Genomic DNA, 72,089 nt, shown 5'->3' with positions numbered 1-72,089 from the left:
CCCGTCTGGCACCAACAACCATGCCACGCTCAAAATTGCTTAAATCACCTTTCTTTCCCATTCTGACATTCAGTTTGGAGTTCAGGAGATTGTCTTGACCAGGACAACACCCCTAAATGCATTGAAGCAACTGCCATGTGATTGGTTGATTAAATAATTGCATTAATGAGAAATTGAACAGGTGTTCCTAATAATCCTTTAGGTGAGTGTATATGGAAGCTTATCAAGTCAGAATTGTGATAGTATTTAAACTCCAGGCTCCGTTCCAGAAAGAAACACCACTGTGTGTTGAGGAACTTCACTGTGGCTCTGTTGTCGTTTCTTTTTTTTTTTTTTTTATTGGCGGAGCAAAACGGTAAAAAAGTGACAACAACTGAGACTAAAATGTACGTTACTCAGTATTACTCGGTATTTGACACGCCTTTGTTTGGTGAAATTCATGCAGCCTCTCAGACCAAAATATTTTTCCTGTTCTGTTCCAATCTCAAGACCACACATCCTCCTCTTCTGGATCAATAACATGTCGAAAGGTCAAGCTACCTGATCATCTTTCAAACAAAAATAGAGGATATAAAATAAAGTGATGCTATGTTAGGAAACAGGATTTTGCTCTGACATAATGGATGCCGGACTGAAATATCTAGGTTTTTTTTTACCTTCTAAAATAATAGGAAAGAAACCATAAAGTCTTGCTGATTTGGCCAATATTTAGTATTTTTTGGAGGTAATTACACATAAATAATACATTTCCATTTCAATTGGTTTCTTATTTTGAATGTTTCATTTGACAATAAATCGCCTCCGCAGGGTCACATCTATACTCAAAAACTTGATGTTATCTGCAACCCATGTAAATGTAATACTAGCCTAGGATACCATCTAATCACAGAAACTCAGTGTGTTGCATTTGTCATCATGTCCTCTGAAGAAATCCGCTGCACTGAGGCAAAAAAAAAAAAAAAAAAACCTGAGTTAATAAAGGTTCAATTAACGGGACTGAGTGCAGGCTGAGAGAAACCTGCCATAGCCAGTCTCTTCCACAAAGTCATGCTGAGAACAGCCTCAGACTGATATTAGTTCTGACATAGTTAGCTTGCACCTGTCTGAGCTTAATTACCTAAATAACAACTGCTTTGAAAATATAATAAGGGAAGTCAACTAATTTTGCTTCCCTCCTCCTTGTGCAGCAAATCCATAATGGCTCTGAAAAAAGCTTTTTACATCCATCTTTCACAGTTTCACAGTTATTACTGCCGTAACAGTATAGATAAAACCATGTTATTGTTTTCATTTTCTGCAAGAGATGCTCCACTTTCTTAGAAAGGAAAATAGAACATCAAAGGTAACCCAAAAATGATGCACTGTAGTAAGATGGAGAACAACACATCATGGTTATGCTGTCAGAATGTAGTGGTGCAAAAGTTATAGTAAATCGACCGAATGTGGCATTTGTGAAGCCACTTTGCCCAAGTACAACACCAGATGATATTTAGTCACAATAACTTTCTATGCACAAATAGGGCTAAAGGAACAAGCATGCATAATGATCCTTAATGCTTTTATAATGACATTTGGGGGTTAAGTCCATTTAAGGAGGAAAGAGTAGTAGCATAAATCAATGGTATACTATTATATGTAAGCATATTAGCATTGATTTTCCATTGCTGAATTATCAGAATCACAAGGAGAAATTCTGTGAGCATGCTGTGTTAATGCTCAGTTCAGTGGCCTCTTGCTATGTATTGTAATGATAATTTGGGCTGAATTTATAGGTCTGTACATCTTAAAATGGTTATGTGTTGAGGTAGACATACCTGAGGGGGCAAACATGATTTGGTCTTCTGAATATCCCCAGTTTCGAGTTAAATTAAGGAAAATTACCATTTCTGTAATGTTGATAATGATGATTTTAAAGCCCCCAGTTAGGGCAAATCGTATTGCATTTAAATGGAGACTGTTAATATTTTCTCACCATAAGTTATCTGTTTGGTCTGAAAGGTTATTCTGCACTCTGTTTAGTCTAAGGCTGAAGATAACAATGCCAATATCACCCCCTGCATGCCTATGGATAGAGAAGCACATGCTAAGGTAACTGAGATGAATGGCTGTGGCTGATATCATACAGTTGTCCAACATATACCATTACATCAATATAGCTGTACTTGCCAAGAAGACAAAGAGAACAATTCAGCCTCTGCATGAACACATGGACAGGGTCAGATCAATCGACCATATGGCACAAACAACACAGGGACCAAACAATAAAACAAATTGCACTTTATGATAAAGTAACTGAAACAAAATAAATCAATTGTCCATACACTGTAAAAATTGGTGACCTGCAATTGTTAGCCTACAAGAGCAGATTACGTTGCTAACACGGGAGTTACAGTCTCTCTTGGACAAAGAGTCAAAAGAACATGTTCCCCTTCCAATGAGAGATTCAGGTTTTTGCAGCCGTCGTTTTACAGCTCTCCAAAAGCGAGTTGACACACAAACCCGCCTGTTGGTGTTACAAGGCTTGAATTTCGCCGTGGGAAATTACACAGATTTTTTGCACGCATAAAGCAATGAAAGCATGTTTTCGCCACAGAATAAAAAAACAAAAAAGGTAATTGCAACTTTTTCTCACAACTAATTATTTTTTTTGCGTAATATTAAGTCACAATTGAAAGTTATAACGTCAGAATTGCATGATTTAAAGTCACAATTACGTGTTATAAAGTTATAAAAACACGCAATTACGACTTTATATCACACAATTCTGACTTTATTTCTCGCAATTGCGAGTTTATATCTCACAATTCTGAAGCAATTGTGAGAAAAAAAGTCGCAATTACCTTTTTATTTTTTATTCTGTGGCGGAAACAAGCTTCCATATGAAGCCACATCTCAGAACTAAATTAAGTTTTTTTTAATTGCACTTCTAACAGTCAAATACGCACAAAATAATGTCAAAATGCCAGTCTTGGCGAGGATTTACGTAAACACAGTCAGTTATGTTTCAACGCTTGTGCAACAGTACAATGCCTCCGCCTGTCAGGTCTTAAATTGACAGTAGCCTAATATACCTGCTGCCAAATTATGAGATAATAAAATAAATATCTATATCTATATGGTAGATATTGGTATATGGTACATGGTAGATTCCCCATGGTATCGATGTCAAAATTGTGGCCAATGAAAATGCTGAGTGGCTATAACTTTGGAAAACCACTAGCCACAGTGGCTGGTGAGCAAAAAAGTTAATGTCAAGCCCTATGAAAGTTTAAACATGGCTTTGATGTACTGTGCACTGTAAAATGTGGTAATCTGCAATTGTTACATTAAAGAGCTATTTCTACCTTGTTTAGCACATAACATTTTGTTTTATTGGTATAAGTTAATGTATTTGGGGTTGTGGCAAGCAAGCTGAGGGCCATGAGAGAACGGTGCGAGGTCAGTGGCGTGATTACCAACGAGCGTCACCTGCACACCGTACCACCTCTTATCTCACGGAGGAGCTATGGAAGCATAAAAGGAGGAGCAACGACAGTGAAGGACGAGAGAGGACCAGGCCTGGACGTTACGTTGTGTTTTGTTTATGTATGTGCGGCAGTTGCATGCAGGGGCTGCCACTTTAACTTTCATTTTGTGTTTGTTTATTATTAAAGTTTGTTTAAACGTTCGCCGGTTCCCGCCTCCTTCTTCCCATAACAACATACCTTCATTACAACGGTGATTTAGCGATATTGAATATTTATTTTCACTTGAATAAAACCAGTTAATTTAGTTATAATTTATAAATAAATTAATTAATTAAAGTTTAGCATACTTTTTAATTTAATTATATATTTTTTCAATGTAGGAGATACATCAAAGATGGTTATAAAAGTGTTGAATCATAACAAATACATCCATTGTACTATACATGTATTAATTTATATGTATTAGTGGGAGGATAATATATAGGCTACTGTATGAATAAAATGAAAATATAGAACAGCCTCATATTTCTGTGGAATAAAGAGAATATAATAATGAAAATGTTCGACAACAGCATTTGGCACAGGTCCCTTGCCTGAACATTTAAAGTTGGATAAAATAAAATGTTTATTCAGAATTCTTATGTGGGCAAACAAAATTATCACTTTAAAACAAATCCCAGCGGATGGTCTCTTCACTGGCAGCTCCATATTTACTTGCCAAAAGAGCATGCATTTATCATGCAATATGTGTGCTTGTATAGTCCAACCCCATCTATTTTTTCCATGTCCAGTTAATGGGTGTCTAAAATTAGGCAAGGAGCCTTTGTAAAAAGGGTCAATGATTTTTAAGGGTATCCATTGCACTATAACTATTGCCATAATAGCCACAACTGTTTTAACCTGCAGGCTTAGATTAAGATGAACCTGACAGGGGCTTGGGTGACTGCGAAGTTCAGGTTTTTGTCAGTTTAAAAGTGTCTCCTCCCATTTTATATTCACCGCACTTCATTAATCTTTCAGATATATTTCACTCATCTGCAGTTCTGTTCTCATCCCGCTTTCTGGTTCACTTGCAGATACACTGATGGTTTGAAAATGTGTGAGGGTCTTGATAATGAGGACACAAGAAGACAGAGGTGACTGAATATTATCACTGACTTGCAAGTTATGTCTATATATAATATATGTTATTTTGTATAACACCGGAGTAGGTCAATTTTCATGTGCCTTGTGACTCCTGGTGAACAAATCAATGCAGAGTTTCAGTTACACTATTCTGTGAGCTGGAAAGTTTTATAGTTGCACAATCTTTTCTACTCCCTCTTCCTACGGGAACAGCTAATAGGAAAATAAGAGAAGGTGTTGAAAAATTGAGCAGCTGTGACTGTAAATAAAGTTTATGTGGCAGAGAAAATGTGGCGTTTCTTCCATCACCAGGGAAACAGTGGAAGCAGTTAATCCCTCGAGGCGCTGTCGTCACACTCCTGCATGTGTCACAAATCCGTTTATGGATACAGGTAGACACTTCCTTGATTAACTTATCTTTTCATGCCATTGTTTAAAACGGAATATAAAATTATTTCACGATCTAATCCACTGAGGATGTTTTCCCCTCCAGTTCTACGCACCAACATCCTGATTTAATAATACCTGTACCAGACCCGCAACACTGCTGGTTCACAAGTGTGACTGTGGCATACGAAAGACTTTTGAAATGCTACAGGTCTTTCTTGTGTCCCAACAAGAAAATTATACCAAAACTGAATAAATAATGGCCCAATAAACAATAAAAAATGTATCTTACAATTCTAAATTAAAAATATAATGTAATATAATATAATATTGATCACATATTGTCACCCATACATGCTCTCAATATTGTCATATTTCCAATTATTCTCATTTGTACAGTAAGTCATCTAAAGCACTACAGAATTCAGGTAATTCCAGGTAATATGTACCAACAATTCTGCACTGTTCTGTTCACAGTACAGCAAATTATTATTGCGTACAGACAGCTTGGCTCAACACAGACACCTGCTCAACAAGACAATCTGTCATTTTCACTAGACAAACACTGTCAGTCTCGCAAGCCAACGTCTTGTATTTTAGCCCTAAGTTTGGTGCATATTCCAGCTTAATCTGGACAAAACCATCCACTCAGATACAAACATGTCATCTATCTGACATGTTCAACCACCAATCACACTTTTCTTGGTATTATGTGACATTTTGAGTTGGGCAATAGTGCATCAAAATAGTTTGGCACATATGTGTGGATATATCATTTTGCTCAAACTATCTGCCACAAACAAAACTATTGAATCATTAAACTATTTAATGGCACAATATCATGTTGCCTTCAGCTAGAAAATGGAGGCATATGTACATGCACAGTACATTAGAGCTGTCAATGAATTAACCTCATTTTACATGTTGGAATTAGTCTCTAACTATAGCTTTTTGATATAATCTCTTATTTAAAATCAACTGTTTACAAAAACAGTTCTGATTAAATGTGTTTACTGGTCTAAATTACATTATTTACACATGTACCAATGATGTATTCTTTTTACACTGGGAGTGCACAGATTTCTTTCCGCTTCGAGTGCAAACTAGTTTGTGGCTGAACATTAGCCATTGTCTCACGAGGACTGAAGTGCATACATTGAGTGGACTTCCCTGAGGCAGAGCAGGAACGCTCTTCTTGTTGATTTTTGCCACTTTGACAGATATGATTTTCGTACTAGTGCACAGGACAGGGTCTTAGTTTCATTTAAGCCATTCTTACCCGAGGTTAGAACGTAGTCACTTGAATGAGCATTTGGACATGAGTAGAAGTGACACATTTTCCACTTACATAGTTAGCTTACTCCTCCGACAGGAAAAAAAAAGGAGGAAGGACAAGGCTCCATGATACTTTCTAAAAAAAAAAGTTTAATAGTCAAGTTTTGTGTTGTTAAAACTTGAAAATTATATTTGCTTTAGCTGTTCTATAACATCTGTTGATGTACTGTATATGTAAAAGCTCTATCATGTATGTGTCCTGGGGAAATTCTATAGTGAATTAATCGAATCAAAAGTACTACATCTGCTTGATATTTTAAAAATGGTACTAAACGGAGACACTTAGATCAGGGTTTCCAACATTGTTTTACATAAGTACCCTCTGGCTCAAGTACTCCATCAACATTAATCCAGAAATCTGCTACTCTTAACTCATATTTACCTAAGCTGAAGAATGTAATATTTGCTCCACTAGCATCACCAAACAGTATTGAAAAAACAATAGCTGTGGTTTATAATATGGGTGGCTCAAAAGTTCTTCGATGTAGAGCTTGTTAACGTATATTGTACATGTTTGATTGAATATTTATGAGGCGTGGAACATTTATGCCCACTTCACTGTCATGAAAGGGCATTTAGAACACAGTTGGCAAAGTACACATGTCAAAACTACGTCATCTTCTCGTTGTACACCACACTCAGAGCAGTCCAGAGATTTCTTTAAGTTTCATCATGCTTCACATGTCTTATTGATTTCTTTAAGCTGTGAACATGGATTGACAACCCCATTCAAACATTTGATTTCAAGGAACCAGAACATCATAGAGACAACAGAGGGAGACCTCAAACATGGCAATGATCAGACTGTCTTGTGTAGTCATTGAACTTTGACAGGCCCAAAGAGGTTGGAGGGCATCGGTTTCTTTTCAGTCTGGCTTGTTACTGGTATAATTGTAATTTGCTCAACTGTAGAAAGTGCCTACAGTAAATGGTTTATAAAAAAATTATATGTATGAGTCAAGTCTCCTTAAATTCCCTCAACAAGTCCAGAATTTTGATAATTTTGACAGGGCCTGCGATTATTATTATTATTTTTATTTTATTTTTTTTGTAAAAAAAAAACCTGTACGGAACTGCTTGTCAATTAACGGCATAAGTTACCGTAAACACGTATCAAAAGCACATATGGTACCTGCATGATTTCTTCTCATCTGCTGTACCTTTAACAGTCATAAAGCATTGCAGTGGTTTCTTCCAGATAATTAAGTGGGAAATAACTAAATTTTTAATTTTTAGTGACGAAAAGCTCAACCTTATTGCATTCATTGCACTCATTGTAGGTGAAGGACATAAACAAGCAAGCCGTTTCTGCCTGCGCACACCGCCTCGGGTCATATTGTAATGAAAGCCCTGATGTTTTACATATGCCTTACAGTTGTAAAAAAGTCAAATTCACAGCGTCCTGGCAATTATGGTGAAATATATTAATAGGCATTGATTTAAAAAAAACCAACAACTATAGGTTGTCATAGATATTTCATTCGCCCACATTTTCTCAACAGAATCAATATAAAATGGTCTGTATATTTGGATACTAAACATTTGCAGAGATGAAGGTGTCCATCAATACAGAAACTTTGGGTACGTTTGCATAACAACAATGTACTAAAAACTGAAAAGATTTTCCTTGGCATTACCAGACGACAACGTTATTAATCCCCATTTACACAGATCCGCAAAAATGACTAAAAACGCTGTATTATTCATGCCAGGACTGAAAACGCTTTATTAGTCATGCCAGGTCAGTAGTTGGCGATGTCACTTTGTAAAGAAACACTAAGCGCCTTTAGACTGAACATGTAATACACATGACGTGACCCTTTTCACAAATTCATGTTTTTGGTATAAACCGTGTAGTGTATATGTCCCCTTATTATTGGATCTGTTTCAAATTGTTATTATAAATGTTGCTTATTATTCAGAGCTCACAGGGAACAATAGTATAGACATCAATCAAGCCAAAAGGTTCATTTTAGATTAGATTATAGTTAGTCTTTCTTATGAATGTTTCCACATTAAAAGGTAATCACACTATTAATGCAGGAAGATGCACTTAAAGGATTAGTTCACTTTAAAATGGAAATTACCCCATGATTTACTCAGCCTCAAATTCAATAGGAGTAATATTACAAAAATATCCTGGCTCTTCCCAGTTTTATAATGGCAGTGGATTGCAACCAACAGATTGAAGCTCAAAAACGCGCATCCATCCGTCATAAACGAACTTCACGCGGCTCCAGTGGGTTAATAAAGGCCTTCTGAATCAAAATGATGAGTTTGTATAAGAAAAATATTCATATTTAACATGTTACAAAGTAAAATTCTAGCTTCCGGCCAAACGGCCATATGCAGTCTACTTGCCCCTAATACGCAACTTACGAAACTTGTGACATCGGAAGAAGTGTAGTGCGTCATGGCGTAGCGTATATCAGCAGTACGTCGCATTACTAGCATAAGTTGTGCTTTACTTTGTGGAATCCATATGTTCCCTTTCGTAGTCACTCCGAGTTACGTCGGATGACGGAGAATGGGGGGTTTCGCCAGAAAGCCTATCCTCTTCGAGTATTAAAAAACGAGCCTATGGCAATGAAATGCCATGGGTCTGCGGAATTTGCATAATGTATCTCCGCCTCACCGCGTGAGTATTTAAGGAGAGACACCTGCAACAGCAGATCATGTTTTTGCTTCGGAGCCAAGAGCATCTCTTCACTCCACAAGCCAAATCCTGAGTTTTCAGTGACTTTCATCTCTTCGAGACGAGCGAACTCTCCGGTGTTGGTGTTACGGCGGCATCCATCGAGCTTCACATTGCCTGCGATCTGAGCAGTGGTCTGCTGTCTGTGTGTCTCTCCCTGGTCGCCCCAGCATCGCAGGGTTTTTCCTCTCTAAAAGAGCTGCATGTGGCACGTCTTTTTAAAGATGTCTCGCCCGTGTTCTTCTGGGGTGCGGTCGATATTTGTCATCCTTTGATGGGCACAATCGCTGCCTTGCGTGTCTGGGCTTAGAGCACGCTAAAGCAGCGCTTGTGGATGACTCATGTTCCTTCTGTGGGAATATGACCATCGCAACACTGAGGTCGAGACTCAATGATCTCGTTCGAGAAAGAGTCCCCTCATCCACACCCCGATCTACACCCTCCACGAGAGGTGGTACTTCGGCTGGTGGACAGGGTGACTTGAGGGTGACGGTGTGGAGCAATCTGACGATGCGTCCTCGGACCACGCCCCCCTCTACAGTGTTGCAACCCGCGAGTGCCGCGGTGATTCAGGCGGGTCCATCTGCGGATGCCCCGCGTGTTTCATTCGGCGCTCCAGAGGAGGATTCAATGTCGATCGCGGCATCACAAGGCGGGCAAGAGTCATCGGGAAGTGATGATGCGGCTGCGTTGCCTCCCTCGGGAGTGCCAGCGTTGCCCGTATCAGATCCCGAGATGACCGCCATGCTCTCCCGGGCCGCCGCGAGCATCGGGCTAGAGTGGAACCCTCCGCCCTGCCCCGAGCGCTCGCGGCTGGATGATTGGTTTTTGGGTGCGGCTGCCGGCTCACGGCCACAGCCAACCCCAATTCCATTCTTCCCGGAAGTGCATGAGGAGCTGTCGAAGTCATGGAAGGCTCCTTTGACCTCCCGTGAGCGTTCGACAGCTTCCTCCGCCTTTCCTCCCCTCGATGGCGCGGTCGCCCATGGGTACACTGGGATTCCCCCGGTTGAACGCTCTGTTGCGATGCAACTGTGTCCTCAGAGTGCTTCTTCTCGTGGTACTCCTAAGCACCCATCCAAGGCCTGTAGATTCTCGTCTACCCTGGTGGCGAGATCTCATAGAGCTGCAGGACAGGCGGCTGCTGCCCTGCATGCGATGAGCACCCTGCAGGTCTACCAGGCCAGGCTGCTCAGAGATATGCACGAGGGCAGGACTGACCCCGAGCTCTTCGATGAGCTGCGTGCCGCCACTGACCTCACTCTCCGAGCAACGAAAGTGGCCTCACGTTCCTTGGGTCAGGTGATGGCCACCTCTGTGGTCCAGGAGCGTCATCTGTGGCTGAACCTGGCCGATATGCGGGGCGTTGAGCGGACTTGTCTGCTCGACGCCCCCACATCCCAGGCCCGTCCTTTTCGGCGGAGCGGTTGAAGACTTCGCCCAGCAGTTTTCAACCGCACAGAAGCAGTCTGAGGTGATTAAACATATTCTGCCCCGACGGCCCGCTGCTGCCTCCACCCAGCCGTCGGTACAGACGCCTCAGCCTGCTCGCCGTCGAGGGCACCCTCCTGTGGCTCCCGCCCCTCCCGGACAGCCCCAGCAGCAGCCTTCACCCGGGCCGCGTCGTGGAGGAAGCCGCAGGAAGGCGCCCCAGCCCTCTCCAGCCCCGCTAAACGCCAGGCGGCGCTCCTGAGACGGGCTGCTCAGTGGTGGTGTCGTTTTTTTCCCAGGAGGCGGTTGCAGGCCCCCTCCTTCCCCCGGTGGAGGGCCGGGGGAGAATCTTTTGTTCTCCACTCCCCGCTGCTCACCCACGGGTGGGCAGCACCCTAATGTGGTTAAAGAAAGAACCGAAATGTCCATCACTGAGCACACAGAGCCGGACGACAGTGCGCGACGCCCCTGGGCCTCGCCGCTCTCGTCCCCCTCTGTCCCTTAGGGCGCGGATGACAGTGTGTGCCGTCTCCGGACCACACCACTCTAGTCCCCCTCTGTCGCCAGACCCCTGGCAGAGCAGACCCCCGTGGAACGCTGGTCCTTCCCTGGTCTCCTCTGTCAGGACGCGGAGTTTGACCGTGCCCCCGCACTGGGCCGCTATGCCACCCACGCCTGGGCCGGTCACTCCGCTTCGCTGCCCCTCCGGGGGGACGTCTGTGGTTCGGATGATTCCACTGGTTCAGTTCTTGGGAGCTTGGTTAGAGCTTCCCAACCTGTCCCGCTGGGTCGCCCGGCTATCAGGCTCGGCTATGCGATTCAATTCGCACGGTCTCCTCCCCGACTTCAGGGGAGTCCGCTTTACGATGGTCGGTGCCAATGCCCCGGTCATGAGAGCGGAGGTTGCCACCCTGCTGGCGAAGGGTGCAATCGAGACTGTCCCTCCAGCCGAAACGAGGTCAGGGTTTTACAGCCCGTACTTCATAGTCCCCAAGAAGACCGGTGGGTTACGGCCAATCCTGGATCTGCGCGTCTTGAACCGCTCCCTTCGCAGGCTGCCGTTCAAGATGCTCACGGCCAAACGCATTTTCGAATGTGTGCGGCCACAGGATTGGTTTGCAGCGATAGACCTGAAGGACGCTTACTTTCATGTCTCCATCCACCCTCGACACAGACCGTTTCTTCGGTTTGCTTTCGAGGGGCAGGCATACCAGTACGCGGTTCTCCCTTTCGGGCTGGCTCTGTCTCCTCGCGTCTTTACGAAGGTCGTCGAGGCAGACCTTGTTCCCCTACGCGAACACGGGGTTCGTATCCTGAATTATCTCGACGACTGGCTAATATTATCTCACTCTCGAGATCAGGTTTGCGAACACAGAGACCTTGTGCTCCGGCACCTAGCCCGTCTGGGCCTTCGGGTCAACTGGGAGAAGAGCAAACTCTGCCCCGTGCAGAGGATCTCTTTTCTCGGTATGGAGATCGACTCGGTCGCCATGTCCGCGCAGCTTACGAGCAAGCGCGCACACTCACTGCCGGCTTGTCTTCGACAGATCGAGGGCAAGAGTGCGGTCCCACTGAAATTGTTTCAGAGGCTCCTGGGGCATATGGCATCTGCAGCCGCGGCAACGCCACTCGGATTGCTTCATATGAGACCGCTTCAGCTGTGGCTTCGCGATCGAGTCCCGAGGTGGGCATGGCATCATGGCACGCTCCGAGTCCCAGTGACTCCGACCTGCCGTCAGACCTTCACCCCGTGGAGGAACCTCAGTTTTCTACGGGCCGGAGTTCCCCTAGAACGAGTTTCCAGGCATGTTGTTGTCTCCACAGATGCCTCGTCCACGGGCTGGGGGGCCATGTGCAACGGACATGCTGCCGCGGGCTCCTGGACAGGACCCCAGCGCCTTCTGCATGTCAATTGCCTCGAGTTGCTGGCAGTACGCCTTGCCCTGCACCGTTTTCGAACGTTGCTCAGGGGTCAACACGTACTAGTCCGTTCAGACAATACAGCGACAGTAGCGTACATCAACCATCAAGGTGGTCTACGCTCCCGCCGTATGTCGCAACTCGCACGCCACCTCCTCCTATGGAGTCAGAAGCACCTGAGGTGCTTCTGACTCGTGCTATCTACATTCCTTCGTGCTATCTACATTCCGGGAGATCGGAACTTTGCAGCCGACGAGCTGTCACGGTTTCGGCCCATCTCCGGCGAATGGCGACTCCATCCCCAGTCGGTCCAGCTGATTTGGGACCAGTTCGGGGACGCACAGGTAGACCTGTTTGCCTCCCACGATTAATCCCACTGCGTCCTGTATTACTCCCTGACCGAGGGCACGCTCGGCACGGATGCACTGGCGCACAACTGGCCGCGGGGCCTCCGCTTATATGCGTTTCCCCCAGTGAGCCTTCTCGCACGGACTCTGTGCAAGATCAAGGAAGACGAGGAGCATGTCATTCTGGTTGCGCCGTACTGGCCCACCCGGACCTGGTTCTCCGAACTGATACTCCTCGCGACGGCACCTCCTTGGCCAATTCCTCTGAGGAAGGACCTCCTTTCTCAGAGACGGGGCACCCTATGGCACCCTCGTCCCGATCTTTGGAACCTCCACGTGTGGCTCCTGGACGGGACGAGGCAGGTTTGAGTACCCTGCCACCAGCGGTGGCGGCTACCATCACTTCCGCTAGAGCATCGTCCACGAGACATGTCTATGCGTTGCAGTGGAACCTCTTCGTCAACTGGTGCTCTTCTCGCCGAGAAGACCCCAGGAGATGCTCGATCAGTGTCGTGCTTTCCTTCCTGCAAGACGGGTTGGAGCGAAGGCTGTCTCCCTCCACCCTGAAGGTGTATGTGGCCGCTATCGCCGCTTATCACGAAGCAGTTGAAGGTAAGTCTCTTGGAAAGCACGACCTGATCATCAGGTTCCTGAGAGGAGCGAGGAGACTGAATCCTCCTCGCCCTCCTCTCGTTCCCTCTTGGGACCTCTCAGTGGTGTTAAATGCCCTGCAGAGGGCTCCCTTTGAGCCTCTGCAATCAGTTAAGCTTAAGTTCCTGTCAATGAAGACAGCGCTCCTGGTTGCACTGGCCTCTATCAAGAGGGTAGGGGACCTGCACGCATTCTCCGTTGACGAAGCGTGCCTGGAGTTCGGGCCGGGTCACTGGCAGACTGGCAGACATCTGTAGAGCTGCAGGCTGGGCGACACCCAACACATTCGCCAGATTTTATAATCTCCGAGTGGAGCCTGTGTCCTCTCGTGTACTCGCTTCAGTTATCTAGTACTGGACCCGCTCAGGTGTCTTCGCTTGCTCGCCATTCCACTCCACAGACTGGATACGTGCGATATTTCCTCAGGTGAGCCTTCCTCTCTGAAGCCCTGAGTTCCTCCAGCACTGTTGACGCTGGCGCCAGTGTCTATTGCCTGTGCGCTGGCTAGGTGCCTCCGTGTCCATGGTTCCTCCTCTGAGTAACCCCCACATGTGTATTTCCACTGTAAGCCTCTTTGAGCATATGTCTTTCCCTCGGCAAGCCACCTTGCCACTCCTGGAGTTGAAAGTTGCCACCCCACGGGCTGGTCACTCCAGTGTTCCTCCATATGACAGCTGTGAAGGTGGCGTGATTACACGGGGACCCCCATTCTCCGTCATCCGACGTAGCTTGGAGTGACTACGAAAGGGAACGTCTCGGTTACGGATGTAACCCTCGTTCCCTGAGTAGGGAATGGAGGCGTTACGTCTCCTTGCCACTTCCGCTGTACCGCTGGGTAGCCGCCTGAGTTCAGTCTCGGCTCCTCAGCGAAGACATGATCTGCTGTTGCAGGTGTCTCTCCTTAAATACTCACGCAGTGAGGCAGGGTACATTATGCAAATTCCGCAGACCCATGGCATTTCATTGCCATAGGCTCGTTTTTTAATACTCGAAGATGATAGGCTTTCTGGCGAAACCCCCCATTCTCCGTCATCCGACGTAACGTCTCCATTCCCTACTCAGGGAACGAGGGTTACATCCCTAACCGAGACGTTCGTTTGGCTGGAAGCTAGTTATTTTACTTTAAAAGGTTTTAAATATTAATATTTTTCTTACACAAACTCATCGTTTTGCTTCAAAAGGCCTTTATTAAACCCCTGGAGCCTTGTGGAGATATTTTATGACGGATGGATGCACGTTCAACTCGGGAGTGACAACAAAAGGGAACGTCTCGGTTACAGATGTAACCCTCATTCCCTGAGAAGGGAACGGAGATGTTCTGTCTTCCTGCCACTTTCCGCTGTACCGCCGGGATCGCCTGAGCTCAGTCTTGGCTCCTCAGCGAAGAAACATGCCTATTTGCTGCCAGCGTTCTTGTTAAATACCCAAAAGGTGAGGCGGAGTTACGCTATGCAAATTCCGCAGACCCCTGGCATTTCTTTGCCATTGGCAAGTTTTGTAGTACTCGAAGACGATAGGCTTCCTAAGCGAAACCTCCATTCGTCGTCATGCGACGGAACGTCTCCGTTCCCTACTCAGGGGAACGAGGGTTACATCTGTAACCGAGATGTTATTGCTTCACATCAACAGCTTTATTCAGGTTTCATCTTTTACATTTCATTGCTGAACTTCAATAGAATATACAGATTTAGCAGCATATTAGCCATATTTCATCAATGAAAAAATAAAATGATAGCATTAGGCCCACCAGTCAAATCTCAGTAGTCTAACACTTTGGGCCAGAAGAAAATAAATGTTGGAATGGGAAATATTAAAATAAATGTTTGAAGAGTTAAAGTTGTCTACTTTTGCTTATAGTAGTGTAGCGATTATACGCACGTATAAATATAATTAATTATTATTCATAACGGATTATGATCAATAATTAATAACTGAATTATTTTCAGAATTTACTGTAGCAAAATCAATAGTATGATCAGTTTATCAGTTCATCCAATGAACGGAAAGCATAAACAATTATTAATTCTAGGAAATATAATATCTTCTTGGCCAAGAAAGACTAATTCCCAGCTAACAGCTAAATTAAGAAATAAATCAAGGGGCAAAGCATTGGTAACTTAGATCGAAGTTCAAGACAATAAATCTGTAAGCACATAACACAAGTAATGCTTCTCTTTTCAAATACAAACAATACTTTATTGATTATAAGCCTATGACTAACACATACAACTAATATCTAACACAAACACACGCACACGCATTCATACAAGTTGAAGAAAGACAGAGAGTGAGGAAGAATGAGTTTTAGGAGTTAGATGGTGAGATCCCAAGTTTCTATATGCACTTAAAAGGCATGACCTGAACGAACCATCAATAATTAATTTCACCCTTTTATCGTTTCTTAGGCGGGTAATTCAATTTGATATTAAAATACACCAGTTCAGCTAAAAGTCTGGAGGTACTTGCTTGTCCTTGCGTTGCTTTTGGGGATTCCCTTTTGTCGGTGTGAAGGTGTTCCCCGGGTCCGTTGTTTGGCTAGCAGTCTTCCTCGTGCCTGCTTGATCTTGGGCAGCCAGTGACGTGGTGTGTTGGCGGATGGATGAAAGTCTTTGAAGTTGGAAGCGTGTTGCAGTCGAAACGTTTTAAACGAAACTTTGCAGCAAAACTTAACTTAGAACCGAGACTTTTAACGGAAAAGAAACAAAGGAAAAGAAAGGAAGGTGAGACGAGATGGCTTGAATAAATCTGTTTTAACCCTGGTCTTGATTTGGGTCATTTGTCTCTGCGTCTACATGGTTACTATAACCATCGTCGGCTCCACCCGGCTTGTTCTGCCGAGACCTTTTCCGAGGGAGGGAGCAAGAGCACCAGAGAGCAGAGGGCAAGAGCCCCAGAGAACCAGAGAGAGCACAAGAGCAAGAGAACGAGAACACAAGAGAGAGCTTCTGTGTTCGGGTCTAAGATTTTAAACTCAAAATGTTTGTCCCGCCTCCTGGAGGAATTCGGACAATAAGATACTATATGGTTATTTGAGAAGGGGGTCTTTTCTATCCCCCCCTTTCTCTCATCGTGAATCATGTGTTATCTGTGGTCTGCTTACTCATCAGCTCGAACAGAGGATTCAGTTTAGACATAATTTCCATTTTAAAAACATAAACATTTTTACACAGATTTCAATCAAGCCACCTTCTGAATTAAACACATACGAGCATAATGATAGGAAACACGACACTTTCATTCCAGTATCTCTAATATTTAAAACATGTACATGACTTAGATGTGATCTAAGCAGAATAGACACATACAGGGGTTGTAAACACAATATATAATTATGTTATGTTACATGATTTTGATTATGGGTCAGTCAAGAATTGTTCTGGGATGAGTTTATTGGTATTGGAGAATTGGAGGAAAGTCCTTATGTGTGTGTGTGTGTGTGTGTGTGTATCCTTATGGTCAGCATTTGTCGCATCGTGGTGTGTACCACGTGAGGGTTTAGTTCGCAAATGGTTGTCTTCAAGACAAAGGGTAGTTTTGTATGGACACAAGGAGACGTACTAATTGATGAGGGGAAAACTAGCTCGGGACCCTGAATGGTTCAGTCTGTTTAGTCGCAGGGGGCAGGTGACTTCTTGTTAGGGCCTCTTGTTTCACCATTTCTGAACAGATCTGTTCTTGCCAAATTATAAAACATTGACAACGTTCTTCCTTTAGTTAAACAACAAAAGGTCTTTTGGCTTCAGAGCTTAGGGTGATCTGGAATATGGAGCCTCTTGTGTTTGATTATGTCTGAAAGCTTCAATTGTGTTTGGTCCATTCTCAATGTCGCTACACACCCGAAAGTGGCAGCACTGTCGAATCTTCACTTCCTGAAGATTCTAGCCTGCCCTGTGATGCTGTGATGGACAACAGATCCGATTCTGGAGCATCAAGGGAAACCCGCGGGGCATCCGAAAATAGACCCGGGGAATCCCCTGAACACTCGCGGGTTGCGTCACTGAAGAGGGGGGCGTGGTCCACGGACAAACAGTCGGCGGATTTGTTTCACACTCACACCCTCAGGTCACCCTGGTCACCAGCCAAAGTAGCACCTCACGTGGAGAGTGTTAGATCGGGGTGTGGATGAGGGGACTCTCTCTCTAACGAGATCATTGAGTCTCGACCGTAATGACGCGATGGTCACGTTCCCGCGGGGAGAACGTGAGTCATCCACAAACGCTGCTCTAGCGTGATCAAGCCCAAGCACGCAGAGCAGAGAATGTGCCCATCAAAATCGGAAATGAGTCGACCGCACCCAGAAATGTCTTTAAAAAGACGTGCCGCGTGCGAGCTCTTTTGTGAGAGGAGAAAAAAACTCCGCGATGTTGAAGCGAGCAGGGGGAAACACACTCATTGGCAGATCACTGCACAGATCAGCAGGCAATGTGAACTCGCTGCAGATCGCCATCACATCAACACCGGAGAGAGTGGCTCGTCTCGTAGAGTGAAGTCAGAAATGGCTGTGGAGTGAAGAGATGCTCTTGGCTCCGAAGCGAAACATGCCTATTTACTGCCAGCGTTCTCCTTAAATACCCACAAGGTGAGGCGGAGTTACGCTATGCAAATTCCGCAGACCCATGGCATTTCTTTACCATTGGCTCGTTTTGTAGTACTCGAAGTCGATAGGCTTCCTAAGCGAAACCCCCATTCATCGTCATCCGACGGAACTCGGAGTGACAACGAAAGGGAACTGGTGTTATTGAATATATAAGCAGTAACTCTTGTTAAAAGCGCTAGCCTATAAATGAAGGTGACTTGACTTAAAATTAATAAAATAATAATAATAAAAAAATAACAGTAAAATGTTGTACTTTATTTTACAGTAGGCCTAATGCTTAAAACTACTGTAGTTAGTTTAACAGTAATTTTACTGTGGTATAAAATACCGAAGCTTACTGGCTATTTGTTGCCAGTAAGTTACTGTTGATTTTACGCATTTTTTTTTTTTTTTTACAGTGTACCACTCTGGAATCCGTGCTTGCAAAGTCCGTGCTTGAAACATGTTCAGCACGATCCTCTTGTTCGTTAACATTGTCATTGAATCGGGCTAGAATTGGTTTGAAATGTATGCCATCATTAATATTTACATATGAATAGAACTTGCGGTTATGTGTGACATTTCCTTGAAAAACGCGCTAAGCTTTACCAATCACAACACACTGAGCCAGCTAACCAATCACAGCACATTTTGTATGTGGAAATGAGGGGCTCCATCGAAAATGACACTTTCACCCAGACTGGGGAGAGAGGAGCTGTAATAATGTGAAATATGTGAAAAATATATATATATTTTTTTTTTCACAATCAAGCATAACAACATATTCTAGTACTGTACACCCCAAAAACAAAATCAAGACTTTGTAAAAGGGTTTAATAGGACTGTTAAAATAGCACTGTTTCACACACAAATTGCATGCAATTTTCAATGTAGAGCACTGCCAGTATTATAACTGGTCACATCTCTGATGTCTTCCTTCTCATTCATTAAAAAATATATGCATATTATATGTTGCCTTTAAAATTGTTCTTTTAATGAATACACTTTTTGCCACAGAATGGTGTAGTTATGGGATCTGCCAGCAGGGGCTAAGTGTATAGAACAGTTTATTATCGACTTTACACAGCTGTGACCTCGCCAAAACCCTGTTGTGTTGTGGATTAAACTAGAGTGACCATGCTGGGACGACAAATCGGAAAGACCTGAGTTTTTTTTTTTTTTATGTATTCAAAGTAGCATTAAGAGGCGTAAGCATTCAATGGCGTAAAGCTGTTAGAAATGCTGTGCGTGTTTCCAAACTCTGTCTGGGCAAACTTAAAATACAGTAGAAGAAGGTTCTTTCACTTATTTTCAGTCCTCTAGCAAACCTCCTGCTTATCAGTGAATAATGGAAAAAGACCTTAACAGATAATTTATTTATAAATCAAACCCAGATAGGACATGCGCAGTCATTTGCTCTCATTGTATAGACAAATTCAATTAGAATCAAAGCATGAAGAGTTTTAAAAAGTGTGAAGCTCATTAATTTCTCTAAAGATTAAGTTCTGCACACACTTTAGGTTGTTGCAAGGAAGGTGAAGGCACATCAATGTATTTTTTTTTTTTTTATAATTTAATAATAGAAATACATCACAGGTCAGTCCTAGATTGGAATGTAAATACTGTGATTATGCTAAAGGTTAAAACTTAAGGACAAATGACTGAAGTTGTATTAATGAGTGAGCCATGGAGCAGAAAAGCTCTTATTATGAGTCATTAATTAATAGCTTAATTCCTCAGAGTGAAGAAGTGATTTGAAGCTCATTCCATTGAAGATTATTTCAACTTTTGGAGAATATTTGAACAGTTTTATGTGTAAAAAAAAGACAAAAAAAGTCTGTGTTTAAATGGCTATCCTCTGTCTTGGGATGTGCATACATAAAAAAAAAAAAAAAAACATTGATTAATATGAGCCCACATCAGTTATATTAAAATTGATATCAGCAAAACAATACTTTGTACATGCGATACAACTCTATTATGCTTCAAAACAGCTTCCAGCCATATCAAAGATTGTCACTGGTTATGTTTTCCTGTTGTCTAACAGTCCTTAACTATAAAGGACGTCATACACTTGTGAAAACATGCACTTGCTTTGAAACAAATGGCAAAACGACAGATGACAGGTGACTAAAGGAATAAAATCTTTGAGATTTCAACCTTATTGTCATGATATTATTTTGGAACATTTACCACTGGAGTAGCTTTAAATAAGTACTCAAATGTTTATTTATAGCATATTAAAAATAAAAGTAAACAAGTAAAAAAGAATAATGCTGTCAAATCAATATCCTTATACAATTGTAGTCTTCAAAGTAAAGATGAATTGAAAAGCTAAACATAAGTGTATTTTGTGTGCTTTCCTTGTGTTGTGACAGTTGCCAGACCAACAGTATCTGGCATCATGGTAACCCATTGGTTACGACCTTGCCAACAGGATGCCTAAGGCAACAATGTGCATGAGACGAGTAGTAAAAATCGTTTCACATATTTGGTAGTTTAACAAGTCATCAAGCTATCAAGGGCGTAAAATGCCACACAGCAGGAATACAGAAGTTAACAAATAAGACTATGATTAATTGTACTGGCCTGTTGAGGATATAGGATTCCTAAAGGAAACTCACAAAAAAAAAAGGAAAAAAAAACAGCCAAATGTACATCACTTATAATAGCCAAGCCCCCCAAAAAATTATAAAGTATTTATAAATATAGTTTTAAAATAATGTATTACATGTCTCTCTGGATTACTTCTGATTGGTTAATTGCACATCCTACACTCTCAGAAAAACTTGTGACTTTGAGTGTGTGCGTGTGTGTGTATAAATAACAAATATGGGAAATGAAACTAGACAGGTGTCTAAACTCGAAACTAAAAACAGAGTTTGGTTACCTAGTAACCAAAGGGCTTGTCAATGAAGAACCAATCAAATTAAGTAATGTTTCATGTCATTTTACCATACCTCTTTATTCTATAAAACTGTTGTATTTGTGTTTAGTGGGGGGATTCTCAATGGGATTTGTCTGAGATCCTCGGGCCATGGTTATTGATTCTTTTTGGGAGATTCTCTGAGAACTGCTTGAGAACTCCCGGCCGTAATAAAGAGCATTTAAAGGACAATTACTCCAGTCTGTCTGTCATTTAAGCTGTGCAGCAAAGAAGTTAGGGTAAGAGACTCAGCGGTTGTCGAAGGTATACGCATAAAGCTAGAGTATAAAGAAGTATTTAGTGTCGATTTCTAGACGCAACAGATTTATGTATTATGTGTCGATTTGTATGTAGACGCTCTGTGTCGATTAGTAGACGCGACAGATTTATTTATTAAGTGTCGATTTGTCAGAGGTGGGAGACTCAAGTCATTTGACTTGACTCGAGTCGCAATTTTCTGGACTTGAGACTTACTACTTGACTAGATCTCTGAAAAGACTCGACTTGACTTTAGACTTGCTCCTTGTGACTTTAGACTTGACTCGGACTTGTGCCTATTTACTTGAAATGACTTGTGGAAAAAAATATTTTTTCAATTATTGTGATTTTTTAAAATATATTTAAGAATGAGGGAGCGCGGGCGATAATGCACTCACTCTGTGTGCGGGTTGAGGGAGAATAACGATTCGCGGGACTCCCGCAAACTAGAAATATCTATGAATAAAACATAAAAACTAATACATTTTATTCATCTGTTGCAGAAAAGCAATAAGAACAACTAAAACAAAATAGAAACGATTTACAGGCCAGAGTTTCTATTCATAACATGTTTGCAGCGTTGAGCGATGTAGCCAATCACAGACATTATGTGTTGATTTCTAGGAACGCAATGGCCAATCAGAAGCATTTACGATAGACTTCCCTCACCGCTCAAAACGGACTTTTTGTTTAGTGCTTAATTCTGTATGCTTGCAAATCCTCGAATTATAACAAACAAAGTGTATATATTATGAAAGCTTCATTGATAATAACAGAGATGTGTGAGATCGCGATGAACTGGTGTCAGCTTTTTAGGAATTATTATGGGAGCGCACTTTGCGCGCAGTCATGCCAAACCTTGCACGCAGTAGCTGCTTGCTTTTATGTTTTAACAGTGGTTTGTGTGTTAATGCTTTAATATCAAATAATTTATCAGGAGCATTTAAGCTGGTGTGTATGGTGGCGACACGTAGGCTAAATTGAAAGTATTTGGAGGTACAGAAAAAAAAGTCTTTTTGCGGGCGGGAGCGGGACAAAACATAAATGTTGCATGCGGGCGGGAGCAAGTAATACAGAAAGTAGTTGAGAACGTCAGTTATAACGACCCACGTATTAAAAATAGTCGGGTTTAAATCATTTAAATGATTAGATTTGTTTTCTTAAAATGTCCATATAATATTTTGTGTTATGGGATCAAACCACCTGAATATTTAGAGTAAGAACATACAGACTTTGGCATACAGTACTAATTTAGAATGCAATATCTTTTTAGTTTTTTTTTTTTACAAGATGGGAAAAGTTTTATTAATTCTTGTTTACTTGTGTTCATTTAATTTATTTTTATTTTAGAGCATTTAAAGTGCTCAATGATATTGTATTTATTACACACAAGTTAATTTATTTATTTTTGTAACCCATCAGCCCTCTGTGTCTAAATAATTAATAAAAGTCCCAGAGTTAAAAAATGTGTAAAACTAGCCTGTGTATGACTTGGTATGACTTGATGACTAAGTTGCGACTTGACTTGACTTGACAATAAGTATGACTTGACTTGACCCTTACAACAGAATGACTTGACTTGACTTTGACTTGCAATGTTAAGACTTGGACTTGACTTGAGACTTGCATTTAGTGATTTACTCCCACCTCTGCGATTTGTAGACGCTAGATAGTCAGGGTTAGGAAAAAATCCATAACAATAGTTTAATGTAATGCAATGCAATGCAATGTTATTTTATAATACAATACAATTAAATATGACAAAGCATAACATAACATAATGCATAGGGAACTTTGTAAAATATTAATTATCAAATAAGTCAAATAAGCTCAGTTTCAAATAAGAAATCCTAAATAGGACTCTTTAGAAACTGTGCATGTTGTGTGCTGATCTATATACATATAAAAATGACAATGAAAATGCATGGTCACTTAACACCTATACACAAGTTAATGTCCTATTAAGCAGACATATAATCAATCTTTTACAAATTAGCCTATCAATATGGTCAAGCCGTCAATGACCCAGTCACTTAACCTTTGCAAAGGTTAAATCTTTTCTTAATCAGCATGGCATTTCTTTAATGTAGAGTGTTATAGAAAGCCTATGAATTCTACCACAATGTGATGGCAGCGATTCACTTTATTTTACAAATGTGATGTGGACATCCGGAGGAGGGGTGTGTTCACAGAAGTGCTGGTTCCTCTTCAGTCTGTCAGTCGACGCCACGTCGAGACCGACGAATAGGAATCTCGCTAGAGAGGCCAATCTACTTTGAGTGAAACTAAACGAGCCAATGCACATTGGCGTGACATCATTTGAATCAGCTGTTCAGCCACGCAGTGCGGGTATCCAGTATTATGAGCAGTAGGATGGTCATGTGAGTGACAGGTTGCCCCGCCCCCGCGCCTGTAAACAGGTCAGAGAAGAGATGTCACTGCAAGAGGGAGGGGAAGTTATTTTTGATTAAATATTACGAGAGCACACAAATTAAATAATGATAATAATAATAATGTGCACGAATAAATAAACAGTCTTTTTACTGTTTTTTAAAAAAAATAAGTATCTTATGCTAAAATGGAAACATTATTAATAATTGAACACCAATAATAAATTATAATAATTGAGCACCAAAGCAGCATATTAGAATGATTTCTGAAGGATCGTGTGACACTGAAGACTGGAGTAATGACGCTAAAATTCTGCATTTATTGCCATCACAGTAATTAATTACATATTACAATATATTTAAGTAGAAAACTTTGTTTTACATTGTAATAACATTTCACAATATTACTGTTTGTACTGTATTTTTTTAAAAACATAAATGGTGAGCATATAAGAGACTTCTAAGTAGAGTATTTAAGTAGAAAACTTTGTTTTACATTGTAATAATATTTCACAATATTACTGTTTGTACTGTATTTTTCTAAAAACATAAATGGTGAGCATATAAGAGACTTCTTTCAAAAGCATTTAAAAAAACGTACTTATTCCAAACCGTTAACCGGTAATGTAGAAGAAACACGGTCGTTTGCATTTTATACAGCACATATCGCAAGTAAACACACAGAATTAAAAATAGCATAGCAGCAGCGCATAACACTAATGTAAATTCTCAATGATATGAGATACTTCCTCTGAATTACATAGATCCCTGCCACAAGCTTTCATAGGAGTGAGGACAGTGTAAAGATGCCTTTGTTTTATACAACCTTCTCAAACGGCATATTATGTTATATTATGTTAAATGTTAACTGCAATAACATGCTTTGTTACGTTTCATGTTTTGTTTTAGTAAACATTTATTTTCTTTCAAACATTATAATTACCATCACTCCACATAAGGACACAGTCACTACATAATTGTATAAAAAAATGAAAACTATGTTGTGACTAGAAAAGCTCCACGCAGTTTTATCAGGCTTTGTATGAATTTTAATGGGAATACAATTGCTGCATTTACATGTTAACTGGCTTGCGAGGCCCTGGAGAGCTTAATCAGAAGCAAGGTACTCCAAAATACTTAAGACCGAACATTAGCATAGATGTTGCCTGTCCCCCTTGACTGGCAAATCAAAGCTGGATTTTTCATGCAAACTTTTTTTTTTTTTCTGAGCATTTCATGTTTGTCAACACTTGGCCTTTGGACAGGCATCTTGGCAATTAGCAAAATAGATTTGAAGATTATTTCAAATATCAGCACTAATTAGACTGCATTTACATTAGTGGTCCAATAATACCAAGTTGTCAAAAGCTCAACACCTAGAGTCTTTTTCACACAAACAGCTTTTTACGCTCCTTGAATTCAGCAATTGATTAATTGGCATTAACATACTGTAGGGGGTCCAAAGTCTGAGACTACTAGTTCATTTATGTTTTCCAAATGTTTTAATCTGAATTTTTATTTGATTACAGCAGTGGTTCTCAAACTGGGGGTGCATGATGTGACAGAGGGGGTAGTGAACAAAATGCTTACTTTTGCCATTAATTTAATTCTACCTTAAAATAACATTAAAACTGAGCATGTATTTCTAGCAGGTAAAATGAGGTAAATACATGACATCTAATCAAATTACCTCATCTTTCGTGGTCAAAACTGACTGCAACCACACAAGTAGCGAGCATATGATAGGTTTCGTGCAGTATGCTGCCTTAGCAAATTGCGCTACATTACTGCCGTTCTCAACAATGTACTTTTGTAAAAGTAGGGCTTTAGCGCTCATTAGCATGAATAACAAATATAGACACAGACTGTGTGTGGAGATCAATTTAAGATTCAAACTTTCTTCAATACAAAAAAATATTCCCTGTGTGAGTTCTTGTTTTTAATGTTGATATACGAACAACAACGCAATGTGTCCCGAATATCCACACGATTGCAAATGTTACATTGATTTATACAACAGTTTGACACATGAAAGGGTAATATTAAGTGATGTTCATTTTATATTCATTTTATGTTCAATGGCAGTGAATCGACGTAACTGACGTTGGTATGTCACATGATAATGACATCATGGCGAATGTAGTACATCCAGATTACATTCATACTACACACTTTCATACTATAGAGCATACATTCTTAGTGGCTGTGAAGTAATTACTAGTTCAAAATAGGTACCTACTCAAGAGTGTGCGATTTCGGACGCAGCCAGCCACTTGCTTAGTTACTGAATGAATGAATGACTCGATGACTCACTCATTGTGACTTACTGCCACCTACAGGTTATTATTTATTTTATAAAGGCATTTATAAAGGTAAAAAAAAAAAAGCACTGGGAAATCGAGTTAAGGGGGCAACAATTATTGTTCTGATGCAGAGCAGGAAGCAAGAAGCAGGATCCAAGTGCAGCAGTGTTTTTATTAAATAAACTAGAACTTTGACATCAGGCCACATTTACACATAGCCGGGTATTTAGAGAAACAAATTTAGGATAAATAGGCCGTCGAGCGCCATCATAACCTATGCCAAACTGGGCGCTCACATGACGTTAAGCATTTTCTGGCACATAATGTGACGTTAGAGAACCTAAAACCCTGCAGTTGACACGGCCACACATAACAGGCGTTATCAGAAATCTCCACTTTGGCCGGAGTTTTTAGAAATAATCATTTTCTGTGATAAAAACGGGGTTTTCGTGAAAATGAGAGGCCAAACCTCAGGGAAATATCGTACTCGGTTACTAACGTAACCTCGGTTCTCTCTAGAGAGGGAACGAGTACTGCGTAATAGCTTACGCTCGGGGAAAACCTCTTTTCCACGAGATATTGAAGCCAAAAATTATCCTTAATTTTTTATTAATGTAAAACGCTTTGCAGCAAGCAGACACAGGCGATACACCTCGCGCGCCTATTGGGTGCTTTTGCGGCAAATGCAGCAGCCTATCGAGAGAGACTCTGCGTGACGTAATGACCAATGGGGGCAACTCGCGCCCATATCGTCACGTCCCGCCAGAAAGGGCGTGGTCTCACTCTATAAATATGCTCGTTAGGCTGGTACAAGCTGGTTTTCATCGCCGAAGCGAACCAGAGCGTATTCCAAGCACGGCAAGATACGCAGTACTCGTTCCCTCTCTAGAGAGAACCGAGGTTACGTTAGTAACCGAGTACGTTCTCTTACGAGAGTATCTCTCGTACTGCGTAATAGCTTACGCTAGGGGAACACAATGCAACACGCCGTGCGTACAGGGATCCAACACCAAAGTCCCAGGGGCCGAAGCCCTGGGCTCATATAGTGCATAATCCCCATAAACTCACATAGAGTGGAGGAAGAGAGGCTGGAAGCGTCATTCCTTATAAAATAGCACCCAGCGGGGCTATCATATGACAATAAAACGCGCAGCCAGGGTGAAAGCTTTCAGCCTGATCTGGGTGGCCATACGTGTGTCAACACTCATGGGGCTGCAGTAAACTCAGCATCTGGGCCGCACAGCGGGGCAGATAGCACTGAATTTTTTGACCGCCAAAAGCTTAGCTTGTAAGGCGGGTACCTCCAGGTTATAGTATTTCATAAATGTAGACGGCGAGGCCCAGCCCGCGGCCGTACAGATATCTTGCAGGGAAACCCCGCTAGACCATGCCCACGAAGAGGCCACGCCTCTCGTGGAGTGCGCTCTGACACCCAAGGGGCACTGCAGGCCCTTTGCAGTGTAAGCGAGCGCAATGGCATCCACTATCCATCTGGATAGGCTCTGTTTTGAGGCGGCAAGTCCCTTGGAGTGCCCGCCAAACAAAACGAAAAGCTGCTCAGTCTGTCTGAAAACAGACGAGCGCGACACATAAGCTCTTAATGCCCTGACGGGGCAAAGGAGACTCGCGTCCTCCTCCTCATTGAGAACCGGAAGGGCGGACAGGGAAATTACCTGGGCCCTAAACGGTGTATTGAGGGATTTCGGCACATACCCGTGCTTAGGTTTGAGAATGACCTTCGAGTCATTAGGCCCAAACTCCATACACGACGCGCTTACTGAAAGCGCCTGTAAGTCCCCTATGCGCTTCACTGAAGCGAGAGCCATGAGAAACACTGTTTTGAACGACAGGTGTTTCATGTCCACCAGCTGGATTGGCTCGAACGGGGCGCCTTTCATGGCCTCCAGGACCGTGGAAAGGTCCCACGTTGGGACTGAAGGGGGCCTGGGAGGGTTTAGCCTCCGAGCTCTCCTAAGGAAACGCACGACTAAGTCGTTCTTCCCCAGCGACTGGCCAGACACCGGTTTTGCAAACGTTGCTATGGCCGCCACATATACTTTGAGCGTGGATGGGGTCCTGCCCTTATCCAGTAGCTCTTGAAGGAAGGAAAGCACTTCCGAAACCCCGCATTCCACAGGTGAAAAACTCTGGGCTTGACACCATGCAGAGAAAACAGACCATTTCGAGGAGTAGAGCCGCCTGGTAGACGGAGCTCTAGCCTGCGCGATCGTGTTTAACACTCCTTCTGGGAGGCTAGCGGGTACCCGTTGATGGCCCATGCGGGCAGGGACCACAGCTCCGGGCGAGGGTGCCAAATCGAGCCCTCCGCCTGAGAGAGGAGGTCTCTCCTCAATGGTACAGGCCATGGGGCAGTGCTGGTCAGCTGCATCAGGGCAGGGAACCACGTCTGGTTTGTCCAGAGCGAAGCTACAAGCAGCACTGGGCATCCGTTTTCCCTGATTCGTTCCAACACCTGAGGCAGGAGAGAGACAGGAGGAAAAGCATATAGGGGGCAGCGGGGCCAAACATGAGCCAGCGCGTCCTTGCTTTTCGAGAAAAACTTCGGGCAATGAGCGTTTTCGTGGGACGCGAATAGGTCCACCTGTGCTCTGCCGAATGTTTTCCACAGCAGCTGGACCGTCTGCGGGTGCAGCGACCACTCCCCTGCTGGAACATTGTTCCTGGACAGTCTGTCTGGTCCCACATTCAGGTGACCAGGCACGTGCGCTGCTCTCAGTGAGAGCAGGTTGTGCTGAGCCCAGACCAGGAGGCGTTCCGTCAGCCTGTGACGTGACGGTTTCGTGACCTGACGCCGCCCTGGCGATTTATGTATGCCACCACTGACATGTTGTCTGACCGGACCAAGACGTGGTGGCCTGTTACCTGGGGACAAAAACGCCGTAGCGCTTTGTCGACTGCTATTATCTCCAAGCAGTTTATGTGAAGGAGCTTTTCCCGTTCTGACCACAGGCCAGCTAGCGGTCTGCCCTCGAGCTGCGCTCCCCACCCCGAGGTGGAGGCGTCCATAGACACCACCTTCACACTCGAAGCGGTCCCCAGACTCACACCTGACTGATACCAGTCGGTTATTTTCCAAGGTTCCAGAGCTGAAACACACTGTAGGTCGACCCTGAGGCGAAACAGACCCGCTGTCCATGCCCTGGGTGGAACCCACGCTTTCAGCCACATTTGCAGTGGGCGCATGCGAAGCAAGCCCAACTGGAGTACAGAGGCCGCTGAGGCCATCAGCCCCAGCATTTTCTGAAACCTTTTGAGCGGAACTATCGAGCCGTGGCGGAAGGATTTCGCGACGCGCTGAATATTTAGTCCGCGCTCTGGTGACAGGCGTGCCGTCATGGATAGCGAGTCTAACACTGTTCCCAGAAAGGAAATTTTCTGACTGGGAGACAGTGAGCTCTTCGCCCAATTGACTGTGAGGCCCAGCTCCTCGAGGTGCTCGAGTAATGCGGCCCTGTGTTCTATGAGCTCCGATCGTGATCGAGCTAGAATCGGCCAATCGTCCAAGTAGTTCAGGACTCGCATGCCCTGAAGTCTCAGGGGTGCGAGCGCCGCGTCCATGCACTTCGTGAATGTACGAGGTGCTAGGGACAGGCCGAACGGCAGGACTGTGTATTGATATGCCTGGCCCTCGAAAGCGAATCTCAAGAATCGCCTGTGATGGGACGCTATTTGTATTTGGAAATAGGCGTCTTTCAGATCTATTGACATAAACCAGCCCCCGTGGCGCACTTGCGCGAGGATTTTCCTGGTCGTAAGCATTCTGAACTGGCGTTTCACAAGCGCTCTGTTCAGCTGTCGCAGATCTAAAATGGGTCTGAGACCTCCATCTTTTTTCGGTACCAGAAAATATCAGCTGTGTAGGCCCCCTTTGCTCTGAGCTTGAGATAAAGGTTCTATAGCACCTTTGCTCAGTAGTTTCGCTATCTCGGCTCGAAGTAGATGAGATACTTCGTTTTCACCGTCGTCTCGACGCGCGACGTCGAGCGAACTGTAGCGAATAGCCTCTTTTTATAGTGTTCAGCACCCATTCTGATACCCCAGGAAGCTGTGCTCACACTTTCGCGTGAATAGCTAGGGGTAGAATGAGATCTGGGCTCTGGCCGAGACATAGTGACGGCAAGGGAGCTCCGGCGTGCTGTAACGCAGACACTGTGTTTACAGTGTGTGAGGCGGGGGGCGCGCCGATCGCGGCGGGCAGCCTGGCCGCGCTCAAAACCCTTATAGCAGTTTGCTGAGGGAGAGAGAGCGGGGTGAGCCCCGTGGGGCTTAACATGTCTGTGAGTGAATGTGGGCGCAGGACAGCGGGCACATTTACTGCACTGAAAAACACCGTCGGCCTGAGCTGACTGAATGCGTGTTGGTTTCGTTTTTACAGAACCCGTGGGACATGTGGTGTGTAGTGTTTGTGGGCACTGAGACGTAGGCACATTCACTACATTTAGTGCACAATCGACATGAGGCGATTTTGTTTGTGCGAGCCCTGCAACTTTGCGGGCTGTGTTTATGTATAGAAATGAGCCCTGGGTTGTGGGCATTTTCAATACACTCATAACACCATCGGCTGTGGCCGGAATACCAGAAAATACACCGTTTATGTGATTTATCTGGGTCGCCGTGGGAACAGCATTTGTGTGCAGGCAAGCGGGCATGGTACTGGCTTACTTACTGCAAAATACACTGGAACAGTCACATTTTCTGGAACTAAACGAGCGAAAATTTCAGTGGAAGTCTGGCCACGGCGAGACTGAAACACCGTCGATTTCCTAGGAGGCTAGGAAGACTTGTGTTGGTTTCGTTTTACAGAAACCGTGGTAGTGTTTGTGGGCACTGGGTTGTGGGCACATTCACTACATTTAATGCACAATTGACATGTGTCGATTTCATTTGTGCGTGCCCTGTACCGAGGCGGGCTGTGTTTGTGTGTAGAAATGAACACTGGGCTGTGAGCATTTTATTACACTTATAACACCATCGGCTGTGGCCGGAAAACCAGAAATACAATGATTACATGATTTTTCTGGGTCGCCGTGGAAACGGCCTTTATGTGCAGGCAAGCGGGCCGTGGAACCAGCTTGTTTACTGCAAAATACACTGGAACAGTCGCATTTTCTGGAACTGAACGAGCGAAAAGTTTCGGTGGAAGTCTGGCCGCGGCGAGACTAAATTTTTATCTGCTGCGAGAGCCGGGATCAAACACAGGTCTCTCGCGCGAAGGCTTCGGGTTCTGCCACTGGGCCACAGGGAGAACTACATTAGCGCAAGCAGAAAAGAGAGTGTCATCACAGATTTGTGTGTGTCGGCGTTTGTATGCAGGTGTGCGTGTTATACAACAGGCTCATTGCTGCAATAATGACATTTTCAGCCGCTCAAACTAGGAGCTGAGAAATGTTTGAGAAATGGAGATTAGTCCGGCCTCGGCGGGGACTAAAACACACTCTTTTCTCATTTGCCGGTGACGCACGCCCATGGGGGGCGGGGTAGATTTCTTATAACGTAAAGAAAGCTAGCCGCGGTTTTAGCTCGCGGTCTTGATGCTGGCCCGTTTCCCTGACGACTCGCGCGGCGGTTGCGCGGGCGCCTCCCAGTCGAGGCCGATGCTTTCCACGGCCTGAGAGAGCAGACGCATCAGCTCAGTCTCAATGCCGGCTCTCTTACCAGTGGTTTGGCGGGAAACGCTAGCGGAGGGGAGGTCCACGGAGCTCGCCCAATCCTCGCTATCAGATGCCAGAAGAGAACAAGCCTCGGTGGGTTCGTCGAACTCGTGGACGGACGCGGCGGCAGGCGGCGGCCGTTGTCCGTCAGTGAGCGACTCGAGCGAAGCCGGCGAAGCTGGCGGGCGAACTGGCGAGCTTTGGCGGGCTGGAGAGAGCTCGGGAGCGCGCTGGGCGCTGCGCTTCTTGCGGCGCGGCACCACGGCGGGCTGTGGTGAAGGCTCGGAGAATGATGCCAGGCGAGTCCTCAGACTCACCATAGGCAAAAGCTCGCAATGAGGGCATCCGCCGTCAGCGAGCGCCATGGCCGCGTGATCCTCACCCAGGCAGGACACACAGATGACGTGACGGTCCCCGTCGCTGAGTGGGGCGCGGCACGAGCCACAGGATGGCATCTTTAAAAAGACGCAGCTCTTCTGTGATGAGAAGTGTGAGTCGCGTCAAGTAAGCGAGCAAACACTCTCAGCAGAGTAAGGATACAAAGTGATATAAAAGGATATAGAACGCCGGAAAGCGCAGCAGGTACGGCAGTTGAAGGCGGCGAGGCCAGCGACTCCAGAGCTCGTCCCGCTGAAAAGCTTGCTTCGACGGCGCGGCTTCTCACTCCGGATCCAGCGATGCGTGTGCTTCGCTGAAGAGATGAAAATCAGCTTGTACCAGCCTAACGAGCATATTTATAGAGTGAGACCACGCCCTTTCTGGCGGGACGTGACGATATGGGCGCGAGTTGCCCCCATTGGTCATTACGTCACGCAGAGTCTCTCTTGATAGGCTGCTGCATTTGCCGCAAGAGCAGCCAATAGCCGCGCGAGCTGTATCGCCTGTGTCTGCTTGCTGCTGCAAAGCGTTTAACATTAATACAAAATTAAGGATAATTTTTGGCTTCAATATCTCGTGGAAAAGAGGTTTTCCCCGAGCGTAAGCTATTACGCAGTACGAGAGATACTCTCGTAAGAGAACTGCGTCTTCCCTTCATAAACGGGGCATCAGACTTCGGAACAGAACAAAGGACATGCAACCTAACAACATCAATAACCCACAATGACTGAACTAAAACACAGGGCTTAAATACACAGACAACCAAGCTAAACAAGATAACAAGGGGGCGTGGTTAATAAGAAACACCTGGGAAGACTAATCAACATAACGGGAGACAGCTAAACATGAAAAGACAGGGAAACACATGACAGACAAGACCTGGGGGCTGTTCCATAAATGAAGCTTAGAAAAGCAGGGATTAAACTCCAAAACCGGACTTGAATGAGCCTAACAAATAAGTTGGTGCTAAAGTGGTTCCATAAAAGGTAATTGAAGTTCATGCAATCTCACTAATTTGATCCAGGTTTATCTAGTCTAGATAATTGCGTGTGCACGCGTTTCTGAAGCAGCCCTAGAGGTCGATCGTGGATCAAATCGATCCATCATCAAACAGCGTAGGCCTATATTTTGTGCTGCTTTATGCGTTTGTGACATGTCAAGAAATTGAACAGAAGTAGCCTAATTCAGGGAAGATTTTTTTACGAAACTAAATATATAAAGATACAAAATATAGTTTTGGGTATAGGACCTATGCTACTTTATAAAGATGATATATACTTTAGAATGCTGAGAATTACAGCTTTTAATGCAATCATTTTTTTGAGAAAGCAAGAATCCCCAGTTTTAAATGAGTGGTTAGATTTAGTTTCTAAAGTACATTATGGAGAGGATAACATTAAATTAAAAACAAATGTATACATTTTGAAAAGATATGTGCAACTCTAAAATCAAAGAATATTCCATAAAATAAAGGAATATATATTGGCCTACATTAACTACATTTTTATGTAACCTTCCCTTTTATTTCTAGTTATTTGTTATTTTATTTATTTACTTATTTAATATTGAATATTTGATATTTAAATAATATTACTTGAATAACTATTAGGAATTAGCCTATGTGTCATTCATTATAAGAGTTTGATATATGTGAATGTTATATTTTTATTAATATTTATTTATTGTTCTATTTATATGTAGGCCTATGTGTTGGTATTATCACAAAATAAAAAAAGTAGAAGGAAAAATAAGGAATATTTATTGGGGGAAAATATGATGTATTTAAAGGAACTGTCCATTTGTATAATTGTGTTAAATGTGTTTGAATTGAAAGACATAATAAAGTACATAATATATATATATATAAGAGACAGTGTAGAGAAATAATTCTCTGATAACCGAGGCATTCCTTAATTAAAATGTCTTTATTACAAAAATGACATGTCCTAAACGGACAACTTTAAAACGCCTTATATATGTGTCTATATTGTAGCCGTATTTAAGTTGATTTTCTGTATACTGTGTATTTATAAAGTCCAATAATGGTATTAGAGACTGTCAGTGGTAATATCATTGTGTTCTTGTCGGTCAGTGTTGAGGATCTGTGTAACAACTGAGGCTTAGCCTGACAGTTAGCCTGCCCTGGACCAGGCTAGTTTCCCAGCATAAGTTGCCAGGGTAACTGAGTTTGAACTTTTTTAAGTTTGATTTATGAAACCGAATCTACCAAAAATAAGCTTGACTAACCGAAATAAGCCTGGCTTATACTCTAATCTTGGTTTATGGAACAGCCCCCAAGACACAAAACCCACACCGTGACAATTATTGGTGTGACTGGAAGAGAGGGTATACGCAGAAGGATGTTAAATGCCTCAGGGGGCATTTGTATTGGGTAGTATTTTTAATTACAGTATGCAAATTTGAGTGAAAGGTGAACTGAAAAAAAAAATATGAATCTTATTCAGAATGATTTGAGATTGATCCTAAGAGCAGATCAAAAATAGTGCAGATTTTTAAACAATTGTTTTTAATTTGTCCATCTTTATATATATATATATATATATATATATATATATATATATATATATTTTTTTTTTTTTTTTTTTTTTTTTTGCAAAATCCCTCTACCCCTTTAGATATTACAAACTCCATCCAACTGGTTCCCTACCATGCCAGAATAAAAAGAAAGAAAGAAAGTGAGTGAGCGAGTAAGTAATTACATAAGTACATACATACAAACATAAATACGTAAATTCATTTATAAAATAAATGTGCATTTTGCAAAATTATTTATTTTTATTTTATTTGAATTTTTAACATAGTATATTATATTGTTTTAATCTCATATGGGTTCATTGTGGGCTCAAGACTTTTAGACACTCTGCACTGTATGCCTGCTGCATTTCTTTCCATGATAACGCTGTGTGACTTTTCCGAGTAACTGTCAGCATAGGCTTTTCAGTGTGCTGTCACCTAGAGGGGGAAGTTACCTCAAAGCTGCCTGGCCGGGGCCACTGAGTGCCCACTGGGGAAGTGAGAGACTAATGCTAGTAAATAACCAAAATGACAGATCCAATCCTATATGTATTACCCAAATAGAGATGGATTGTTGCGGAGGCAAACCAAATATTAATAAATAGATGTGGTGCTTAGATGTGACGATAGCGGCAGCATTAAACTCATTTATCTTCCACTTTGCTTTTCGATCTGGCAGTAATATTTTTCATCCGTCAGCAAGCCCAATGTCAAGCTCAGTCCAGCAATAGAAGAATGTCAGGCTGATCTGAGCGAGTCTGGCCACCCTGTTGTCAATCAATGGCAATCCTGAGCTAATGAACGTATAACAAGCTTGGGAAGTGGTGAGTAATTAAATCTTCTGTTCATGAAAAGATCCTCAAAATGGCTGTTGACAAACTGTGTGCGTGTGTGTGTGGTGTGTGGTGTGGGGGTACTTCTATATAAAGTTATGAACATTATCAAATAAGTAAGTCCAAGCCTGGAAAAACAGAGTATAGGATGCTTTAAAAACTGGGCTAGAATAAAAGAATATTTATAAATGTAATACATAATTCAAAACTAACATCCATTAATTTGACATTATAAAATAGTAGGATCTCAAACAAGAAATGATTGTGTAATCAGCATTTTAATCGAGTCTTAATGATTGCAATTAGCAGTTAAGAAAAGTGACGAGTCAGCAGCACTTGATTGACATAGAAAACAAAGATTAAAGGATTTTGTTGCAGAAACATTTGATCTATATTAAGAACAAATGCACTTGTGAATATGGAGGTTTTATATAAGCTGCCCTCTTCTGCGGTGGATTTCAGAAACCTTCATGAAGTTTACTTAATATGTATTATTATGTGAACAAACTGGCAAAGGTTTGTTTGATAAGTGTCACTCATTTTAGTTGAACTAATGATGCTATATTCAACAAATAATAACTAAAATATTAACAAACCCACAAATTAACTGAAATGAGAAATAGGACATTAATTATTGCACAGTTTTGTGTGTCAAATACTGAAAAGCATGAATAGTTTATCACCAAAGAATATATTTGTAAGTTATTCTTGTAACCCAGAAAATGTTTGTTTTATAGATACAGTACATATTTGATGAAACAGTGCCATCTGAGACTAAAGCAAAGCATCCTGTTTGAAATCAACAAACATGAGCATTGTTTGAGAAGTCTATGGCAGGGCTGTTTTTGTTTGAGTCCGTTTGTTGCCGTACTAACAGTGACAGCCGGAGCAATGTCTGAATTCTCAAAAAATACAAACCAAACAAATGTTATCCATATCTTCTCTAAGAAAAAGTTTATCTCTTTTTTTTTCTTTTTTTTTTTTACACAGCTCTAAAAGCATCAATCTCTTTTGAAGTCCATTAAAAGATTAAAGTATACCAATGCCAATATATTTTGTGATGGAAAAGCTGTATTTTCAGCAACATTACTACAATTTTTAGTGTCACATGATCCTTCAGAAATCATTCTAATATGATGATTTGGTACTCAATAAACATGTGATTAATAGAATGTTTGGTTACACTTTATTTCGATGGTCCACTTTAGACATACCTTTAGTTACTACATGTCAACTAACTCTCATTAGAGTATTAGTAGACTGTTTGGTTAGGGTTTGGGTTTGCAAAGTTACTTGTAGTCAGTAGAATGTATGTTAGGAGCATCAAAATAAAGTGTTAGCAGATATTATGCAGACAGTCTACTAATACTCTAATGAGAGTTAATAGACATGTTGCAAAGTTACTTAGAATGTCTAAAGTGGACCATCAGAATAGTGTTACCGTAAGTTCAAAAGAACAGCATTTATTTTAAATATCATTTTATTGTAACAAAGTAAAAAAGTCTTTACTGTCACAAAGATGCAGAACTGTAGAGCCTTAAGCGAAGATGATGGATTTCAAATTGTATACTTCCGAGGGGTCTTGTGCCAGATTTCTCCAATGTATTCTTCAATATTCTTATGAGCCTCTCATGCTGAAGCAATAGATTTTAAGACATTTAAGAGACACTGGAGAGTTCAAAAGAACAGTTTATGGTAATAAAGCACTTGATTGATTTTACCCTGTTCTCTCCTGTTTTGTATTTTCAATGCACTTTCTGTTTATCGTAATTGTATCAAAACACACGTTCAGTTGTGAACAGACACTGTAAGTGAAAGTGAATGTGAAAGATCATTTCTTGCTTGTCAGAGTCTTGGCATGCCGGTTTCACACATCACTCTCAAAGAAGAATGTGATGGAATCGAGAGACAGGACTACTCGTTTAGTGCTGTCACTTTCTTTTTACCGCCGCTTCTGGAAAATGAGTGAAAACAAATAGATAAGCTCAGAAAGAAAGGGCACACCCAGTGTGATTTCACAATGCCAGTCAATGTAATGAGAAAAGGGAAGCCCTCTCTGTAGAGTCTCAAGATAAGGGCCGTGCCTATCACCGAGAGGACCTCACTCACTCCCATCCTTCACAAGAGAAGAAAAACAGAGAAGGACCTTCACCGAGGCCCGGAGAGGTCATCACTGTCACATGTATATTAATGACCCCAAAAAGCAGGAGACAAAGTTACAACATGCCAAACTTGAGACGACAAACTTCTTAAAGTCACCTTAACGCTTAAACTTCACTTATTTTTTTAATGACTTTCTTTTCATGTAATCCTCTTTGAAAGAGTGAATGAAAGAATTGCTGCAATGTTACACTAAAGCAAACCCGTTCCCTCTGGGATTCCGTTTAAAACCTGGCATGAGTTGCTGTACGTCCACGCTAATTACGACTGCATGTTCTCAAAAATTTCATCCGGAAATTTCATAAAGCTAGAGGATGATTTGCAGAGAAAATGTATCTGATTTATGTAGTCTTTTTGTACAAGGATCACAGAATTAAAAGATATTGCACCCTGCCAGTGTAACAACGAGGAAAATAATATTACGCTCTCTTCCATGTCTCGTTTAGCGCAGTTGTAAATGTGAGAATGCAGAATGGATCAACAAGGGTGTCATTAATGTATTTTGTTTTGAAGGAGTTACACCGCACTCACGATCTTCAAGTTGCCAGACACACAAGACTAAAGATCTCAATAAATAAACTGTCAGCACACTCAAATCCTTAAAGCAAATTTAATAGACCAAGCTTTCGGTCAAAAGACCATCCTCAGGGCATTAATGCATTTTGTTAAAATATACTTGGACTGACACAAATGCGTTGACTGCCCCCCCCCCATAAAATAAATGGTAAGTTTATCCCTTGCTTCTCAGAATTAATTCTTTATGAGAGGCACATGTGCTCCTGTCGTCATCCGCCTTTGAAGACATGTTCACATTTGGAGCATGAACAATGATTTTACACGAAGGCTTCATTGCATAAAAAATGTGGTCCTGGGAATTTTGACTAGATTTTTCCAGTTTTTTTAAGAATATTTTGCATGTTAGACTTGAACCAGAGTCACCAACATTGACAAAATGTTAAAATGGTCACTGTTTCAGTAATATAGCCACATTATATAAACAATATGCAAGTTGACATGACATGAGTGTGAACAAAATATTAACTATACACCATTAAATCGTGAAAAAAATATAGTTTAAATAGCTTTACAGTTTTAACAGTAACACAATTAATGTGCTTATTTAAAATTATAAGCTATTAAATCTACTTCTAAATGAGTTTTTTTTTTTAAAGAAGATTATACTTTTATTAAGCAAGGATGCATTCAAAAGTGACAGTAAATACTTTTTGTTGGTACACAATATTTATATTTCAAATAAATTATGTTCTTTTGAACTTTATATACATCAAGGAATCCTGAAAAAAAAAAGGTTTCCACAAAAATATTAAGCAGCACACCTGTTTCCATAATAATAAGGAAGGTTTCTTAAGCACCAAATCAGCATATCAGAATGATTTCTGAAGGATCATGCGACACTGAAGATTGGAGTAATTTACATTTTAAAATATATTAAAACAGAAAACAGTTACTTTCAATAATAATAATTCACAATATATTTTGGAGGAAATAAATGCTGCCTTGGTGAGAATAAGATACTTCTTTCAAAAACATAAAAACAACTTTCAAACCTCAAACATGAAGGACATTAAGAAAAGAATTGTTGTGATAATCAACATTATGCCACAAATGCTGTTGATTGTGCTTAACTTGTATTAAACCTCGAATATTTGAGAATGAGAAAGATTTGAGAACGTTCATCCTAAACAAACTTTATAGTCTATTTGGTACTTTAATGTTTAAAGTAAAGTCTCTTTTTGCATTTACATCATAACTTAATATGTTAATATGTCACCGTTCCATTCTGGAGCCTGTTTGTTTTTTTCACGTTTAATTATGAGCGATTGCTTAAACCAGCCAGTCAGGTGGCCAGCTCGGCAGCGGTGATGGACCTATAAATAATGTTATCAGTTCTATCTCCAGTGGCTTGCTTAATTACAGCAACCTTGTGCCTAATTACACACAGATGTTATCAAGACCAAAGTGAAAGTTACTTGTAGAAAATCAAATAAACAGCTAAAGTTATAAACCAATTGCCCAATAAGATGCCATAGAGAACTGTCTTTTGTATAATGTGAAATTGCAAGTTATATAATACTTGATCATAAACCACTTCGCCATGAATAATCAAGGAAGCTTTAATTAGATTTAAGGACCCTGCATGATTCCTGCTGACTCTACAATTCCATCATCAATTACAGTAATTAATTATGGTGTGTTTTTTATGTACACATTATAGTTCTGTTTGTACTGTGTGCTTTGCAGTTGATGTTTATGTGCAAGTGACCTGCTTGGTTATTTCTAGGTGGAGTACACCTGTGGTATTAATTAAAAATGGGTTGTATATTTGTCTTAAATTGTTAAGGGAACAAACTGGAAACAAACCCCTCTGCCTTTCTGACCATACCCGCACGTTCCTGCTGAGTACCGTAGAAGTTTTGTGGTTTAAATATGCATTAAGACGACCAATGTTCTCTGGAAGGCAAAAAAAAGTTTTCCTCTGCACATCAAATAGGTGTGAACATATGCCTGCAGCCGAGAAACGCGACACATCAGTCATGGTTAGTCTTGCAACAGATGCTTCCAGTGATCTGTGTGGCTTTTTCAGGTGGTGACAGAGGTAAGCAAAGACGTATCCCAGAGGTTTGAGACATAAATGTGTGAGAGAGGTTCATATTTCTCTCGGGTAATGCAGCTGATTGTTCAATCACGTCACATGCCCCACTTAGGGAGGCTGGAGAGGCAATCATGTGCATCTGAAGGCAAAGAGATCGATTGCTCCATCTTTTCCCTCCGTTGAGCTCCTCCTCGAGCCGTGTCCATCTGACATGCTGGCAGCTGTTGAAGCTGTTTGCAGCAGGTATGCCTCTGGATGTGGATTTGAGGAGGAAGCTTTGCCCAATTTATGACCTTCGGGGACTGTGGTTAAGCCAGAGGACATAGCAATAATGTTTATAAGTAATACAGAACCACAGCATATAGTTTACTCTTGCAATTGTGCTGTATTACAGTTTTATGTTATTTTGTCCACATTTATTGCTAGGGACGATAGCCCTGTTGACAAAAACCTATACCAAAATGTATTTAAAATAAATGTATAAGTACTACAAATCCATCAACATATTTACTGACATATCTCTTGAGACTTACAGATATAAATATTATAATTAAACAATATTTGGAGGACTTCTTTATTGCACAATACACATTTCTTAATGTTAAGCTTAAAATGTGTTTTAATATCACTATTAGTAAGGATAGGATGATCACTGAATAATATCAGTCATTAAATGCAAGACATTTAAAGTGTACCAAATGTATACTTGCAACAGTTCCACTTTAGCACAATCAAATATACTTTTAGTTGGACCTCAGCACTATATCTGGATAACTAAGGTATAATTATATAAACAAAATGAGCTGTTCCAATTTAGCAGTATACCAATTTAATATAATTGCAGGTTATTATTTGCATTAAGTACATACAAATGTAAATGCATTTGTAGTGTACTTCACATAAAATAAATGTATTTCAAATACATTTTAGTATAAGAGATCACATAAAATTATGGGGAGAAAGGGGCTCTAAAATGAAACAAAAAAACAAACATGGCACCTAGGCTACTTGATCACTACAGCTCGGGTTGACTAGTTAGCCTCAGCAGTCAGTCAAATATTTAAAAAATTAAAATTAAAACGTGTATTGCTAAAATTTCATATGGGGCCATAACATGACACCAAAATTCACATCACGACTTAATCACCACAGCTCATACAGAGGATCAAGTTACACTTCAGCAGTAAAAGAAATGTAAATATTTTAATAAAACAATCAAAAATATATTTTAAATGTAAATATAATATAAACCAATTGCCCAATATAATTTTTTAAAATGTAAGCACGCTATCAGAGTTTCTGTGAACCCTCCACCTCCCCCAGCTCCCACTGCCGAGATCTACTAAGGGATTTATGTATGTCTATTTATAATTTACATGCTCACATCAGTGTGTCTGTGTATTTATTAGAAGTAGCAAATCCATACAGTAGCAAGTCCATAACCAACAGCAGCCTAGCACGTCCAGTTCGCCAAGATCAAATACATTAACATTGCTATTTCCAATAACATGCTAAAACTATTCCGAGAGTTGTCATGATTGACATATATTTACACACAAACCGCAAAGCCAAGACTATAAACTGTAATATATTTGTGAACACACAGCAGCTACAAGTAGTAATAGCACCGCTTGAACTGCAGCAGAAAATAGTAAGAAATATTGTAGGAAGAACTCATGGAAATGTACCTGTGTTGGTGTGAATTTGCTGAAAACTGTCCACAGCTACATGTAGGGAATATGTTAAAGTATATAGATGGATCAAATGAATGAAAAACTGGTTTGAGGTCCCAGCAGAATTGTTAGCAAAGTCTGTGCAAGAATTTGGATGCTGAGCTCAAACATTCCTGGTTGATGTCAGCTGGTATAGCCACAGGAAGCTCATGTTCACAGAATGTGAACTTCAGCACAAAGGAATAATCTTCTCCCATGGTGAAAGACAGAAAGCGAACCCATGTGAAGGAACACGCCTGTGCCACTTTGAAGGAAAGAGCCTTCCAGAGTGAAAAACCATTCATTTTTAGTGATGCATGCCCTTATAACGAAAATGGTTTAGGATACAAAATATTAGAAAAAACACCTTCTAGTGGAAAGGCACGGAACAATGTCAAGCATTTACTTTTCCAATCATGCCAAACACAAATGAGCTTACAAAACCCTTACCTGCCGACTGTACCACATTCACACAACAAAAGCACAGACTTGCAAAACAGAAGTGAAGAGGTCTTACACTTCTTTACAGACTGACACGGGAAGTGTTTTAGGTTAACGTGAAGAAAACTAATTTAGCATGAATTACAAGGCCTGTCTTTCATACTGAAGGCAAGAGTTCCTTTCTGTTTCTTCCTCCTTACCCCCTAATCTAATGATCACGCTGATCCCACCAGGGAATAAGCTAAAGGCATTTACATAACTCCGCACCAGAGAAATACTCAAAGCATCCAATTTCTTGTTAGAAGTCTGAAAATCTGACAAAGAAAAATGACCAGAGCTACTGAAGTGGCAACACTTGACTCAAGACTTTGATTCCCCTCCATCCCTACAGAATTCACTTTCATAGTGGGTGTACCAGTGCATAAAGTCTTCCCTGGTTGAGACCTGACAGCCTCGGATGCCAAAAATCCATCTTCCAATGCAATTTAGCACACAGGGAGCAGGGAAGATGGGAAAATTATACAGGACTCTAGTCTGAGTTTTAACAGGTAGCTGTGGAGACCTGCTGACACATTTGAAATAATGACAGGTTGCTGGAATCTGACAAGTCAAAGTTAGTCACTCTAAAATAAAAATTCAGTCACTTCTGAAACATGAATGGCAGTGGTGAATACTACGGGTGTCCTCATGTCTAGACTTTTTGAGGAAGAGTCACCTCTAAAACCTGATCCACTGTATATTTTCCATTCACTGACTGGAATGATACAGTACAGTGCTAAAATCAATACCATTTTCTTTTTTTCTTTTTTTTGAGGGGTAACAATACCAAATATTTCCCGGGAGCATGTGATTTCTGTTGCTCACTGGATACACATACATACTGAAGAAATCATCAAATACATCATGTTTGAGATAATATGGTTAGCTGAAGTATGTAAAAATGACTAGTAAGCCATTGACTCCTAAAATTAAGCATTCACTTTTTAGTTGAAACATTTGAAATGTAACACTGGCTCAATCTGTTTGTTTGACCAACTTGGTGATGCAAATGGCACACAACATACATCAGCTTTAAACTGGAAGATGCAATATGTGTTGAGGAACATCTGTGAAGGAAAGAACAGAATCATCAAACCTGTAGACTGTATGGTAACAATGGCATTACGATACTGGATATTGTCAATGAAGAGGATTTCATGGGTTTGAGGATTTAGGTGTGATCAGAAAGATTATGCTTCACATGCAAGAAAAAAAAGATGATGTTTTCAATTATGGCAGCCCCATACACAAATATGAATAGGGGATATTCGCTTTTGTTTTAGGAACAATAAGTCAGTGCTTTAAAACTGCATTGAGCTTATAGTAATGTCTCACAAATCACCCTTCATTATATCGTCCAGAAGCTGCTTCTGAAATGAAATCACTGCAAAGCGAACCGAGAGAGTGAAAGGGACATACATTATTAAGTAAAAAGACAGAATTAGCTTGTCCCGTAATGACTAAATAGACCTATGTGAGAATTCAGGAAACAGCTGCAAGCAGTTTTAAAAAAGGCCATCTGTTTTAGATGGACTTAAACGCACTGTGGTGGTGTGTCTTGTCGCTGTGAGGAACAAACGACCACGCTGTCAAATGCTGAAAAGCCAAAGGCTTGATTGGCAGAGTGTTAAACACCACGTTTGAACTTGTTAGTGCATTAGGCCATTTGTTAGCGTTCCACATCTGACAAGGTGTCTGTGTTTAATCACTCTTTTCATGTTGGCAAAAGAGAATGATATGCTTTTACACAATCACAATTTGTTTCACTCACCATTACTATGATAGATAGATAGATAGATAGATAGATAGATAGATAGATAGATAGATAGAGCTGTTGTATTTATAGAACAAGCAGCTGTCCATATTTCATATACCCACAAGCCTATTTCTCACTTATGATTTGATGTCATCTCCCTTGTTGTGTGATTTTGAACACCAGCCAAGTGGCTGGTGGAAGTAAATGCTTTTAAAGATGCACTGCTGGAATATGGCCAAATGCTTCTGCAAGATGAATTAAATGGCAATCATGTTGTGGCAGCATATTGTTTTAATTAGGACCCTTGTCTATTTAACAAAAAGACCAACAGAGCTAACAAAATGCAATAACGGAATAAATGGGGGTCCTCTGAAAAATGTCTGGGCCAGTTGCTTACCAGTTGGATTTCAACAATGCTTTTAAAGCCATTCAGCTTGAAGTACCTTTCCTGACAACGGTAACTTTGTTTTATTTGCTTGTGTTTTCACAGCGTGTAATTCCAGTCATTTACTCTCCAGGCGGGGTCAAGAAATTATTATTCATTTTATCTATTTGTTTGTTTTCCTAGAATATTAAAGCAAAATATGTTCATACCATAAAAAGGACCTGTGTCTTTAATCAGTGGTTCTTTGTTTGCTTCGGGGCCATATTTTATATTGAACCCAGAACTGAATCAGGTCTGTTTATGTTAAAAAGCAAACATAACATATGCTGAAAAGGACAAAACTGTCAATTTCAGAAATGCATTACCAGCAGAAGTGTGATTTTCCAGACTAACACATGAAACAAACAGTCTGACAAATGTGTTATTAGTTATTAGCTGATTTACTCTCTAACAAATTAATTTGCGCCAATACACCATAGAGTTTGGAAACATGACCTCTGTCGTCAACAACAAAAGATATGGGAACTGTATCAATTTTAAAAGTTGATAAACTGTGCTACATTTACATTTATTCATTTAGCAGATGTTTTTTATTTTTTTATTTTTTTTATTTGAAGTGACACAATGAGGAAAATCCCAAGCAATTTGTCATAAGAGCCAACAATATTCATTATGCACACTGCTAAATTTAAAGTATGGACTAGATTACTACACAAGCTAGAGCCAAAGTGAAATGCATTAAAAAGGAGAGAAAGACATTTAAAAGAAAATAAATAGGATTTATAGTAAGTCTCTTTGTTTAGAGTTGTACATATGATATGATTATTTGAATTTTATCATATTGTTCTTAAATCAGTTCTCATTGCATTGCATTTCATCGCATTTATGATTGAGTATTGACATGGATGAGAGTGACATTTGTACAATGTTGAACAACTGAGCAGTGTAGAGGCAAGTGGCATCATCAGGCTCATCTGTGTTATGAATCATCTCCAGTTATGACATCACTGAAATGTCATCCGACCACGTTACTATACTAGTCTCTCTGATTCCAACATCTGTCACAACAAATGTGGTCAAGGTCATGGTTTGGTAATAATTCATGTTAGCAGTTTGTTTTTTAAATATCCCTTATCTAGACTTCTATTTGAGTATTTTTAAATGCCACTGTAGGAATGAAAATAAATGGTTGGTAAGGTTTTTTTTTTTTATGTTTCTGAAAGTCTAATGTTCACTAAGGCTGCATTTATTTATTAAAATACAGTAATATTGTGAAATATTATAGCAATTATTCATGTAATTTATTCCTATGATGTCAAAGCTGAATTTTTAAGTGTCAATTTTCAGTGTCACACGATCCTTCAGAATTTATTCTAATGTTCTGATTTGGTGCTCAATGAACGTTTCTTATTATTATCAATTTTGAAAATGGCTGTGCTGCTTAAAAGGGTAAGTTCACCCAAAAATTAAAACAAATGAATGTCATCCATTACTCATCCTTCATGTCTTCCCATAAGACTTCCGTTCATCTTCACAAAGATATTTTAAATAAAATCTGAGAGCTTTCTGTCCCTCCATTGATATTCCACGTAACTACCACTTTGATGCTTCAAAAAGTTCATAAAGAGATTATAAAACTAATCCATATGAATAGAGTGGTTTAGTCCACATTTTCTGAAGAGCCTCGATCACTTTTTATGATGAACAGATTAAATTTAGGTTGAAAATACTGAATAGAAGATCAATCAAATATATGTGTGCAGGGATTGGCTACCGTCGGAGGAGCCTGATTGGTTGATCTACTGAGCCACCGCTTTAAAAGAGCGCCGCTAATCGAAGATGTCGAGCTCATTCTGGCGTTGGCCTTGTGGCGTGAAGAGCTACGGATTCCTCCTCCCGTCAGCAGATCCCAAACCCTTCTGTTGATCATGTCCGTTTGTTTGTGATGACTTAATTTGGTTCTTATGTTTTAGGAGCGTAGGGGTGTCCTAACAATTATTTAACTTTGTTTGTGATTTGTTTATTTATAGGGAGTAAGGGAACTTTCTTTGTAATTTTGTTTATTCCCTGATTAGGTAATTTATACATGTTTTGTTTATAAATGTATAGAATCATTGTGCTGCTTGTATAGCAGTATATAGTTACTGTCCTCTGAAAATAATTCGACATACAGCCATTATTGTCAAAATAGCTGGCAACAAAAGTGAGTACACCCTAAGTCATAGGTCGGCAACCCGCGGCTCTAGAGCCGCATGCGGCTCTTAAGCGCCGCCCTAGTGGCTCCCTGGAGCTTTTTCAAAAATTTGAAAATGGAAAAAATATTTTTTGTTTTAATATAATTTCTGTAGGAGGAAAAACATGACAAATATTCTTAAAGTTTTTCAACGTTGTAAAAATGTGTATAATAAATATTTAATTTCAACGTTTCTGTCAACGAAGAATTTACGTCATAGACTGTGACAGACGTGTCTGTCAGATCGGCGTGATGCTAGACCGGTGGCTGACAAACAAACAAACAAACCGGCGGGTGTGTCATGGGCCATAGATCCCAAGGGGAAAAAGCGAAAGATAGCTGAGCACTCCAAACGCAATAGAGTGCGGCGCGGGACTAGATTTGATGGCCGAGGTCGAGCGCGGGCGCGTGCGGTAATGCACTCACTCTACTAAAACAAAATAGAAACGATTTACAGGCCAGAATTTCTATTCATAACGTGTTTGCAGCGTTGAGCGATATAGCCAATCACAGACATATGTGTTGATTTCTTGAACGCAATGGCCAATCAGAAGCATTTAAGATAGACTCCCCTCACCGCTCAAAACTGACGTTTTTGTTCAGTGCTGAATTCTGTATGCTGGCAGATCCTCTAATTATAACGAACAAAGTGAGGATATTATGAAAGATTCATTGTGCAGTCAGCTTCATTGATAATAACAGAGATGTGTGAGATCGCGATGAACTGTCAGCTTTTTAGGAATTATTAAGAGAGCGCACTTTGCGCACATTCAGTCATGGCAAACCATGCACGCATAGTAAACTGCTTGCTTTTATGTTCAATTAACAGTGGTTTGTGTTTTAATGCTTTAATAACAAATAATTTATCAGGAGGATGTAATGGTGGCGACACGTAGGCTAACTTGAAAGTATTTGGAGGTACAGAAAAAAGTGTATTTGCGGGCGGGAGCGGCACAAAACATAAATGTTGCGGGCGGGAGAAAGAAAGTTGAGAAAGTCAGTTATAACGACCCACGCATTAAGAAATGGTCGGGTTAAAATCGGGCTCATAATTACGTTTAATGTGTCGGGCCGGGCCAGGCTTGATTTTTTGGGCCCGTTAGCTCTAATTTGTAGCCTACTTATCATTTTGATACTAATAAAGCTAATATAACACTTACAGCATGTGTTGCCTTCATTATAAGGCTTATATAAAGCTTTTAATTTTTTGCGGCTCCAGACAGATTTTTTTTTTTTTTGGGGGGGGGGTCCAATATGGCTCTTTCAACATTTTGGGTTGCCGAACCCTGCCCTAAGTGAACATGTCAAAACTGTGTCCAAAGTGTCTATATTTTGTGTGAGCACCATTGTTATCTAGCACTGCCTTAATCCTCCTAGGCATGGAGTTCACCAGAGGACACAGGTTGTTGCTGGGACCCTCTTCCACTCCTCCATAATGACATCTCGGAGCTGCTGGATGTTAGACACATGGCGCCTCTCCACCTTCCGCTTGAGGATGCCCCACAGCACAGGTGCTCAATAGGGTTCAGGTCTGGAGACATACTTGGCCACTCCATCACCTTCAGCTTCCTCAGCAAGGCAGTTGTCATCTTGGTGGTGTGTTTGGGATCGTTATCATGCCGTTCGGCCCAGTTTCTGAAGGGAGGGCATCATGTTCTGCTTCAGAATGTCACAGTACATGTTGGAATCCATGTTTTCCACAATGAAGTGCAGCTCCCCAGTACCAGCAGCACTCATGCAGTCCCAGACCATGATGCTCCCACCATCATGCTTGACTGTAGGCAAGACACAATTTTCTTGGTACTCCTCACGGGGCATCGCCACACATTCTGGACACCATCTGAGCCAAACAAGTTTATCTTAAGCCTAGTTCACACTACATGAATTTAAGATTTAAGCCCGATTTGCAAATCGTTGAGCTCGCCGACAGGTCAGGGTGTTATCGCGTGCAAATCGCTGGGGATTAGCGGACGATGAACGCTCGCCAATCTGTTAGTATGAAAGAGCCATTAGTCTCATCAGACCACAGGACATGGTTCCAGTAATTCATGCTCTTGGACAGGTTGCTTTCAGCAAACTGTTTGCGGGCTTTCTTGTGAGCCAGCTTCAGGAGAGGCTTCCTTCTGGGACGACGGCCATGCAAACCAACTTGTTATGGTCTGAGCACTGACAAGCTGACCTTCCGCTTCTGCAACCTCTAAAGCCATGCTGGCAGGACTCATGCGTCTGTTTTTTAAAGCCAGCTTCTGCACCTGACCCTTGCGAGACCTGATCTGAGTGGAACCCTCTTGGAAAACCTCTGTATGACCCTGGCCTGTACTGTAACTCAGTTTCAGGGTGTTACCAATCTTCTTATAGCCTAGGCCATCTTTGTGGAGAGCAACAATTCTAATTCTCAAATCCTTAGAGAGTTATTTGCCATGAGGTGCCATGTTGAATATCCAGTGGTCAGTATGAGAGAATTGTACTCAAAGCACAAATTTGAACAGCTCTAATACAAGATACAACAATTTGTATGGTCCTTTCAAGCAGACCAAAACATGAACGTGATGAATAGGACATGTGGCTTTGCATGGTTAAACGACGTACAGCTATTATTTTCTTTTTTCTTTTTTTACCTTTATTTATATAGCACACATTATACAACGGACGTTGCCCAAGGTGCTTCACAAACAGTGGAATAAAACAATTTGAAACATTACATACAATTACATCCAAACAAACAATGGAATATAAGCACAAGACAAGAAACAACTACATACTGTATCACTTTCATACAAAAGGGCCAAGCCACTTCAGACTGACCCCCATGCTACCTCTAATAAGTGGGTTTTTAACAACGACTTAAACACGGCCAACGACTTTGCTGATCTGACAGAGTGTGGGAGGTTATTCCATAGTATAGGACTGACTCTAGAGAACGCTCTGTCACCTTTACGTTTCAAATTTGTTCTTACAGTCACAAGGAGATTTAAATTTTCCGATCTCAATGACCTAGACAACTCAGAAAGGTATGGTGGTGCCAAATTTTGTAGTGCTTTAAAAACCAAAACAATGATCTTGTAATGCACTCTATACTCGACTGGCAGCCAATTTAAGCATCTCAATAAAGGTGTAACATGATCCGTTTTCTTCGCTGACTTAATCGATCTGGCTGCAGCATTTTGTATGTTTTGCAAGCGTGCAAGAGCTTTTTTGTCGATTCCAGCATATAGTGAATTACAATAATCCATTCTAGAGAAAACGACCGCAGAAATAGCTCTCTCAAAATCTATTTGAGATAAAAATGGTTTGGTTTTTGCTAAGAGCTTTAAGTGAAAAAAAAATAAAAATAGATTTAACCACATAGTTTATTTGTTTATCCATTTTTAGCTCCGAGTCCAAAATAAAACCAAGGCTTTTAACCTTTTCAGAGATTGCAACTGCCAGGGGGGTATCTGTTAGTCGCTCGGACACTAAGTGGGAATTTGGGCCGAACACTATAACCTCAGTTTTCTCTTCATTTAGTTAAAAATAATTAGCTGCCAACCAATCTTTCACCTCCTGAATACAGGCTAATAGGTTACCGAAATATTGCTATTTGACTGTTTTACCGAAAAATAAATCTGTACGTCATCCGCGTAGCAGTGAAAAGACATATTGTGTTTCCGTAAAATAGAACCAAGAGGTAGCATATATAAAGAGAATAATATAGGATCTAAAATCGAACCCTGGGGAACCCCACACAATAACAGGGCCTTCCGGGACATGCAATCTTTTACACACACAGAAACAGATCTATCCGCAAGATATGAATTAAACCACCCAAGGACATTCCCTTTAGGCCAACCCTACCAAACGCTGCAGCAAAATATTGTGGTCCACCATATCAAACGCAGCACAGAGATCAAGAATCATCAATACAGAGTTTTCCCCTTTGTCCAAAGTCAAGAGAATATCATTAAGCACCTTCACCAGTGCTGTCTCAGTGCTATGCCTTGACTTAAAACCAGATTGAAACACCTCAGTTATAGAGTTCGACCACAGGTGGTCTTGAAGTTGCTTAAAAACAACTCTTTCTAGCACCTTTGCTAAAAATGGCAGATTTGAAATTGGCCTAAAATTATTTGGGTCGTCCATAGAGAGGTTTGGCCGTTTTAACAAAGGAGACAGGACAGCATGTTTAAAATCTGTTTGACAGATGCCCTGGCTAAGGCATTTGTTGATTAAGTTCAAGATATTAAGATTCACGGTATCCACGATCTGCTTAAAGAGCCTAGGTGGCATGATGTCGTCTTTTGAAGAGGAAGGTTTTAAGTGTGCAATAAAATCTGCTAAACCAGATTGAGTCATAGGATAAAAATCACTCCATTCCCTAGGGGAAGTCCAGGGAGATGGAGAGGGAGCATCAGTCCCTACCTGTGGCATGGAGGTTCTCCACCTTCCCTTTGAAAAAATGTTGAAACTCTTCACAGGTCATAGTTACGGAGTCCGGATGCAATTTTTTTATAGGATTTATAGCCGCATTGATTGTGTCAAAAAACACTTTGGGATTATTTCCATTTTTTAAAATACTCTCTGAATAAAATGTATGCTTAGCGTCCTTTGACCCCTTTTGAAATGCAATCAAAGATTCTCTGAACAAGTCGTAATGCACTTGAATTTTAGATTTTCTCCATCTCCTCTCCGTATTCCAAAACCCCTCACCCTATTATCACTTAGGGTGTACTGACTTTTGTTGCCAGCCATTTTGACAATAATGGCTGTATGTCGAGTTTTTTTTTTCAGAGGACAGTAAATACATACTGCGATACAAGCAGCACATTGACTCTAAAATATATCCAAGTTTAATTTCTATAGTATTGTCCCTTGAGAAATGTTTCCTAAAATGTGAGGGGTGTACTCACTTTTTTGTGAGATACTATATATACAGGACCTTCTCAAAAAATTAGCATATTGTGATAAAGTTCATTATTTTCCATAATGTAATGATAAAAATTAAACTTTCATATATTTTAGATTCATTGCACACCAACTGAAATATTTCAGGTCTTTTATTGTTTTAATACTGATGATTTTGGCATACAGCTCATGAAAACCCAAAATTCCTGTCTAAAAAAATTAGCATATTTCATCCGACCAATAAAATAAGTGTTTTTAATAATAATAATAAAAAGGCAACCTTCAAATAATTGTGTTCAGTTATGCACTCAGTTATGCGTGGCATGGAGGCAATCAGCCTGTGGCACTGCTGAGGTGTTATGGAGGCTCAGGATGCTTCGATAGCGGCCTTAAGCTCATCCAGAGTGTTGGGTCTTGCGTCTCTCAACTTTCTCTTCACAATATCCCACAGATTCTCTATGGGGTTCAGGTCAGGAGAGCTGGCAGGTCAATTGAGCACAGTAATACCATGGTCAGTAAACCATTTACCAGCGGTTTTGGCACTGTGAGCAGGTGCCAGGTCGTGCTGAAAAATGAAATCTTCATCTCCATAAAGCTTTTCAGCAGATGGAAGCATGAAGTGCTCCAAAATCTCCTGATAGCTAGCTGCATTGACCCTGCCCTTGATAAAACACAGTGCACCAACACCAGCAGCTGACATGGCACCCCAGACCATCACTGACTGTGGGTACTTGACACTGGACTTCAGGCATTTTGGCATTTCCTTCTCCCCAGTCTTCCTCCAGACTCTGGCACCTTGATTTCCGAATGACATGCAAAACTGAGCAACAGTCCAGTGCTGCTTCTCTGTAGCCCAGGTCAGGCACTTCTGCCGCTGTTTCTGGTTCAAAAGTGGCTTGACCTGGGGAATGCGGCATCTGTAGCCCATTTCCTGCACACGCCTGTGCACGGTGGCTCTGGATGTTTCTACTCCAGACTCAGTCCATTGCTTCCGCAGGTCCCCCAAGGTCTGGAATCGGTCCTTCTCCACAATCTTCCTCAGGGTCCGGTCACCTCTTCTCGTTGTGCAGCGTTTTTTGCCACACCTTTTCCTTCCCACTGAGGTGCCTTGATACAGCACTCTGGGAACAGCCTATTTGTTCAGAAATTTCTTTCTGTCTTACCCTCTTGCTTGAGGGTGTCAATGATGGCCTTCTGGACAGCCGGCAGTCTTACCCATGATTGCGGTTTTGAGTAATGAAACAGGCTGGGAGTTTTTAAAAGCCTCAGGAATCTTTTGCAGGTGTTTAGAGTTAATTAGTTGATTCAGATGATTAGGTTAATAGCTTGTTTAGAGACCCTTTTCATGATATGCTAATTTTTTGAGACAGGAATTTTGGGTTTTCATGAGCTGTATGCCAAAATCATCAGTATTAAAACAATAAAAGACCTGAAATATTTCAGTTGGTGTGCAATGAATCTAAAATATATGAAAGTTTAATTTGTATCATTACATTATGGAAAATAATGAACTTTATCACAATATGCGAATTTTTTTAGAAGGACCTGTATATATATATATATATATATATAGAACATGAAAGGAACATATTTTATTTTTAAATAGAAGTCTTTTGTAACAATGTAAAAGTCTTTACTGTCAATTTTGATCAATTTAATGTCCTTGCTGAATAAATGCATTAATTTTTTTTTATTCTAAATATTACCCCAAACGTTTGAATCGCAGTGAATGTCTAAATAAAAAAAAATAAAAAAATATAACATGCCATTTTTAAATACAAACTGCAATGTTGCTATTATTCATGCCTTACAGGCCAGTGAACCCCCCCCCCAATTTGATCAGTCCTGGTATCACGACGACTTAAGCGCTTCCAGCTACATTGATTTACATGTGCTATAATCATCCTCTGTGGCACTGGGAACAAACCTGTGGCAGTGTCTCGAAGACGGCCTCACTTTAATTAACAAGGACAGTGCATGGCTTGGAGCTGTCATTCTTGTCTGGGCCTATAAATGACATTTAATACATTTCAGCCCAGCTGTGTATCTGCAAACATCCTTTCAGAGGATGTTTTCTATCGAACATGCTGCATACGAAAGCAGTTTGGGGTTCATCTTAGGAAATCACTCCTCCTTGAAGAAAATTGCATGGTGTGCTGGATAAACTCGCAGCTTATGTTTGTTTTGAGAGAAATGCTATCAAAATTCCTGCGAGAGCACTATATTTCTCTTTCAGGTGAATACACAAACACGTGCCATATTGACAAGGACAACATAGTTACACTTACACACGTCTAGGTGAGAATACATTTAAAGCTTAAATCTTCATTCCTACCTTTTCAATGAAACAGATGGGCAATTTGACGCAAAATAAAACATGAACCAAAACATAGAGACTACCCCGAAAGTATATGCAAGAATCCTGTTGTGAAACATTGTGGTACTGCTGACAATCACTCAGTTATAAGGACGTTTTGTAAAGATGAGTGACAACCAAATGCCCTTCAAACTAATGAGACTCTGACGATTACACTCCAGCCTGACACACTTTATGTATGCCGATTATAAATAATTAATCGCTACAAGTAAGCAAGCCTGTCAAGAAAATGTCAAGTCTCATTTGGATGTGAGGAGCAGCTCTGATTACCTTGCAATATGTAGCTCAAAATATAGTATTAGATGGTATCGCTTCCCTTCACCTCCGTTCGTGAAGTTATAACTATAGCTCTAAGTATAGCTCTTTTTAGTGTATCTGCAGTCCTTTTATCAGTCCAGACCACTGTGGAAAGGGTGTCTGGGCTCTGTATAGTGTGTGATAAATAATTTAAGCCTGCTCTTTCCTTTCCTGCTCTCATAGAGAAGTGTGTGAGAAAACATCAACAAATAATATGATCTGCTATAAGAGACGCTGATGGTGTAGCAAGTATAGTAAATGTATAGAAGTATACAATAATAAAACTTTTTTTTTTCACAGAAAAAGGGAAAGGGATTATACATTTTATTTTAAACTAATAATATTCAAGGTAACATTTTATTTTGATGGTCTACTTTAGACATTCTGTTGACTACATTTAACATTGCCCCTACATGTCAAATAACTCTTTATTAATTTAATTAGAGTATATGTCTCCAGACTGTCTGCATAATATCTGCTAACATTTTATTTTGATGCTGCCAACAGACATTCTACTGACTATAAGTAACTTTGCAAGTAGGTCCCCTTATTCCACTAACCCTAACCCCTTATTCTACTAACCCTAACCCTACCCATGACTAATACTCAACTAATACTCTAAAGCGAGTTGGTTGACATGTAGGTGCAATGTTACTTATAGTCGACAGAATGTCTAAAGGGACTATCAAAATAAAGTAAATCCGAATTCACTTTCAAATAAATTTTAAAAAGAAGGGAAAAGGCATATTAATACACATGCACACATTGTTTTATAGGGATATTCCATAGACATAATCATTTTCATTCTGTACAAACTGTAAACTTTATCCCCTAACACTAACCCTAAACCTACCCATCACAGAAACCTTTTCCGCATTTTTAGTCAAAACCCCTAATTCTTTATTGTTTATAATCTGTTTTCCTCATGGAACATCACAGTATGATTAAAAACATCACAGTATGATTAAAACGCATGCACGCACACACACACACACGCACACACACACACACACACACACACACACACACACACACACTTCATTTAAAAAAAAAGAATTCTGATTATTATCAATGTCATTTTGTCATGAAATTATTCATATTCATATTTTTATGAAAATATGATTGTTTTTTTCAGGATTCTTTGATGAATAAAAAGCTAAAAAGACATTTATTTGAAATATATATTTTTTTAAGTATGTCACTTTTCTTTTCAATTTAATACATCTTTGCTGAATAAAAGCATTAATTTCTTTCAAATTTCTAGTTAACATATCATGCACATATCGTATTCGCTGATCTATCGGCCATTAATAACAATGTAGCAAAGTGAACTAGTTATACTTGGCCATTAATAAAACATAACTTGGATCCGGTTATGCTAGCAGTGGGAATATTCCATATAGTACATCCGTACGAGCATTTGCTGGCATGTGTGGCAGTAAATTATCAGGCCTAAGGACATCTGTACCCCAGGAGCCCAGGAGATGCTTACTGTGTCAACAGCCTTGTGCAGCAATGTCACCACACATCACACCTAAGCCATTACCGGGAAAATGACTGGTCAGGTTCCCTCTGATCACAAGCGCATGATTTTCTGTCAAAGAGAACGGGAGGAAAGGAGTGGGACACTGCTGAGACTTTTAGTGCTGAAATACAATATCCAATCCAGAATTTCTGAAACAAATGCACAGAGCAATGTGGTTGAATTGAACTAAAATATTAACCTAACATCACTGCATGTATGAAAATGAGAGTTAAAAAAAATCCAGGTCATTCCGAGTTGTAAGTAAAAGAAATAGCGTGATAGATTATGTCCCATAATGCTTTAACCTATTTCCCCCCATCAGTTTGAAGCTCAACCATTAGAGATGAAAGGAGGTCAGGGGTTAATTATGGATTCCTTCCCCTGCCAACACCGGACCTGCCACCAGCCCCTCATTTGTCTGCGCTTTGATATCAGCACTGTTCACTTCATCCATGAAAAGACACTACCCATCCCAATTTAACTGAAGAGACCATAGACACGAATATCCAGTGAGAAAGATCCAATGTCATTGGGTATTACAACACATGAACAAATATTCCTACTGCACAGCAACTATTTCCCATTTTACCTAAAAAAAATGTATTCTTAGATTCACAAGTGGCATAAGTCATTTGGTGCAGTCTTATTGTACCCATTAGCATACCAACCGGTGTTATTTATACTTGCATAGTATTTATTAATATTTTGAAATAGCTTTCCTTTTTATATTTTCAGTTTATTTTCATTCCAGTTTTCATCGTTTTTATTTGATTTTGTTTTTCAATATTTCTATCTAGCTGTATTTGTATTTCCATTTTAGTTTAGCAATTCAAATTAAATATTTAAAAAAAGTTTAGGTTTTTCATCTAATATTTAGCCTATATTTTACAATTCAACTTTCCAAAATATTTTCAACAAAAAAAATTCTCCTTGTGTAACGGTCACCAGCTGGAGTGCCCTTGAGAGCCACCAGAGGGCACTCCACATCAGACTGTTGTCATTCCCTCACACACTACATCTCCCATAATTCCCTGCCTGAACTAATCAGCACTCATCACTCGCCCCATATAAGCCTGGTTTTCTCATTCATTATTTGCGAAGTCTTGTTTAGTGTTTATACCATTTCTGAGCAATTCCACTGTTTTCTAAGTTCCTGGTTCTTGATAACTGCCTGTGTCCTGGTTTTCCCGTTCCCGTCTCGCCCTCTGGATTTGTTTGTTTGATTGGACTGATTTACTGTGCTTTGACCTCTTGCCTGTTTTCGACTACGATTGTGGATTACCCTTTCAATAAAATTGCATTTGGATCCTCAACCTTCTTGTCACAGAGCAGTTCGTGACACCTTGTCACATGAGGTTTTTGTTTTTCTCTTTTTTACATGAGACCACGTCAACTAAAAACGGAAACTTGTTATGCATTTTGGTCGTTAATTTACACGACAACAGCGTTTTTGTAATGATTAACTTTGTTCTGTCTGCACCTGTTCTTGTTATTCCTAATTAGTTTAATTTTTCTCCACCTGTGCCTGTTTAGTTCCCTCATTCACCTTGTGTATTTATACTCCCTGTTCAGTTCTATCCTTTGTCGGTTATTGTTCAATGTCATACTTGTCTGCATGTTTGTCACCAGTAAACTCTTTGTGAACTATATTCAATCTTTAGTACCTTCCATCATCGGCAATCCGTGACAGAATAACCGACTAAAATTTTCAACATGGACTCAGCACCGTTGCATCCCCTCCTGCTGATCCAGAATGGTGACTTCTCCCTCACTGCCAGCGAGCCCAAGGCGCCCACCGAGGTCATGTCAAGACCAGCCCCAGAGTCGACGCAGGCGGGTCCGTCCATCTCAGAGCCAGGAATGGACCTGGACCTGGACCTGATCGATCTGTGGTCCGCCGATCCAATTCCATCCCAAGTCCCCACCCGTGAGTCATCATATTCTTCACCGGACCCGTCAGGAAGTCTTCTGTCCATATCGCTGTCTGTTGTCCTCATCCCGTCTCCATCGCTGGTCACGGCCAGTCCCCTGGATCCATCGGCAACACTGGAGTGGTCCAGCTCCTCGGCTCTGCCTCCACCGCTCACTCCGTGCGCCTCTGCACCTCGGCTTCCCCTCCACCAGCTTGGCGTGAGGCAGAGTCCCCGACTGCACCTTGGGCCTCCTGGCCCACACTGCCAACTCATCCTGTCAGCCCGTCACCATCACCTCCATCCACCACTCCTTCATCGCCTCCACGGTCCGTCTGACCTGAAGCTCCAGTTCGGCCTTCGGCAGTCGATGCCCAGCGGCAGCCACGGACGTTCTGGATTCGGGCTGCACCCTCACCCTGCACCCCTTCGGCACCACTGGACTCCTCCCTTTCTCTGACTTCCCCGTTGGCCTCCCTCACCACATCGTCACCCTGATCATCCGTCCCCGCTTCACCGACTCAGTCCCGCAAATCAGCGGCTCAGCTCCCGTCTTCCGGGTCTGCAAGTCTGCAATGTCGCCATGGTCCGTCAGCCACTCAGGTCCAGCGGCTCCTCCACCACTCACCATGGTTCCGTCTCCGCCAATCGGTCCCAGTGTTCCATCCGCCTCCTCTGTCTGGACTCCCCCCTGGTTGCTCCACCATGGTCGGCAACTACACCGACTCCTCTTCATCACCATCCATCACCAGCTCTACGCCCTGTAAATCATACAAAATAAATGCCATGATCACTAGATTTTATACAGATTTTACAATAATGATTTTGTTAATGGTGATCAGCAACCTGATAATGTGGAAGTTATGCCTTTTGGCTTGGCATGACTTCTCACTTTTTGTTGACAATACAAAGGCAGAGTACAGTAACTTTAAAATAGTGGTCAAAAGTCAAGTTTGAGCGCAAGATTTTTTTATGTAGATAATTTTCATTACTGAAACATCTAATTGCCAGATTTCCAGTGTCCTACCTATAATTAATTTGGCGAGACAACTAAAAATCTTTAAAGTAATTTTTCTCAGTTCCACACTCTAGCAAGTTAAGGTCTTTTGCCTCTGTAGGCCAGTATAATGGTTGTGTTTTTTCTGTGTGCTATCTTGATCTTGTGAGTGTTTGTTATTTTGATTTTACATTTATTGAAGTTGACTGCTGTATTTAGATAATGTCACAACTCATCCTTTGGTGCAACCAAACTATGACACTAACTGTTTGTTAGTTATTTCAATTAATGCATTATCTAATAGGACCTTACCTTACTGTAAAGCGTTACCTACTTTTTATAGTTTTAGAGGTAACACTTAATACATTTGTTAACATAAGGCTTTTACTGACAAAATGCAACTGTTGATTGTTACTTCATGTTGGCTCAGGTCCACTAAATAATAATATTAACAGATACAACTTTTGATTTTAATAAAGTTAAAGCTATATTTAAATGAAATTTTGAAATTAAGATTAATAAAGGCTTTAGAAGTATTTTTCAGTGTTAATACATTACATGCTAACTAATGTTGTTAACTAATGTTAACAAATCGATCCTTATTGTAAAGTGTTACTGATTTAGTTTTATTTAACAATAAAAACACAGATACCAACAGTGTTCATTTGCTTTAATATCTATTTAATAAGATCCTTAGCTACAAGGCAAAATAATAAATTCATGGGAACATTGCGAGAGAAACGCTTACTTTGAAAGAAATCTGTATGAATATTGTTGTGACCCAATGCTTTGGGTAAAACGTAAACCATGGAATGATGCGTTGCTACATTGCATAATGAGTTGTCAATTCATTATAAGCTTGTTAACCAAGGTGTAAACACTGAGAAAAGGATTAGCGTATTTCCAGTTGAATCAATTATCTACAAGTGAATGCATATTAAACTGTCTAAAAGCAGTTTTTGTGAGAAGAAAACACCATGAACAGCACATTCTTAAGCACACTGAACTGTAATGCAGTTCAGACAGTCTGCTGTGATGAGATATCAAACCCCAGCCAACATCAAGACTGGGATTCAAGAGAGAGCTGAATAAAGTGTGACCTTTCAAACACCGTATGCATTCTGGACTGGATTCTGCATGAAGAACCCCTCAGTGTATGACAAATTAAGTTGGTATAGTTAAAATGTACTGAATTATTAATAAACACTTTCATTAGACGAAGACAAAGCGTTTCTGTGAGAAAGTTTGAAAGTATAACTTCAGTTTATGTAAATACGGGCCTTGGCATCAATTGCAAATGGTGTCAGAATAATGAAACACAAAAGCTGAAACAGTTTGCACCCTCAGCAAATGCAGACTAAAATAACATCAGTGATATGCATTTATTGATTGAGATAATCATCCATCAGATGTTAATTAGGATATGCCAAATATTTCCATTTTAATTATTGGTTTTCAAGCATTTCACCAGAAACAATCTTTAAATAAATAAAAAAAATGCATGCAAGGATGTATGAAGGGCATCCAAATGACAGCATGTTTAAAAATATCAGCCATATGACAGATTAATAACTGAAATAATTGTTTTAGCTTTTCATTATTTAATTATAACGATTTTCCCAACAAAGCTAATGTGTGTGTTCTAAAGAGCCAAGGCAAACTAAATTTATATTTGTCCTATGAAATTTGCAGCTTAAATTTCTGCATATATTTAACATTCATTTTTGTAAAGAAATCTACCATTAGCACAAAGTCAAAAAGTGGCAACACAGTAAACAGTGGAAACACAGAAAGACTAGAACACAGTTCCGGAAGGATCGGCCTCCTACGTTCGTACCGCTCAGGGAAACGACTCCGGCTGACACGCTCTCAGATCTGACGTGACGTTTCTGACAGAAAAAAATAATGGCGATAACAAAGAGGGGCCTCAAATCTGACAAACAATTAGATGTTATTACCCAGTTACAGTGAATAACCACTGTGCCACTCAAACCATGCCCGCATGGCCACTGGCAATACCAGCCAGCCACCTAATGCCAGTAGACAGCAGAAGCGCACATCAAGCAAAGCTACAAATTCAAGTAATTGACAAAAGATAATGAAGAGTTAGAGAAGACACACTAGGCGTCCTACTGCGACGCTATACTGTTAGTGTGTTTCTTTGCATGTTATTTATATGTACCACAGCATGTTTATAGAGCAGGGAAATGTCTAAAGAGCATACAATCTGCAACCTGTGAACGTTATTAATTTGAGAGATAGTGGGATTGTTGGTGAGGTACATTGCTGTGTAAAATCACAGCTGTTTGACTGCAGTTTAGAATTATAATGTGCGTTTGAATAGTTATTTTGTGCATCTAGTTCTCTATCTCTCTTGTGAACATTAACTCCTCATTTTGTTATTTTTTTGGCTGGTTTGATCATTTGGCTGGATGACAAATTAATTGCATAGCTTTTAGTCAGTGCAACGTGTAAAAAAAATAAACGAATTGCAGTGAAACGGCAAAAACTGTACAAAATGTTGGGTTAAACTTTGTTTCAAGGTGACGTAGTTGCATTGTACTTACTCTAGATAGTTCTGCTGAGTAATATTAATTAACTACATGTACTTACTATAGAGTTATGGTTAGGGTTAGTTACTTGTAATTATGTCACCTTAAAATAAAGTGTTACCTTTTTTTTTTTTTTTTTTTTTTTATGTGGAGCACTCATCCCAATCAATTTCTCTGAGCAAATTATGCTTCTCTGAGATCAGTAATATTAGAAAAGAAGGGAATTAGTGTTAAAAAAAGGCTAATTTCTGTTTGAAATTTAGAGGGAATTATTCCAAAAGTTTCTCCTCTGGGCTCCATTAATGTTACACTCGCTAATCACTGCAGTTAAGTGCCTTGGCAGCACGGCCATTGTAAAGGGGAAAGTACAGCCCACGTGAGAGATGAGAGACCGTAGTCAGACTCAGTGCTATGGCAGCCCTCTGATTTCCAGAACTGGCTGTACAACTTTATTTAATTTCAAACTGTAAAATGTCATAAGGTTTATAATTTCCCCTTGCGTCATTTTAAAGGCTAGTTCACAAAAAAAGTGATCTCATTAGCAATCATACGCATCTAAGATTTTACAGATTGTTTTAGGTTCACAAATTATTGAATATAATTAATGGGTTGATTAATTAATGTATTTAAATCAATAAGATTAATAAATGTGTTCAAAGCATCATGCAACTACAATTGTTACAATGTAACAATTGTTACATGTCATGCAACTGTACTTGTATTATACAAATACTATATACATTCACCAGTCACTAGTGCCTGCTAGTACCAGATTGGACCTCCTTTTGCCTTCAGAACTGCCTTAATTCTTCGTGGCATAGATTCAGCAAGGTGCTGGAAACATTCCTCAGAGATTTTGGTCCATATTGACATGATAGTTCCACCACATCCGAAAGGTGCTCTATTGGATTGAGATCTGGTGATTGTGGAGGCCATTTGAGAAGTGAACTCATTGTCATGTTTAAGAAACCAGTTTGAGATGATTTGAGTTTTGTGACATGGTGCGTTATCCTGCTGGAAGTAGCCATCAGAATATGAGTCCACTGTCATAAAAGGATGGACATTACTGTTACTGTTGCCTTTCTATCAGCTGGAACGAGTCTGGCCAGTCTCCTCTGACCTCAAGATCAACACGGCATTTTCGCCCACAGCATGCCACTCACTGGATATTTTCTCTTTTTTCATACCATTCTCTGTAAACCCTAGAGATGGTTGTGTGTGAAAATTCCAATAGATCAGCAGTTTCTGAAAAACTCAAACCAGCCCATCTGGCATCAAAAACCATGTCACGTTCAAAGTCACTTAAATCACCTTTCTTCCCCATTCTGATGCTCATTTTGAACTTCAGCAGATTGTCTCAACCATGGCTAAATCCACTGAGTTGCTGCCATGCGATTGGCTGATTAGATATTTGCATTAACATGTAGTTGAGCAGGTGTACCTACTGAAGTGGCTGGTGAGCACTGTAAAAAGTAATACCTAGATCTAACTTATAAAAAGTGAGGCAAGTGGCTGCATTGGATGTTTTATGTTGATTCAACTTGCAGCCTTTTTTAAGTATATTGAACACTTTAACATTACTTTATACAAACGCAACAAAATCATGTTGAGTTAACTAATAGTACTAGTATTACTCAGTTAGATAAACCTACTTTTCTTGGTAAAGGTAACTTATTTATGGGTTGCTAAAAGTAACCTGTACTCATTTTAATTAGGTTTTATGAACTTTATTTTCTTAGTAAAATTAACTAAATCATATGTGAATAATAAACATTTTAATATATTTTTTTAATTGTCAATAACCATTACAAATTCATTTGAAGAAGAAAAAGATGAGAAGATAGATTGAAGACAATATTCAATTTATTCAATGTCAACCAGTGTCACTTTTAACAGTGACTACAAAACAGCAAATAAATGTGGCCGCACATGTACACTCTAATATAAAACAAACACTGTAGAAGTGTATTTTCAACCTGTTCTGAACAGTACAGTAAAATATCCAAACTGCCCAATCTGAAATGTTTGGATCAAGGTAAATGTGAGCCATAACATCACATTGTATCACACTAACTGCAATGTCAAAAGATGGTTTAGGACGCACAGGGTCCAATCCTACAAAAAGCCTCTGATATATCTCAAGTATACACCAGTTTTGAGGGATACTTGAAGTCGAGAGCATAGGTAAGTTCAAACAGGAGGCAGCATGCTTTCGACAGGTTTGGCACACCTCTGACCACGGGCTGTCCTTATATGATAATCCCAATCGTGTCGGGGTGATGGCACATGTAAATTTTCAGTGGGCAACTGCCAAGCTCAGCGTGCACCTCTGTTTCAGCCCGACTCTATTGGTGGAGACAAAAAAGAAACAAGAGTTTGGTCAGACAAATAGGAAATGAGATGAGTATAGCAGACAGGTAGAAGAGATAAGACACAAAGTCCAAATTGTACTTTTGTTGCTAAAGGTGGTGGATACAAGATGGATACTGTGACTAGAACATGTGACCAGAGTGAAGTCTACCATGACAATGCCATAGAGTGTGGGTACTAAAATATCATGATCTACTCTAGCATGAGTGTTGTATTTTTCTGGTTCAAAGCATTCATTACAATAAAACAAATCCAATTGTCCTTGCCTGTACCTGATTGGTCATCACATTACTGTTAATTAAGCTACAGAGTTTAAATATCTTTCAAGAGCAAACGTAATCACCCCATATCATCACAATATTAATAAACCCACTAAGCAAAATTATGTCCAAGAGACATCTTTTCAACGTCTTTGTCACAAAGAAGTACATTGAAAAGACGTCCACTGAGGAGCCAGAATGAAAGTTTTTACGACTTTTTTTGAGGTGTTCTGTAATGAACGTTCACGGAAGCTCCATTCAAGGTTGAAAACTAGTTCAGATGTGGACAATGTGGACAATTTTCAACATCATTTAAGGTCTCATTTGGACAATTTATACTTATTCTAGACCAAATAAACACTCGCAGGATATATTAAATTAAAACTCACATTTATTTCAATGTAATTTCCATGTGTAATTGCAAAGCAATTCACAGACAGTGAAGTTTCTTTTCATGATTTTTGGACAAACACGCACTGACACCTTTAGACAGCTTAGCATCTGTAATTTATACATATTTGGATCGTGAGAGAAATCAGATTCGAACCAGGGACCTTAAGCTGCCTGCCCTAAGTAGACAGTAATGATTTCATGATTTTTGGACAAACACACACTGTCTGTGAGTTGCTTGGCAATTAGAAATTACATTGAAATAAACATGTGTTTTAATTTAATGCATCCTGAAAGTGTTTATTTGGTCCAGAAACAGTTTAAATTGTCTAAATGAGACATTAAATTACATAAAATATGTCCACATCTGAACTAGTTTTTAACCTTGTATGGAGGTTCCCTGAACGTCTATTGGACTTACAGAACACGTATAATCTGATCAAATTGTAATTGAATCTATTCTGAAGTTTGTCTTACCTGGATGTGAAGATCGAAGACCACAGGTAACAAAAGTGCTTGGGTATCTAAAGACCAGGAAAATGTTAGATGTTAGAAATAAAGTTAAAAAATCAGTTGTAAATGTAACTTCTTTAAGTAATAGGTTAGAAATAGTTTAAAAATATAGACCAAAAATCTGTCATTAATTGACTATGCAGCATTAAAATAACGTGGATCAAATCTCTAAAATCAGACAGACTACTAAACATACATCTCTACAGTCTAATCTGTGCATCTGCTATAGTAATGCAAAAGTATAATAACATAATCTCTGAGTCCTGTCAAAGACACACAACACACAAAACAAAGTGTTGTCCATAAAACACCACATCTTACTTTCCCTTATTTGCCCGCACAACTATTGCCTGAAGGCCCGAAATTGCGACCGTTTCGATCGCATATGATCCCGAAATTTAATCTGTGCAATCTAAAAATATAACTGAGGACATTTGTGCAACTAATTATTACATACGTAACTTGTATGTGTTTTTAAACACTGCTGTTGTCTGCCGATCGACCACACTGTGCAGCCATATAGCTTAGGCCTACCATGTGTGCAGGATAGCTATAGCTATACAATTAGCAAACCTAACCTCAGCTCCCTAGTGGAGTAAGCGATTTTGCGTGACTTTAGTTTACATCACCAGTCATTCGGCTACATTTGCTCAACTTACCGTGTTAATCAGACCCTGAAATTCAGATCCGCTGCATCGACCAAACAGTTGAAGTGCCGAGGAAGATATTGCATCTGCCTGGAGTCCCCGCCAGTGAAAAAGGGATAATGCCAACTCATAAAATTTAAAATATTTACGTTTGATGAACACACCTGTCACATCGTCAGCTGCTCAAATAAATTGTGCATTGTCAACTCACTTTTATAACATTTATTGTACACAACAACCACATACAAATAACTACCCAAATAAATTGCATGGGTTTTATTTAAAATATATTGTTATATAAAAACTGATATATTTTAAGTAGAGAGGAAGTATTTTGATACTTTTTTTGTATAAAACCAATAAAATAAACTAGATTACAAATATTTAAAATATATAAAACCTACTTTGTGGGTGTAGCACTTTTTACAGTGAGTGTGTTCGTGTATACAGTATATATATATAGTCGATTTGCCAACTTCAGTTGAAATGCCGGAGTTTATTAGTTTATAAACTCCGGCATGAATGAAGGAAGCAAAAGTCCACTGGTCAGTAAACTGTTGAGTAATATTGGGTAGAATGGGGGGAAAACAAGACCCCCCCCCCCCCCGTTTCTCCCAAAATATCAGCCCATTCTCATCCCTAGGAGTCATGAAACTGACGCCTTGGGAATCATTTTGACCATGCTTCAATATTCGACGCTTTAGGCACCCTTTAGCATCAGTTACATGACGCGATCATCTCACTGACGCTTTACCTTTGACATCAGTTAGATGACGCTATCTAATCCTAACCCTACCCCAGACCTAAACCTACCCGCGTCATCTAACTGACGCTAAAGGTAAAGCGTCAGTGAGATGACGCCCTAGGATCGCGTCATGTAACTGACGCTAAAGGGTGCCTAAAGCGTCGAATATTGAAGCATGGTCAAAATTGTCATTTTAGTGACGCCTTGGGATGAGAATGTGTTGAAAATATCCACTAGATGGAGTCAAGATATGTTTTTGTTGTTGCTATGAACTACATTGACAAGAGTGATGTAAAAGTATTCACGAAGTTTACACTGGCAAAGTATGTGAGAGAAAATGGATTTCACAGTAAGTGATAGAATTTTCAGCAGTAAGAAAAAAAGTATTTTAAAGCTTGTTTAGGGGGGCAGTTGTGAACTCTTAAGGTTAGAGAGTCTGACTTGTAACCCAAAGATCATGGGTTCGAGTCTCAGTACCGGCTGTAAATGTAGGTGGGGGGAGTGAATGGAACAGCACTCTCTTCCACTCTCATTACCCACAACTAAGGTGCCCTTGAGCAAGGCACCTAACCCCCAATCGCTCCCTGGGCACCGCAGCAAAAATGGCTGCCCGCTGCTCAGCGGGTGTGTATCCACGGTGTGTGTGTGTGTGTGAGTTCAATACTCACTGCTGTGTGCACTTGGATGGGTGAAATGCAGAGCACAAATTGCAAATATGGGATACCATACTTGGCTACATGTCACGACACTTGTTTTGCAGAAAATCGCAGTTATATGATATGAGAATAAGGCCTGTAGTTAGGGAGTATGTGTTATTGAAGGAAAATATAATTATATTTTCAGATTGACATAATTTTATTTCAAACCTAGTCTGTGGGGTAAAACGCCCCCAGTCACTTGGGGCATCACTTCTCACTTCCCACTATCATAATTACTGAAGTTCCATCTTCTGAACATCACATCGTTTGTTTTTCCATCAAATGTAATCTAACTAAGGTTGAATAAAAATATGTGGACGTATATTTAAAAATTACCTCAAGTTAGCATCAGCTAGCTAGTTAGCTAGTATTTTATCACAAGTATTTTACCCCACCCTGGGGGAAATTTACACCACCTGTGGGGCAAAACGCCCTATGGTACAAATTTGATTTTTGTTAAAAACTTAACAAAAAAATTGATATTTTTCATACTTGGTTTATAATGTATGTCATTGTCACTGAAAACAAGTATATAGCCTACATTTGGCCATTCAGCAAGGAAACTTAAGAAAATTAGGTGAGAGTGGACCTGTTTAAAGGGTTAGTTCACCCAAAAATGAAAATTCTGTCAGTAATTACTCGCCCTAATGTTGTTCCAACCCCGTAAGACCTTCGTTCATCTTCGGAACACGAATTAAGATATTTTTGATGAAATCTGAGAGCTGGATCACTCCTCCATACTAGTCCATAGGCTTCTTCAGGGATTGAACTTGCCGGCCTTGAAACGTTATTAAAGACATCGTTAAAATAGTCCAAGTGACTACAGTGGCTCAATCTTAAGTTTATCAAGAGACGAGAATACTTTTTGTGCGCAAAAACCCCCCAAAATAACGACTTTATTTCAACTATTCATTTCCTTCTCCGTGGGCCGCGAGTCAGTTCACTAGTATAATAACGTAAGCTTCTGTTGTTGTACGTCACACGCATCACGTACATGACCAGCGTCGGCCAATAGTGAGCCTACGTGTGACGTAGCTCTACGGAATCACACTACGTTAACTGACTAGACTAACTGACTACGTTTACTGACAGACTTTTCATTTTTGGGTGAACTAACCCTTTAAGGAACATGTTAAATGCAATTCACGCGTACACGCAAGTGTTTTCCCCTGTAGATTACGTTTTATAATGAAACAAATGTTTTCTCTTTTTTGTGCCTTCTTTTTCCCCCCTTTCTAATAGGCACAGCAGAAACTGTACTGGTAGTCATAGAGAGGCAATTGCAGCATACTGATGAAGCAGAAATACTGGCTGAGCAGTGACTGATGCATATTCTTCTGGGTAAAGCTACACACTCATGGAAGGTGAAAAAGCTATAATTATTCCATATGCATCTGCCTAAGCAAGCTGTTTTCATTTAAATCAGGGATGAAATAGGAATGAAAATGTCCTACATGTCAGACTATCTATATGCAGCAAAAGCCATGACAGGCAGGAAGTTAATTTAGTAACAAAGATACAACAATTTATACAATAATTATATAAACAAAAAGGTAATGTCGAATAACTCACTTTCAGACAGGAGTATTGTTGATTACTTTTACATTAAACCATTTTATATGCTCTCTAGAATAAGAATGTCCCATCCCTATCAAGTAGCCAATCATGTATAAAATCAACCAAAGATTATTGGCTACTTAAATAATAATAATAATAATAATAATAATAATAATAGGGCTGTCAATAGATAAAAAATGTAATCGTGATTAATCGCACACTCATCGTGCAATTAAGCAAACACCATTTATCTTGTTTAACAAGTTTATTTTGTCATTGCTATATCCAGCAAAGTAAACCATCAAATTGAAGGGTGATCAAGCCTCTTCCAAGATAAATTTAGGTGTCTTTCCCAAAAAGGACACTACACAACCAAATTAAATGAGGAGGCCATATAATTCTTACATTTATGCACACCAAAACACCCGGATCCATTCAGAATTACTAAACACAGCAACATACAAATGATAAATTAAAACATTTTCCTGAATGTGTGTGGAAACAACGAGAATGTACTGAAATGTGTCTGTGCATACATACAATGTGCGATCGATCAGTGCATCGAGAGCGCACAAACATAAAATTGACTTGTAATCTCTCGACTTCTATAATCTAATTGCATGACGTAAATTACGTTAACGCAATTTCACATGCTTCAGCAATTAAATGCGTTATTTGCATTAAGTTTTTTCAACGCATTAATGATTTTTAATTCATTGCATCCGTTAACGTGTTAACATTGACAGCCTTAACTAATAATAATAACAATAATAAAATGGTTGGTTTCAATAGAGAATACACACAGATAGAGAAAAACTGCACTTGTCAAGATATTTCATGATGTATTTAGCTGGAGTTTTGGTCTTATATGTAAACCAGACCTAAAAGCAGACCTTAAGCAGAAGTCTTTTCAGCAGAATTAAAAGCCTTATTTACACATTAGAGTTCACGTCACATTATCCTAGCTAAATTACACACTTCCTCGCTTGTGGTTTATAAGGCCTCCAGAAAATCAGGCTGAAATGTTTGTGGGATCATTTGAACCAGTCTGATTTAATGGAGCATGCTCAGATCCTGTGAGGGGTCACTTATATCTCATAAAAACCTTGAGAAAAGCTGTAAAATCAATGACCTGTTTTGTTACTTAATGAGTTGCTGGTGTGAGAACAGAAAAAAATGAGTTTGCAATTGCTAGTCTTGGCTATTAACATTTTGGTTTTGCTGCAGAGATGTTTTTAAAGATGCAGCACAAAGACAACCAGGGCCCGGTTCCCCGATAACGCTCACTCTTAGCGCGCTGAGAAGATTCGAAAGATATATCTTACCAAATTTGTTTAAGTTCCTAAGTGTGTTCCCCGAAGTGTCCCTTAGGAAGCTTCTTAACACGCTGTCTCTTACGTTCAACGTTACAAAGGCGCTGTCCCAAGTGAAGGTGCTGAATTAGCTGGCATCGATTGCTCAGGAATCGATTTTCCACTTCGCGCGAAGGTGTATTATGGCGTTAAGAAAGACAACACGTTATATGCAAATGAAACATTCCTCAAATTATTCCAGTAATATTTATTTTAACATAGTTTAAGTTATCAGTAAAATATATTAATTAAATTATCAAATTGTGATATGTCAAAATGTTTGAGATGACCGATCAAAGCAGGATTTATGTTCACAGAAGCGCGAGCCGTGGCCGCGCGCGAATCCCAACGCGACGCTTCAAGAGATAAGATGCAAGTGGCAAAACTAAACAGCTGTTTTACGATAGAAGTTTTAAACGACCGACATAAATAATCAGTTTGCAAAGACTGTATCAATCAAAGCTCAGCTTCGGGAAGGGGATATTTACAGGTAAGGATAAAGAGACTGAGAGAAGAAGAACGAGAGAAGAAGAAGGAGATGGAGATGAGATAGGAGAGCAGGTAAAGCAATACTGTGCCCAGAATGAGAATAACTTTATTGCAATGGATTCCCATTTAACACAGATATACATAGCCTAAGTTCTTTGACAATGACAGTGGAAAAATAATATGCCCCCGGGCAAGATCACTTTTGGGACCTCTGTATTTATAAAAACCTGTGTACGGCTTTTGCACTGAATAGAAAATTATATTTTTGAAAAATACAATGAATTACAAGGCTGTACAGAAGAGTGCACAATTGCAGACTTATATACTGAGGTTTTAATTACATTATTTTAATATAGACAGTCGGGAACATAAGTGGGCCGGTCTAAGGCATGAAACTCCAGGGCTGAAAATGAGTCCCATTCCGGCCCTGAAACCTCTCACTCAAAGTGCAAACCTACACACCAAATCTACAAAACCATAAGCTATTTCTCAGCCTTTGACTCAGTTTTCAATTGCATAAAACACTTTTTCAAAACACTACATACAATTCTCTACCTAAAACACAAAAATATAGCAGGAATTTACTTGCTTTCCTTTTCCAAACACAACCAATCGAAATGCTACACTTATTCACCAGGTCACACACACACTCCTCATATGTGCAAACACCAATTGCTTTACTGATCACTAACCAATCACTGCTTTACTGTAGTATAAGCCTATAATAGGTCAAAGGTCAGATTACCTGTTTGAACAATGGATGCCAACACAGAGACCCCCCACACTCAATTGTGTTCTTTACTGTATTCTAAAGAATATACTTTTGGTTTACATATGTTTATGGTTTTGTTGTATGCTACTGTATACAACAGTAATGTTTGGCCTAATAAATATTTTCTGTTTCTACATTCCATTGGTGATTACAGTGTACTTGTTACCCCTCTCAGAAGATTATTTTCACTGTAGAACATTGTATTGAAATGTAGATATAAGTGTAAGAATGACCAAAAAGCTTTAGATTTAGAAAAACAATGTTTACAAGGTATATCCAAAAATGCACTATTATGAAATAAATGTTTGCCATTTGATGCAAATGTTTCATTCTTACATGTGTTTATGACATTTTTGAAGGAGATGTGAGGCATTTTGCATTTTGTGTGTGAAGTTTTGGGAATTGTGTGTAGAGTTTTGAAAAAATGTGACAGTTGGTAAGTTACTAGACACCACCATGCTTACCCATTTATAGATCTTAGCCATTTAGAGCCAAATTGTTTGCCAGATTTTAATTAGCCTATCAAAAGTGATTGCCAATTTAAACGCTTTAATGACATTACGAAATAGCCTCGGCTAATTACCACCATATTAGTTCTGATACCAAATAAAGTCAACTTCATAAATAGGCCTGTATCCATTGCGAACCTATTTTATTATTAGTCTTAAAATGTCCATAAAATATAAAATCATTGTTGAGCCACAACATTGTCAACATACCATAGTTTGACTTGTACTGCGCTGCGCTGATTTCTAAAGACTGCTGCACAGTGGCTGTGGCGGTGACTAGCGTCTTGAGCTCAAACAACGCTAAGAGAGAGCTTACGAATGGTCCAGACCAACCTTACGAAAGTGTGACTTACAGAAGATATACTTAGTGTACGAACGTGTCAGGAATCGAGCCATAAGGTTAAGAGAGAGGTTAAGGAATAGGATAAGAACTACTTAGCGATAAGAACGTTTTGGGGAACCGGGCCCAGAACTCTTTAAACCTGTTCTTATTCAAAATACAGACAAACAAAATGACTCAAACCATCAATAAATAACAAAACCACAGCATAATGCCTCACCAAAGGGAAACAACTGCATCCACACCACAAAGTGCCCTCAGACTCGTGGAAAGCAAAGATGAAAACCCAAGAAAAACAAGCAGCAAATACTGACATGTTTGGATGTCAAACTGGCTCTC

The sequence above is a fragment of the Rhinichthys klamathensis genome, unplaced genomic scaffold, assembly GCF_029890125.1.
Source record: "Rhinichthys klamathensis goyatoka isolate OS25496 unplaced genomic scaffold, OSU_Roscu_1.1 h1tg000591l_1, whole genome shotgun sequence".
Lineage (NCBI taxonomy): Eukaryota > Metazoa > Chordata > Actinopteri > Cypriniformes > Leuciscidae > Rhinichthys > Rhinichthys klamathensis.
This window is presented reverse-complemented; position numbering follows the sequence as displayed.